Source organism: Carassius gibelio, chromosome B11, assembly GCF_023724105.1.
Source record: "Carassius gibelio isolate Cgi1373 ecotype wild population from Czech Republic chromosome B11, carGib1.2-hapl.c, whole genome shotgun sequence".
Classification (NCBI taxonomy): domain Eukaryota; kingdom Metazoa; phylum Chordata; class Actinopteri; order Cypriniformes; family Cyprinidae; genus Carassius; species Carassius gibelio.
This window is the reverse complement of record NC_068406.1, coordinates 14,263,837-14,324,784: the sequence shown is the minus strand read 5'-3', so window position 1 is coordinate 14,324,784 and position 60,948 is coordinate 14,263,837. Positions and strand designations below refer to the sequence as shown.

Genomic DNA, 60,948 nt, shown 5'->3' with positions numbered 1-60,948 from the left:
TTTGCATTAATATCATCTTATGTCTCGGAAATTACTTTATGAACCTATAAAAGACACTTGTTTTTGTTTTTTTTTTGCCAGATGCGGTCTGTTGGGTCACGTTGAAGGCTCAGACATTTCCGCTCTGAATTATTTTCTCAATACCCTTTTTTCCTTCATGCTGCTGGTCTTTGTGGTCTCACTGGATTGCCGATGAAGTCCAAAGGAAATTGTAAGTATCCCTTAGGGATCAAGGCTGGACTTTTGTGTTTGAGTATCTGGATCCTCAAAGAACATTTACTGCCTCCAATGAACATACAACCTTCAAAGCCATCAGCTAGTATTAAACAAGCTGACATGTCTTGTTGTTGTTGCCATGTTTTGTTGCATGTTCATTTAGAGCGATATGTTCAAAAGTGCTTGCTTCAGTTGTAATCAAAATTAAATATTCATAATATAACATTTCATTAGGAGGCACTACAATTATTACTTATTCTTTGGGTTTTGACTTGGGCCAGTAAACAGCCACTCAGAACACTCAAGCAACCGCATAGCAAAATGTAAAAAATCACTCAGAAAACTTTAGCAACCACATAGACAACCCTGGCAACCACTCACAACTTTAGCATCAAAAGCTGCATTTATGCAATGCCGTAATGGATTACATGCACTGTTACTTTCTGGTTTTTAAATAAGCCAAGTCATTCATTTCCAGTCAACTGTGTCAAAATACAAAGGGAACGCGCTTTGCTAAGTTTATAAACATAATCCATTCACAATTTCAAGAAAGTTTCTGCTTGTATAAGAGGACCCAAAGTACACTGTTTCAGGAATCACGAACACAAGTGTAAATAATATGATGTAAATGTGAGTGAATCTGCTAAATTGTACGCCGAGTCATTGACAGTGAACAAACCATCTGACCAGCCAGTGTCAAGAGCTGTGCATTAAGTGATCCAGACTAAATTCAGAGTAACAAAACTACATCAGCAACAAGTCTGTGTTGGCTGAATGTATATTTAGCAAGCTTCTACAGTTAAAAATAAAACTTTCAATATGTAGTTTTTAAACGAAATCTGAAAATATTTCAACATATTTAATGCATTATTTAATTAATAAATAAATAAATGTATTTATTTATTTATTTACTTTAATGACACCAGACTTTGTGACTTCCTGCACTTGCTTTACATCATACTTCATTACATAACATTACCAAAAAATTTTATAATGGTCATTTTATAATAAAAACAAAAGCAAGACGTGAAAAAAAAACGAAACAAACTGAAAAAATAAATAAAAAATGGAGAGTTGAAATGGCAACTGAGCTAATGAGTCATCCTCTGCTGCCATCTACTGGTTATAATGCTCATTTCAACTCATTTTCGTTTTTAAAATTCTTTGTTTTCGGACACATTTTTAGGAATCAAAAGTGAATCTTTAAAGTGAATTTTTCTGCACAGCTGAAGCATTGAGGAATAACAAAGCGATTAAAAAACGTGTTCATGACTATAAAGGTAAGTTATCGATTATCAGGAATAGGGCCTACCATGATGTCCTTTACTAGATAGCCTAAACAGTTACTATAGTGTTTAGTTGTCAGCATTTAAAATTTGTCTAGGTACTCTCCTGGGTTCGGCATATAAAATGATATGTTGTTAAATAGCATGTATGTTAATGGAGCCATCATTATTTACGGTGATGGCAACTATTTTGATTCTCAGTTTCTGTGAGGGTCTCTACCTATATAACAACAGGAAATGAAATTGTACCTGAGGTTTACGAGCTGGCTTATCCTTATGCGAGTTCCTGGAGTTTATTATTCCAAACTTTTCTTCATTATAAATACATCCCTCCCCCTTTATATGCAGAGACAGGTCAGCGAGGCAGAGGAGGGATGTAAATGTCCTCCATATGAATGCTGTTTCTTTGTGATTACTTATTTTTCTGCCATCATGTGATTTAATGAGGGCTACATGAGAAGTTAAAAGTGACAAACAGGTTTTGGATGTAGACTAATTAGATCATGGCAGAGCGTGTGTGTGTGTTCAGATCAGAGCTCTTTCAAGGCCTCAATGCAAATGATCAGAGAGGGACTTTGTATCCCGAGTCCTTGGGCTGAACAAACAAACCCCTTATGGATTGAATCTGGCATCCTCAATCCCTTTTTAATGACCTGCCATATTTTTCTCCCATCCTTGATGTGCAAATTCTAATCAATAACATATTTTCATTTATATGTATTAAACATGCTGTTTTACTTTGTTCATGCAGTTTTTTTTTCTTTTTACCTTTGAAAATGGGTCTGTCAAACAAAGAGAAAGCAAGACACAATTTGAGTATTTTATTAAAAACAAACCATAACATAAACTACATTCAATGCAAATACACATATCTGACACACTAGTGCATTTCAAATTCAGCTGTAAACATGATATACAAATCACATTCTCCATAAAGTATAAAATTGTACCATTAAAAAAAAATAAAGAAAAAAAGTATTAAACCTTGAAATGAAATTTCAGATCATTAGTTTAATCGTGCATTTTAATTGATTTTTAAGTGGGAGGGGAAATGAAGTCTTTAGCTGAGCTTTAGCTTTGATCGAAGTTCACTTATTATTGAATTTTTTGTTTTAATTATGTTTTTTCATAATAATTATAATCAGCCACATGATCTGACGAGCTCTACCCTACAGTAAAATGCTACAAAGAGCTACTTGGACAAACAAAACCTTGTCAACACTTGTACGTTTTATTTCAGTGGCAGTGACTTATCGCTGCCCTCTAGTGGAAACTTAAAGAAAACCCCTTTTAAAGGTTTCTTACATATACAATAATGTGCATAAAAAAACAAGCATGTAATTTTTCCTTAATAAATATAATTCACGTAATGCTATATTAACATAAGTTAATATATCCAACGTGCAAGTCCTTTTTTACACAGCAGAGGGTCACACGTCCAATCATACTCGTGTGGATGTCTTGAACTGGAGGAAGGTCCAGAACTTTGTAGAGTGGAAGATTCGGCTCCTGGCTGTCATTCGTGGTTTACTGGTGACACTGTGATCCTGTTTGGACGGCATCTGGTATTCAGATGTCCACCCTTCTCCATTTATGTCCTCCGTGGACACAGATCTGCCTGATGAGATATCCACCAGGCATATGGGATCACTTTTTGTATGAAGATGCTCGTCACACCCGATGCTCCACAGAGTAGATTCGCAAAACATCTAATGAAAAATAAAAAGTTATTTGCACTGCTGTTTGTGCAAAATATGTACTCTTTTAACCACTAGGTGGCAGTGTGTTGCAAGCTAATAGTTCTAGGCGGTTGAGAAACCGAATCAAACATAGATCTGTATTAAAATGTTAAAACGAAGTACAATCGTTCAGATCTATTAATTCAAGCAGCTTGCAACCGAAAAAACAAACGGAACAGCCGCACATGCTTCTTTATAAAATTAGTAAAATTAGTTTTAAAAATCCGTATTCAGTTATCGCTGAATACAATGATTGAACCAACGCACACAGCGCGGAGAATAGTAACACGTCACACGTGACACCACTGCCAACTTTCTCATTAAAATGTTTAAATGAGACTGGCACATTTTGAAAGCACACCGTGAAGCGAAGATCATTCAATTATACAAAAAGCAGCTTCGCTAGTGAAAACAGTTTCTCTTCAGACACCTGTCTCAGGTCCAAATATAATTTATGGGTTTTTGAAATAAAAATAGATTGTGCGGTTGATTTCGACTAAAACAAAGCAAACTGGCCTATAATGACAAAATGCCACGTAGACAGCTCTCTAGGTTATAAAATGAATAATTTTTCCTAATTCCACTGACCTACTTTAAGAACTTTGCATTTGGTATTTGACACCTTCGCTATTTGCATAAGAAGTAAAAGAACAAATAGAGTTTACCTTGATTTCGTCTTCTTGATTTCGCCTAGTTTGTCTGTCAGTCGTTATTTATCTGCCGTTAGCACACGCAACTTTTAAACGAGATTTTACTGCACACAACACAATTAACCGTAAAAAGGTGGAATAAAAAGTCCAAAGGTCTTCTATAAACTCTTAAACGTGCACCGTAAGGTGCTTTCTCAAGTATATGCCCTAACTTGCTCCAGAGCAGTGACTGAAACACTCGAGCACTAGCTGCGGCTTTTATTGCAGGATGTTACTCGAGGGGTTTCCACGGAAGTTTCCCTGAACTTCCAAATATTTCAGATTTTTTTTCTATTATCCTCTTCATTTCCAAGATGAAAAAATTACTTAAACACCTTCTGCAATATTAAACATAAAATGTTTAGTTGTAGCATACTGTGTATATAAAAAGAAACATAGGCTACAGCAACATTTTATCATGACAGATATGGGCTACAAAGAGATAGGTAAACATGGTACAACTAAAACAAAATCTGATATTATTTCTAGCTACAGAAAAAAAGCACAGTGACCAATCAATAGTTTACAAGTATAGCCTTAAAACAAAACTGTTGCAAATAATAAATAAATAAATCAATGATGTATGAATAAGGAGGACAATTAAATAATTATGTGTGTGTGTACTCGGAATCTGTTTCTCCAGAATCTGTTACACCAGCTACATGATAAAAATCACAAAGACATTGGTAAATCGATATTGAATAAAACAGATGTGCCTTCACATAGTCTGAAGTGTTTTGCTGCAAACTTGTTTATAAGACTGGTTATGCACTTTATTTTCCATCACAAACAACATACTCTGATCGTGGTGGATAAGGTGAAAGAGAAAGTATTTAAACACTGTAAGACAAGACAGGCCCTATATTTTTCAATTAAAAACAAACAAACAAACAAACAAAATCATCGAAAAAACGTCGGAAGCATTTAATTCATGCTCTGCCTATTTAGCAGGTTTAACAGTTTAAGAGTATCAAAGAGAGAACATACAGTATATTGCTCATCAAGTTTGCATATATTTGCAAACTTTAAACACTAAAATGCATCCCTGTTCCCCAATGAGTGGGCAATGAGGTCTTTATGTTTGGATGTGTGTATGTGTCTACTGAATTAATTGATGAACTGCCTTTAACTGTCATTTTGCATTATTGACACACTGTTTCCTAATTAATGTTGTTCAGTTGCTTCGACACAGTCTTTTTTATTTAAAGCGTTATATAAATAAAGGTGACTTGACTTGTGTGCATGCATTAATGTAAAAGAGTATGGTTGAGTGGGAGTGTCTGCATATGTAGATATTTCTGGATGAGACTACATAATCTACACACCACAATTTAAAGAGCATCTTCTGCTCAGTGTGGATAATATACAGAGTACAACTTTGGCATAACAGCTGGTTTGGAGAAATGGTATGTGCAAAACATTGTGTGTATGATAGATAGATAGATAGATAGATAGATAGATAGATAGATAGATAGATAGATAGATAGATAGATAGATAGATATTTTATCTTAAATGATTGAAAATCTTTCATTAAACACTTAAATGTAAAATGTAAATGCTTTCTCTACAACATTGTATTTCAGCACTTTCTAACTAACACTGTTTTTTTTTTTCACAGTACGGCTTTATTAATACGTGTCTGAAGTCACTGGTCATTGAAAGGTTCGGAGAAGAGACATGGGAAAATCTGAGGTGTGTTACACATGTAATGTTTACAGAAACCATGGATGGGTTTTGTGGTTTGTTTCAACTAATAAAATCCTTCCCAGATTAATGGCTGGTGTCCAGGATACATTTATGACCTATGAAATCTACGACGATGTCATCACTCTTCGTTTAGTGCAAGAGGCTTGTAAAATGCTGGGTGAGTATCATTTTGTATTTTGTAGTACAAATCAGGATGCTAATGTACTCTGTTTCTCCAAGGCATTTTAAATCTGAATGTATTTATTTGCCCTTGGGCTTATGTCTGTCTGCATGTGTACTTCCTTTAATGGTTGGTTAGGGACTTTGTTTAATTCTTCAGAATGTTTCACTTCTTTAAAAGGCCTGTTTTTGTTTAGATCCACTTTTGAATGTCTGTCATTGTGTGAAGCATTGAGGAAAAAAGACAGGAAGAGTAAACTGTGAAAGCCTCGAAGTTATGTCGTATTCACAATGTCTTTGGGGACTTGCAGACATTGATTAAAGTATCTGGGAGAGTGTTAACAATGTCCCAGCTGAGAATAGTCTGCTGGGCATCGCAACGGTTGATGTCCTAACCTGTCCTCCAATCTGTCCCTGAGAATGTGTGGACAAGGGCAGGTGTGAATCTCTGGAGTGGGTCACACACCTGAACTCCAAAACAACCTGGGCGCAATTAAAATTGTAAAGAGAAACTGAATTGCAGTCTTACTGGAATGGTTCAGCCAAAAATGATGAATTTTGCCAATTTGCTGAAAAAGTAGCCGCCGTCAGGTTGTCCAAAATGTAGATGAGTTTGTTTCTTCATTCGAACAGATTTGGACAAATGTAGCATAATATCACTCACTCACCGATGGATCCTTTTTAGTGAATGGGTGCCGTCAGAGTCCAAACAGCTGATAAAAACATCAAAATAATCCACAAGGAATCCACACAATTCCAGTCCATCAGTTAACACCTTGTGAAGGAAAAAGTGTGATTTATACTATAATTCCATCAGACATTTTTAACTTCAAACTGTTCTTATGAAAATACGAGTCCTTACTCCATAATATTACTTTCTCCAGTTCAAAAGTTGTCTTGTCTGAATTAAGAGAGAAACATCCACAGATCAAGTGGCATGTACCACTGAAAACAGTTCAATACAAATGTGTTGGTGGTTTTGGATGTGAAAGGACAATGGGACTTTTTAACTGGAGGTAGCTTTATTATACATAATGGATATTTAGGTCAGAAGCAATGGTTCTTAGTTTAAATGCCTTGATGATGGATTTATTTCTTACAAACACTCAACATTTCACTAAATGTTAATTGATCTGCTTTATTTATTGTGATGTCTTTATCAACTGTTTGGACTCTCATTCTGACGGCACCCATTCACTGCAGAGGATCCACTGGTGAGAAAGTGATGTATTTGGGGGTTCTGAGCAACTCCTTTAAAGTAATTGCTGTGCTTTGAAACTTAAATGTTGTTTTATTTCGTCTTCTAGATATCTCTTCCGAGGTGGTTTTGAAGCTTTTTGGAGAGCACTTTTTCAGCTTTTGTAAGATGTCCGGATATGACACTATGCTGCGAACCCTCGGTGGAAACCTGGTGGAATTTATTGAAAATCTTGATGCTCTACACAGTTATTTAGCATTGTCTTATGAGGTCAGGATAATTTTAATACTCCCTAAAATTTCACATTGTCTCTTTGTAATCCTAAATACATCCATCAAGCAAATATTTACATAGAAAAAATGACATTTGTGTTAGTTTTTGCAGAGTATGGAACTATGAACTCTACTGTGGTTTGTAACACGGCATGCCTTTTTTTAGGCCATGAATGCTCCGTCCTTTCGTGTGGAGCGGATGGATGATGGACGAATTCTCCTTCACTATTACTCAGATAGGAAAGGGTTGTATCACATCGTGCCAGGTGAGAGTTCCAGCATAAAATGTAAATATATTTAAATATATATTTGCACTATTTGCTGTATGGGACTATGTATTAGCACATTTAGCAATTACTGTTTTTTTTTTTTTTCATAACCATTGGGCAGGTATTATCGAGGCTGTGGCAAAGGATTTCTTTGACAGTGAGGTTACAATGACCATTCTAAACCAGTCAGAAGAGGATGAGCGCACTGGAAAGAAGGAACATGTGGTTTTCCACATGGTACAGAAGGAAAAGGTGTCCAAAAAAAAGGCTCAACCAAGACAGAAAGGCGGCAATGAGGAAATACAGGCTGAGAAACAGGTGTGTAAGTCCCCACTGAGAGGAAGACAGAGCATAATTGACTGTCATTCGTTTCTGTAAACTGTATTATGAAGTCTATGATGTTTGAGTTTTTTAAGTGGTTTGTTTCAGTGTCTCTTGCATTTTACTTGCTTTGGCGCCATCATTTTCATTTTGTATAGACATCTTGAATGTTTAAGAAGGTCTAGACACTCAACTGTCTGCCGTCTTTGTATTTCTGAAATTATGACTAACGTGAGAAAGTTTGTAACTATGACAACTGCTATATATCAACAGGACAAGGAAGAGATAATGAAGAGAATGAAGGCCAGGTATGCCAGCCTGCAGCTGTGTCCAAGGAAACGATCTCCATGGGAGACTGTGAGGAGCATTGTCATGTTGGGCCAAGGTTTGACAGCTTTTTCATAGCCTCTGTTTCTGCCTTTGACTGTGCCACTACATAGCACATGCTAATTTACCAGAAATTACGTAGATGTGTTTCATATTAAAAATAGATTTTGATAGAATTCCGGATTTTCCGTGTGCTTTTTACAACCCCACTGTAACATAAAATGTACCTATTTTGACATTATTCAAATAACACCTGAGTTAATGGGTTTTATATTGGTGTTTTTCTAAATTAAGGCAATCTGCGACAATCGTTCACTCCCAGCTACCCAAAAAGACTTTGGATTGAAGAACAAGCCTTCTGTCATGCTTTTCCCTTTCACATTGTTTTTGATCAAGATGTAAGTAAAACTCTGCATTTCCCTTCATTAACAGATATCAAATATTAAAGTACATCAAGACACAGTCGTTTTGAACAATTTCTTGTCGTTTTAGCTGGTGGTGAAGCAAACAGGTGTCAACATTCAGAAGTTTGTTCCCGGACTGCAGACCGCAGGTATCCGTCTGGATGAGTACTTCACCATTGTTCACCCAGAGGTCACCTTCAACATCCAGAGCATCAAGAAGTTCATCAACAGCCAATTTGTGCTGAAAACCAGGAGGGAAATGTTACCAGAGATCCACCAAAACCAGTCCACACTCAAACTGAGAGGTATTTTATACATACAGATTTATTACACTTGATATTTGTGCCATTTTGTGATTATCTACACGGGCACATTCTGGATTAATCAAGTTCTTTTGTGCTGATTCCAAAATGTTTTTTTTTAATTTCTTGTGTAAAATAAGTTTTCATTCAACTGTTTCGCATAATTTGTATACCTCATATCATTTGATACTTCATTTTCATTCGTGTATGTGTGTTTTAGGGCAGATGATGTGGATGGAGTCACTCAGCTGCATGATCTATCTGTGCTCTCCTAAACTACGAAGCCTCCAGGAACTGGAGGAGAGGGGTCTCCACCTGGCCGACATCGCCCAGCACGACACCACGCGAGATCTGATCCTGCTCAACCAGCAGAGGCTGGCAGAGATCGAGCTCTCCAATCAGCTAGAAAGGAAGAAGGAGGAGTTGAGAATCCTTTCACGCAACTTAGAGATTGAAAAGCAGAAATCAGAAAAGCTTCTTTATGCCATGCTGCCGACACACGTCGCCAACCAGCTTAAAGAGGGCAAGAGAGTAGAGGCAGGTGATGAAACCAGAGGAACTCCCAACAGAACACTGTTATACATGTCATTAGTCATGCTTTACATGAATCACATCCTTTCTGTTACTCTTTCAGGTGAGTTCAAAGTGTGCACCATCCTTTTTAGTGATGTGGTCACATTCACTAACATCTGCGCAGCCTGTGAACCTATTCAAATAGTCAACATGCTCAACGCCATGTACTCCAGATTTGATCGACTTACAAACATCCACAATGTCTATAAGGTGTGTATGATAGCGCTATCTATCTATCTATCTATCTATCTATCTATCTATCTATCTATCTATCTATCTATCTATCTATCTATCTATCTATCTATCTATCTATCTATCTATCTATCTATCTATCTAGCTATCTATCTAGCTAGCTAACTATTAAATAATAAAAAAATATTTTTAAAAAACTATATATTTACTTTAAATATATATATAATTTATTATATGAATGTAATATATAAGTATATACAGAGCTTGGTAGTAACTGATTACATGTAATCTGGATTACATGATCAGATTCCAAAAATGATAATTAGAGTATATTACATTATATAATGCCCTTAATCAGATTACAGTTACTTTTGATGGATTACATGATTAAATATTACTCCCACAAATTACAGTAAATCGTTCATAATTTATTGACTGACCCCTGATTCTTTTTCTTTTTTAAATTCTACTCTGTCATACCATTTAGCTTTCACCATATTCACAATATAAAATGTAGCCTAAATAAATTTGCAAACCATGCTTCTAAATTTTGGGTGAAAAAAAAATGTCTTTAGACAAGATATTTACTTGAAATATCCATGGGGAAGTTAATATTTCAATAATTTAACAAAACATTTGCTTATATACAGTTCAGTGTCTCTAAATGGTCACACTGAATGCAGGTAAACAAATGAAATATTTATATTTTTAGTGTTCAAATGTTTCAATAATATCTTTTACATTTTGATGATTTAATAATCATTAACTTTTTTATCAACTCACAAGCCCACTGCAGTTCTTGAATTAAGCCCAGTTTGGGAAATCCTAGTCTAATTAAATCATGTTGATATCAAAAATTTGAATATATTTTCTTTGTCTTAGATTTTTTTGTATAAGTATGATATGTTTTATCATAAGTTTAATACAAGTTAGATAGAAAATAGTCTAAAAGTAATATTAAAAAGTAATCAGAATACATTACCTAAAATGATGCAGTTTTCAATATGTAATGTTTAACTCATCTAAGCAGCTCTGTATATATATGTATGTATATATATATGTGTGTGTGTGTGTGTGTGTGTTGTGTGTGTGGGTGGGTGGGGGAGGGGGTGTTTGTTTGTGTGTAGGTATGTATAAAATGAAATGGGAAATTATGAGGAAAGCCTTCACAATTATTCACTTGCGAGTAATTAAAGTGGAAAATGATATTGTCTCACAACAGGTGGAAACTATAGGTGATGCTTACATGGTGGTTGGCGGTGTGCCCATTCCTACAGAGACTCATGCAGAGCAGGTGGCAAACTTTGCCCTCGGTATGAGAATTGCTGCGAGAGAAGTAGCCAGCCCTATCACAGGTCAGCCCATTCAGGTATGTGTGTTTATACAGTTTGCTCTATGTAAACATAAGCTCTGTGTGCTCTTTTATCATATGATTTGCCAAGTGGTTTATTGTCAATCTAGATCAGAGTAGGCCTGCACACCGGTTCAGTTTTGGCAGGTGTTGTAGGTGACAAAATGCCACGCTATTGCTTGTTTGGAGACACAGTCAATACAGCCTCTCGGATGGAGAGCCATGGACTTCCTGATCACATACACCTGAGTCCCTTCACGTACAGGTTAGTGTTCTTTTGAACTTTTTATTCATTAAAGAATCCTGCAACGTTTATGGTTTGTATATATATAAAGTTTCAAAATTGATAATTATAAAAAATGCTTCTTAAGCATCAAATCAGCATATTATTTTATAATCTAATGATATTTCACAGTATGACTGTATTTTAGATCAATTAAATGCAGTCTTGGTAAGCATAAAAGACACTTGTCTTGATAAATTCTGTGGGTTAAGCCACTGACATACTTGAGCTAAATCCAGATCTAAGAAAAGCACTGAACTGAACGCATCACTTCCTGTCCACAGTGTGTTAAAGGACAAAGGAATCTTTGAGATTGCCGAGAGGGGCGAGATTGAAGTGAAAGGCAAAGGCCTGATGAGAACATTTTTCTTGCTAAAGAACCTCCAAAAGAGCGATGAACAGATCATGGGCTTGGTCGATGGAGAGACGTGTGTGTGCCAGAAGGACCCAGAGACTGTGACGGATGCCCAAAACGGTCAGAAAACTCTTTCCATGTTAAAACGTATACATAAATAGAGATTTTTTCTTCTCGGTAACCACTTTTGGTTTGCCTTTCTGTGCTCACCAAGGCTGCATTTATTTGATTAAAAATACTACTATTGTGCAATATTGTGTCTTCTATTTTAATATATTTTGATATTCCTGTGATGGAAAAGCTGCATTATGAGCAACCATTACTCCAGTTTTCGGTTTCACATGATCTTTCACAAATCATACGGTGTTGATTTATTGCTCAAGTAATCAGTTGTGCTGCCTAATATTCAGTCACTGTATTTACAAATATGATTTTGTTGAAATTATCTTTTGCACAGAAGTAAGTCCTGAAGACACAGGCCGTGGGCAGAAAGAGGAAGAGAAAAAGGAGGAAGAAGTTGAAAACTGGAAGAATGGCACATCATCACCATCTGTCTGTCCAGGCGAAATCTCCCCCGATCATTTAATTCAGTTCGACGTAACGCCAGCATACGAAAGCCCCACTGACTTCAAACTTCCAAACAATGGTCTTCATTCAGACAGCAATAGCACTAAGCTCTGCTCGATACTTTAGTCTAACATCACTAAATTATACCCAGTTTTAAGAAGACTGAATTTCAGAGGGCCAGTGACACATCAACAATCAACAGCCACAATGTAAAACTCGCAGAACCATGTGCTCTGTGCAGGGTATAATAACTGTTTTTCCCAGCTCTGTAAGAAGCATTGGGGGATTTCTACTTTGTGGACACAAATTTGTCATCTGGGAAAGGCAAGTCTCTGCGCTGATTCCCAGTGCTCCTCATGTAGCCCGGCTTCATTTGCACCTGCTGGTTGCCCGCAGGTGATGGCCAGCAGTAGAACCACCCCTAGAGAAAGCTAATCTCCCTCTGGAGAAATTAATCACTTATTATAGACTGTTTTCATGTGGAAATCAGATGGCAAACACAGATGACCAGAGGTAGATAAACATATGGTTGCTGGATAGCAATCAAATTTAGTTTGAGGTCTTCTGCAGCGTGTTAGGCAACATGGGAACTAATTATTCACGGTGTTAGCCAAAAACACACAATCGGTGTTCCTCTCAAATAAAAATATGACTGCGTGAAAAGGTTTCATTTGTATTATTAACTCTCCCGACAACACGATTACAGAGAATATCTAATTGAAAAAAAGTGGTAATAATCTCACCACAGTTTTTTAATCTTCTCCACCCCCCATACATTACAGTGATTTAAAAACTCACTGGGGTAAAAGCTAGTTATATATGAAAATAAATATGTAAATGTGTTTTGCATGAGAAATTAGTAAACAACACTGAATGCCCAATGAGTAAAGAAAAAAAGTCAAGTCATCATGGACTGCATGAAAGTATTTCATTTGTATTATTAATTCTCTCTTTGCCTCTGTGTTCCATAAAACATGATTACAGAGATTAATATATAAAAGAACACACTCATACTTATGAAACCCCATTTGATTTTTGGAGATTAAAGAAATAATTATCTTGCTAGAGCATTTTAATCATTTTTTTTCCAAACATTACAATAATTAAAGGTTCAAATTCCTCCATGCGAAGAATTAATTAAGGCAAAAACAATTTGGGGGGGAAATTCTAGTGACATACAAAAATAAAAATAAAAATTGTACTCTGCAGGAAAAAAAAAACTAAAGAACAACATTGCATGCCAAGTGAATGAATAAAAAAAAAGCTGTCAAAGTTAACGTCAGCACATATGCACAACCCCTTGGCACAGCAACAAAAACCTTTTCATCAAGGTTCCCATTTAACAAAGGCAACTGCACAACACGTTAGAAATCCAGTACAAACATCTTCAACTCTTCACTGAAGGGATACGGCAATAATTATTTATGACAAAAAAAACAAAACATTTTAGCATCAAGGCAAACTAATATCTTAAAATACCTGGAAGGGTAGAAACATTCGAATCAGACTACTGTTGTCTTCATAATCTGTTTTTATAAAGTGCCACCGAATTCTTCTTCATCAGGAAATACAACAATACTTTGTAAAATCCATCTACTGTATGTAACGCTGCAATCTTTGACTGCATAGCAGTACGAGTTACGAGTCTCATAAGCCGTCTCGCGTGGTTCAGAGGGAAAGGTCAGATTCCGGAGTGTCAGTTTCCGACAGGAACTTTGTGCTCGTTCCAACCTCTTCTGGGATACTTGGAGTGGAGTCACCGTTAATGTTGGATCTGTGGAACATCAAGCCTGTGGAAAACACAAGAGGATTACACAGGGAGTACTTTTTTATGCTGGTCTCATTATTAGGGCCACAGTATTCATTCCTTCAAGATTCAGTGATTGCTCAAGCAACAAAGTTAGGTGCAAACTAAGCATTTAGGTTACTCAGGAATTGAATTTGATCTGTGTGTGGGCACAGCTTCAAATAAAAGTGTGTGCGTGTCTGCATGACTCACGCTCCGTCTCCTCTGCCCCTCTGTCGCTGTGAGCTTCTGTATCAGAACATGTCCGTGTCCGCCTCTGGGAGGACTTCTGCAACACCATGCTCTCTTTTGGCAAGCTTGACCTTGAAGGAAAACAGGTCCTGTATTTATAGGCACTCAGAAAATAACAGCATAAGCTGTATGGACCAAAAACAAGAAGTCTGTGTGTTGTGTAAACATTTTGTACCTTTCATAATTGTAGGTGCCAGGATGGCTGATTGAGCGCTTCATCTATACAATAAGCAGAGAAAGAGAGAGAGAGAGACATAGAAATTGGCTACATTGAATAATCTCCAAGTGGTGTTATTGTTAAAGAAAATTAAAAAATATAAAAAAAGTAATTATTTTTTTGTTGAACTACAGCCAAAATTAAATTGATAGAAACATTGCCTTGGAAATTCATTGAAATAAAGTACATTTTAGGTAAAATACCCAAATTAATAAATAAATAAAAAAAAATAAAGCTATTTCAAGATAATGATAAATAATAGTATTTTATATAATTTATACTAAAATAACATATTATACATTTTACTAGTAAATGAGTGAGCAAAGAATATGTCCAAGTCATATTTCTCAACAAAATCATAAAATAAACAATACATAAAAAAAAAGAGGCTATCATTTTTCGGGGGGGGGGGATATTTTCCTCCAGTTCTCATTACTGTGATGTAAAAAATATATTCATTACAATAATGTGAACAAAAACAAAATAATAATAATTATTTGAGATAATGAGAATTTGGGGTAAAAATGTACTTAATTATTTGATTCATTAATTTAATTGTCGTGAAAATACTGCACAATGTAAAGCTACATATCCTTTATATTATAAATATAAGTTCTTTTTATTCTTTCCATTGATTTTGGGGTCACACGTGACTTGGACATGTCTTTGTAAAATTCCCCCAAATAACTTGCCATAAAAAAATGCCATACAAACTAACAGAAATAGGAACTACTAATAAAAATAGACAATTGTATGTGATTGATGCTTGTGTCTTTACCCGAGACATTTGGACGGGAGAGGGAGACACAGGGGACATTATGGAATCAGTCGGACTGGATTGCAACATATCAGTCTTAAACTTGGAATTAGCGATTTTCATACATTCTTCCAGTGTTTTGATGAAGGTTTCACAGGTGGCACTCAGTAATGAGGACGCCTCGTTCCTCGTCTGGGGAAGAAAACAGCAGAAAATATGACGATTAGGTTTAAAAGAGTTGATTTCTATGATGAAATCCTATTTATACCACACCCACCCAACTGCAATAAATTGCAATGATTACTGTGGTTTAAAAGAAAAACAGCTAACCTCAGTGCTGGCCACTGTCGACTCTTCTTCCTGTTCCACTGACTCCTGAATAGTGTGCACTTGCTGCATTAGTAAGTCACAGTACAGGCGCAGCTCGGACATCTTGGTTTTCAGGGATTCTGTGGTTTCTGTTAACTCTGCAAAAAACCATTAGGAGAGGAAATGCAACTGTTAATGGGCCTTGATAATGCTTTGCAGTCAAGATTACTGACGCGCAACTAAGAAACATGAATTCAGTTTATGAAAGCCTTTTGTCTCTGACATGAATCTCCCACTGGACTTACAGTGATACAGTGTTTGAGTGTGTGTGTACACATATATGTGTGTGTGTGTGTGTGTGTGTGTGTGTGTGTGTATATATATATATATATATATATATATATATATATATATATATATATATATACATACATACATACATACATACATTATATATATATATATATATATATATATATATATATATATATATATATATATTTATTTATTTTTTGTTAAATCTAGGTACATATTATTGTTTTTATCAGCATATCATTCTATTCTAAAAACATAATGATAAAACAATATCAAATATGATTTATTTAAAGGGATAGTTAACCCTAAAATGAAAATTATATCATTAATTACTCACCCTCATGTCATTCCAAACCTGTAAGACCTTTGTTCATCATCAGAACACAAATTAAGTTTTTTGATGAAATCCGAGAGCTTTCTGACCCTGCATAGACAGCAAACACAGCTACCACGGTCAAAGCCCAGAAGGGTAGTAAGGACATTGTTCAAATAGTCAATAGTTTTATGAAGCTACGAGAGTATTTTTTGTGCTCAAAGAATACAATTTATTTTCAATAGAATCAATGTCAGAATTCTATATGCGTTCATGGTAGTACCACGACACATGCATGTGCATTCCTTTGTTTGCAAACACGGCTCTCGAATTTCATCAAAAATATCTTAATCTGTGTTCTGAAGATGAACAAAGATCTTACAGGTTTGGAATGACATGATGTGGAGTAATTAATGATATAATTTTCATGTTTAGTTGAACTAGCCCTTTAAATTTCAATTTGTACATTTGATTAAATGATTGTTTTGTACTTCTGTGTGTTCATACATGTTAAGAAAATATCAAGATAAATAATGCTTAAGATATTAATGTGTATATAGATATTATTTTTCTGATTATTTTGTTAACAATATTAATAATATTACTACTAATAATAGTAATTAAACATTTTAGTTTTTATTATTATTATTATTATTAGATTATGAACATCTGTGGAGAATCAAAAACATTTAAGACAATTGGTATTTTAAAGTTTGTGAATATTTTACTGTGTGTTGAGTCTTGTTTTATGACAAGAAGACAAAAGACAAAAAAAAAAAAAAAAGGAATATGATCAGAGAAGAAACTGTTAAGAGAAGCCTACCCCTTTCTTTTATGGTTCTAGTGTCAATGAGTCCAGCTTTGGAGCTTCCCAGAGCCACCAGCCACTTCTGCCTCTCCGCTGCATTCACTGCCTTCACGTAAAAATGCTGCTCTCCTGGTATGATCAACTCCAGACGCGTGTTGTCAGTTGGGTGAACTGGAGCAAATACAAGGAAGTCAAAAATGAGATCATAAGCAGTTTCATTTGTCACATACTGGTAAAAGAATGTATAGCCTGAATGCACTGTAAGTTGCTTTGGATAAAAGCGCCTGCTAAATGCATAAAAATTTAAAAAAACAAAAAACAAAAAAAAAAAACAATTGTCGTAAGGATAGAAGATTTTGCAGATAAGATATACCATCTCAAATCTTACCTTTAATTTCACATACTGACATCTTAATACTGCCTTTGCTACCTTTACACACGTCATCTTGTGAATCATAGTATGAAATAATGCCATTGTCCAGCACAAACCATCTTGGCTGCCATCCTGTCATACAATTAAAAAACAAAAAAATATTATCAGATGGCAAAATGCATCCAAAATGCAACTCTCTGAACTTGAAGTATCATAATATCACATGACACGACGGGAAGTTTGACATATGAGCTATATTACTCTCACTCAACATGGAAATTTCGAAAGCATAGGGTATTTTACAAAAGAAGCTATGCAAAAAGCAATACAACACAGGAGAACAAAGTTGCATGCATCAGCAGCTCTAACTCTCAGTTATTTAACTCTAAGTTAACGTTACAGACCTCATGAGACAGATCTTTCAGGGCTGACTGACTGCAGCTCAAGTGTCGTACGCTCTTACCTGTCATATAGTTTGTCCATTTGTAAAGCACGCCTTCCATTATTCTTCAAGCAGGAAACCCAGTGAAAACACTTAAAAGCAGCTTTAACAGAGCTTGCACCAGGCAGCTGCTTGTTTGCCCCCTTTTTACAAGGCTAATAATGAGCATGCTAACATGCTCCAGGCTAACTCAAAGATCCCCAGCTACTCATCATTATGTCAAAGAACGGGCGGATCGGAAGGACACGGAAAAATAAACATTTGGGTTCACGGTCATTTCTGTGGAGACGGTGTGCCGCTCATGCTAAGAGATAATGCTAAAGGAAGACGGCGCAAGATTAGGGATGAGATCACTGTTTACAGACTGAACCGGAAGAGGCGTTTATTTAGAGATTCTTCGCAGTCTAGCCACTCCACTCTAATCTGGAACCACTGCAAAGATCATACTAAAAGTGAAATGTCTTGTAAATGTTTGTGTTGCTTAAAAAAATGCTTACTTGATCTTCTTGAATGACTGTGTATTATTATTATTATTATTATGATTACTGTATTATTGTTGTGTTTATTAAATACACAGATACAAACAATGTATAATTTTATTACATTACATTGCAGTTTTATTAAATTCATTTTTTATAGATATTTGTATTGTATTATTTATATTATACATAATATACGTTTTATATTTTATATTTGTATTTATTTAATTAGATAGATAGATAGATAGATAGATAGATAGATAGATAGATAGATAGATAGATAGATAGATAGAAAGACAGACAGACAGACAGACAGACAGACAGACAGACAGATAGATAGATAGATGTAAATCATTCGTTTAAAGACACATTTTGTTCCACCTGTAACATCTATGACTGTTACCAAAATTTACTGAGTTAATGTATTTTTTTACACATTTTTTAAAGCGACTGAAGAAGTATATTTTAACACACACACACACACACACACACACACACACACACACACACACACACACACACACACACACACACACACACGCAAACACACACACACACACATTTAAAAGGTAATTTTAAGAAAATACAACCTATAACATAACTAAGGTTTAGCATAGGAATAGCAGACGAATAAATATACTAATAAACTTGAACTGGAAGCAATTAAATATCGTTATGTGTCTAGGGATACAGCTGTGGCCGGAAACAAACAATATTTAATTTATTTATTATACATTTCTTTACCTTCCCTTACAATAATGCAAAAACAGTAATTATTATTGTACAATGTGACAAAAAAGAAAAAAAGAAAAAAAAAAGCGCTGTATTGATGTGCGCATGCCCAGTAGCCGCAACTAAAAGCTGACGAGTTACACGTGATACCTCAACGCGGAAGAACATGTAAAGTGGACGGTTTCTATCAAATTAGAAACTTCTTGCTCATATTTCCAAATCCCAGTGTAAATAAGCTGATTAGTCGGGGGAGATGACTGGAGAAACAGAAGATGAGATCCCTGGTAAATATTCTATGTGCTGCCTTAGTGAAAAAGTGTAAACTGTTTTGTTATTTTCAGTTGACACGTGTGTTTCTTTAACTCTGCTGGCTGTTAATGATTAGTCTAACGGTGCTACATAGTCAGTGGAAGCGAATGATGTAACGTTAACGTTACTGATGTAAACATATTTTAACTGATTTTATGCCCTGCTTATACTATATTTATAAGGGTTATAAGTGTTAATGGCAGTTTGTATTTTGTATTTAATTCACTGAACACTCTGTCCCACTCTTTCATTGACGCCTGTAGCTACCTGTCGCCAAGGCAACCACGCCCTGGGGTCACGCCTCTCTCTCTCTCTCTCTCCATTCAAGAAGTAAACAATTAATTTTAACTATATATATATATATATATATATATATATATATATAATATATATATATATATATATATATATATATATATATATATATATATATGTATACAAAGAACCACAAACTAAAACTAAAAATTACACAAATAACTACAGTACATGTTTACACCTCAATATGGTATAAAACCAGATGCTTTGTGATAAAAAATAAATAAAAATAAAAACAGCTTGTTTTTGATAACAACAGTCCTAAAACACCAAGATGGCTACAATAAATCTTTCTGTCTGCATTGTTCTTCTTTTGTTTTAGAATCCGGAGCCGTCTTCACTTTTGGAAAGAGTGAATTCGCAGATAATGCCCCCAGTAAATTCTGGTTAAAAAATTATGTACCTTGGAGAATTTCCTGTGGAGATGAGCACACAGCCCTGGTGACAGGTGTGATTTATGATTTTAGTGGTGGATATTGGTAAACACATTCTTATTCCATCGTTTTGTGCATTCATCCTGTCGCTATTCCTATTGTGTTTAGAAAATGGGAAGCTGTTTATGTTTGGCAGCAAAACCTGGGGACAGCTGGGCCTCGGACCAAAAGCCACTGTGAATAAACCCAGTTGTGTGTATTGTTTGACACAAAATGACATGTTGCTAAGTAGCTGCAAGAAAATGAGATCGTTTCAAGACAAAGCCATAAATTGTCTTAATCCCAATCTGGAGTGGTCCATAATCTGAATTAATCTGGAAAGCAGAGAGAAGTTTTTTTTTTTTTTTAGGTTGTATAAATGTGTTTAGCAAAAATGAATTGCATTCAACAGTTTTCTGACATGCTCTGACAATATTTGTTTTTTTAAAGCACTAAAGTCAGAGCGGGTGAAGCTTGCAGCCTGGTGGAAGAACTCACACACTTGTTTATACATGTACATTTCATTGCAAACTTGACAGAATAGTCTCATTACGCTTTTTGAGTCTAGTACATCAGTGCCTTTTTTAAAAAAAAAAAAGGTGTAATGTGTTTTCTCTTTTGTCTTAATTATTTACATATTTTCTTATTCATTTATGTATTCCAATAGTCGAGCCAGTAGCTGACACTGCAAACCAAGGCAAACCACTGAATTAAACCGAGCAGTGTTTTGAAAGAACACAGGGGAACTCATTGGGAAATAACAAGAGGGTTTTAAAAAATGTGTTTAAATATGGAAAAACATTACACTCATTACCTTTAAAAAGAAAAAAAATTGTATGTTAAAATTATAAAATAAAAATAAAAATCTATACTACCCTTTAAATATCTGGATTTTGTTATTCATTTGAAAATGAATGTAATGATATAATTACTATAATATAAAATAACTGTTTACTATTTTAATATATTTTAAAATGTTATTTATTCTTGTGATGGCATGTTTCATTTATAGCAGCAATTACTCCATTGCTGCATTGGCACATGATCCTTCAGAAATCATTCTAATATATTAATTGAGTGCTAAAGAAATAATGAATATTATTATAAGTGTTTAAAATATTTATCTCCCCTTTTTTGTTTGTGGAAACAGATATATTTTTTTTATTTGCAACAGAATTCTATTGTAATATTATAAATATTTGTCCATTTTGATCAATTAATTGCATCCTTGCTTTATAAATTATTTTTTTTTTTTAACATTTATTCATGATGACCTTCCTGCTTCCTCTTTATGATCCATGCAGCTCAGTATGGCAGCATTGAATTCATAAAATGTTCATTATTTGACCTTCTATGAAAGCTGCCTTGTTGCTAGGTGACGCTAGTTTCCTTTGTTGCAGAGGATGGGTCTTGTTCACATTTGGAGAAAAGGACAGTGGGAAGCTGGGCTTGTCAGAAGAGAAGCTGGCCAATCACAAAGTGCCTCAACAGGTGACAGGCATCTGTGATAAAGTGATGCGGGTATCCTGTGGAGGAGGGCACACAGTGGCTCTTACGGGTAAGAGAACATATTTAGCTTCTCTGTCTTGTCTTTCTTCTTTGTGAAGACTGAATGTTATGCACGTCTGGTAATGCAGAGCATGAGTTGTATTCGTTTGGCCTGGGGCAGTTTGGACAGCTCGGTCACGGCACTTTCATATTTGAGTCACGTTTACCCAGGGTGGTTGAACATTTCAGAAGGAGCAGAGTAAAACGTGTGGAGTGTGGAGGGAACCATGCAGCACTGATTACTGGTGAAACATGCACAGAAAACCATCTGCTAACATTCTTTGCGTACAGTAATACATTTGATATGATATGATTTCCTCTAAAACATATGCTAGTTCTGTTTGTTTATAAAAAATCTGATGTGCTGGTTGCAAACAGCGGACTTTTGTACACCTTTGGTGATGGTCGACATGGAAAGCTGGGGCTTGAAGAAGAGAACTTCACCAACCAGTTCAAACCAACCCTGTGTCCAAGATTCCTAGACTATCATGTACATTCTGTAAGTGTCACTGCCTATCAGCCTTTTATAACACAATATACATATTTCTATCAGATATATACATTTTCTGCTTTAAATCCGCATAAAATGGTTTGACAAATGCCGTTTTCATAACCCTGTTGACTTCATTTACTTTTGAAACAAAATGTATGGTCAGAAAATATCAAAGGGGCTTTTGCTTTAATTCTTTTATTGAATTTATCATTCATTTCTCAATTTTTTTTTTTTGCATTTTTAACATCCAGCTGAGAAAGGCTGTAAAAAATTATACAACAGTTTCAGGTGATTAAGTTTTTATTATTATTATTAATGTTATTATTATAAATAAATTAATACTTTTATACAGCAAGGACACATACATTTAATAAAAAATGTTACAAAGTAATTATTTTTGTTTTAAATGAATGGTGCTCTTTTGAACTTTCTGTTTTAAAAAAAAATACCGTAAAAGTATAACCATTTCCAGTACAAGTATTTTTAACACTGACAATAATAATAAATGTTATGAGAGCTTCAAATCAGAATATTTGAATAATTTCTGAAGGATCATGTGGCTCTGAAGACTGGAGTAATAATGCTGAAAATTCAGCTTTGCATCACAGGAATACATGACATTTGAATATATTTTAAAATAGAAAATTATTTTAATGTGTAATAATATCAGTTTGTACAGTATTTTTGACCAAATGCAGCCTTGGTGAGCATAAGAGATCTCTTTCAAAACATTTCAAAAACCTTACTGTACCCTTTTTCTGGTTGCACTTTATTTTACAGTACATGTACTAATATGTACTTATAGTGTACATGCAGTGTATTTATCTGAGAAAGTTCTGGTAATACAAGGTAAATACATGGGGTAGGGTTAGGTTTAGAGGTAGGTTCAGGGTTAGTACCTAGTTATTACATAGTTATTGTAATTACTATAACAAGTACATAGTATGTACATGAGGAACAGGACTGTAAAATAAAGTGCTACCCGTTCTCTTTTAAATGGTAATGTAAATGTGTTTTGTTGTGACATAAAGTTCATTATCAGCCACAATACTCCTATTTTGATTGCATGGCATCTGTAAACAGTGTGTGTGTTTTTCAGGTTACTTGTGGTGGGTGTCACATGCTTGTGTTGGCAAAGCCCAGGCCCGAAGAGTCGGAGGAACTGATCCTGGAGGAGGAGGATGTCACAGAAGACTACTTTGAGAAGTCCTATACTGAATTACTGGGGGACACGCAAAGTCAGACCACCCTTCATAGGAGTTACTCGGCTTGGGTCAGACGCAGAGAACGGGTGAGTAGATCCTGATGGATAAAATTAGTGCAACTGATTATAAATTGGATTAGTGGTGGTGTATTTTAAGATGAATAATTAACTTAATGATAAAGTTGTTTAATATCGGATATTACCTAAACAATCATATAAATGAGATAAATATGGAATCCAAAGTGAGTTGCTTTTTTTTTTTTTTAAAAGAAGTAAAAACAAAACCCATAATAGTTGTTGAACAATATCTTGAACAGACCACGCATAAAGAGCCAACAGGTAAGAAGATCTCAAAAGAGATTTTACCAAAGCTCAGAAGATGAAAGGTGAAATGAACACTGCTAAGACAGAAACTAAAGGTTTTGTCCCACAGAGCAAAAAGTTAGATTCAAAAAAAGACTCCAAAAGTAAAAAGACTTCACAACAGTCCCCTTGCCAAGAAGAAATTTCTGCAAAAAGAAGACAAAAAAATCTAAAGTGGAACAAAGCCAATTTCTAGTAAAGGACACAAAAAAGGGGTCTAACATTATCTCAGAAGCTGCCTTCAAATCTGAATCAGAGTCAGAGCAAATGAAGGAAAATTCTCTCACCAAGGTGACATCTTTTCTCCAAGATGTGGGACAGGGAGGTCCTGCTTGTTTACTTGGAGATACAGCACTCAGTCAGTTCCTTTCCCAGTCTACACCCCCAAAAATGCCAAAACCTCTTTCAAAACAGAGAACTCTGTCTGACGTTTCGTCCCTGAGTGAGCCTCTTGAGGTTTCAGGACAAGAGGAGACAAGAGAGGCCAAGAAGACTGCTGCAACCATCAGTGTTAAGGCAGAGCCAGAAACTTCAGATGGGGACCTGGAAAGAACCAGCACTGAGTCCAAAACCAAGGCTCATTCTGAGGAGGAAAGCGAGGGATCTGTGAATAGAAGAGATGAGAGTAAGGAAGTGGATGACCAAGAAGAAGAAAGTGAGGGATTGGTGAACAGAAAGGAGGGGAGTGAGGAAGTGGATGACCAAGAAGAAGAAAGCGAGGGATTGGTGAACAGAAAGGAGGAGAGTGATGAAGTGGATGACCAAGAAGAAGAAAGTGAGGGATTGGTGAACAGAAAGGAGGGGAGTGAGGAAGTGGATGACCAAGAAGAAGAAAGCGAGGGATTGGTGAACAGAAAGGAGCAGAGTGAGGAAGTGGATGACCAAGAAGAAGAAAGCGAGGGATTGGTGAACAGAAAGGAGCGGAGTGAGGAAGTGGATGACCAAGAAGAAGAAAGCGAGGGATTGGTGAACAGAAAGGAGCGGAGTGAGGAAGTGGAAGACAGAGAGGAGGAAAGTGAGAGCAAGACCCTAGCAAAAGATGATGATTCTGAGGTTGATGATGATACGATGATCAAAGCTTCTAGTGAGGATGAGGAAAGTGAGGAAGAGGAGGAGAAAAGTAAAAGTGAGGCTACTGAGGATCTAGAGAGTGAAGCTGAAGAAGAGGAGAGTCATAGAATGGAAGATGAGGAAGAGGAAACAAGTGAGATAAGTAGAAACAGTGAAGAAGAGACCGGAGAAGATGAGGGTGAAAGCAAAACAAGTGAAGGGAAAGAGGAGGAGGAGAGTGGAGAGGAATCAGAGGGAAAGACAGAGAGCAGAAGTGACAAATCAGAGGAAGAGTCAGATGAAGAAGAAGAGGATGAGGAGTCCGAGGAAAGAGATAGTGAGAATGAGGAAGAAAGTGAAGTGGAAGGTGACAGTGAGGCAGAGGAGGATGAAGACGTTGAAAAGACTAGCGAGGAAGAGGAGGAAGATTTAGAAAAGCAGGAGAGTGAGACTGAAGATGAGGAAGATGAAGAGGAGAGTGGAAATGAAGCAGAGGAGGAGGAGGAAAGTGAGGAAGATAAAGAGAAAAATGAGAAGAATGAGGAAGATAAAGAGGAGAGCGGGGGAGGTCAAGAGGATGAGGAGGATGAAAGTGACGAAGATGAAGCAATGAGTGAGAATGACGAAGAAGAGGAAGAAGAAGATAATGAAAATGAAGAGGACGGAAAACAGGAGAGTAACAAGGAAGAAGAAGAAAGTAATGATGAGGAGGAAGAGGAGGAAGAATGTGAAGAGGAAGCAGAGGAGGAAGAGTCTGAAGAAAGAGAGGAGACAGAAGAAGCAGAGGACGAGGAGGGAGAAGAGGAGAACAATCAAGAAGAAGATAAAGAGAAAAGTGATGAAGAGGAACAAGAAGAAGAAGAAGAGGAAAAGGAAAAGGCCAAAAGAAAACACGACAAAGCAGCTGAATCCACCAAACCAAAGTCAAGTGTGGAAACACCAAAACAGCCATCAAAAGCCAAACGGAGCCAAGCGCAAGACCATCAATCAGATGACGAGTCCCATGAGTCTAAGCAGTTTTGGGATGATGTTCTACCTCAATACCTTAATCTAAAATAATTCAGCACCCTCAACCCCATCTTTATTTAGTTAGTGAGTTAATGAGCTTGCCGTTTCATGCTTGCCGTTTGTGTCCTTTTTTGCTTTCGTCTTTTCTTTTTTTTTCACCATTATTCTTGCAATTTGACCAATGGTAATCTTACTAAATGTATTGCTTCACCTTTTTTTGTATTTGTTTTACAAACTATTTTGTAAGTAATTATATGCCCAGGCAGTAGTGAAGCGCTCCTGATGTGCCTTAGGATTTATCTAGTGGACAGCCATGTTCTTTTACTAACAAATGTGCTTGATTTGTCAGTAACCTTGAAACACCCCTTAAATGACTTTTCAATTCTTAAAAATATTAAATTATTTATCTTCTGCCTTTATGTCAAATCCTTAACCATATTAAAATGGCAGCTTGAAATCTTTATGATTTAGTTCAAATTTTGCACTTGTGCTTATTCTGTGAACTTTTTTTGTTATGTATAATGACCAATAAAACTTTTCTTTTACTTCAACTATTTGCATCCATTTTTAAATTAATATCTGTGTTATTTTTTAATTATTATTATTTTATATTTTATTATCTTTTATTTTAACAAAAGCACATATTATCCAGGGACTTTATAAAGACAAGTTTTGCATGGATTAAATAAAGAAAATATATTATACAAAGCTATCATGCAGTAACTGAAAATGTCAGAATATAACTTATTTACAAAGCAAATTTTCATTTGAATTGTAAATATGCAAATATAGAAAGCCATTTTAGATATTGACAGCTTGCAGAGCCATTGCAATCAGGCAGAGTACTGAAAATCCTTCATTGGACAGGTGAGGCTGCACACTTTATATACTATATCTGTAGAGCTGCTCCTCCTAAACAGATCCCTAGTTCATGTCCCTACTGTATTTACGGAGTGTGTGTGTGTGTGTGTGTGTTTATAGTTTGTTAGCTAGTTTTAATTTTACAAAGACCACTCAACTCCCATTAGCCCTCTCCTGCCATCATAGTACCTTTAACCCTCTTTTTGAATCATCTGTTTAATGACTTTAATGATTGTGTCATTTCTCATTTTTTGCATGGCCACCATCCATTTCTCCAGCTCTGGGCAGATGAGATGAATGGAAAGGTAGAGGGAGATGAGGAAAGGAAGAATATTTATATGATGAGGAAGAAGAGGATGATGAAGAAGAAAATGAGGAATAGCATCCAGAGGAAGAAGAAAAGGGGGAAAAGTTTGATGAGAAGAATGATACGCTAGATGAGAAGAGAAAAGAAGCAGAGGAACAGGAGCAAGGCATTACAGAGCCAGACATACAGGTCCCCTGAAACCCTCCATTCGTACCATTTAGACATGAACATGATGATTTAGCATCACATTGGTAAACAACTGCACTCTTGCTTTGATTCATTTGCATGATGTTATTTTCTTACTCCTACAGTCAAAGCAGATGATAAAAGACGCATCTGTCTCCAATAGACTAAATGAAGGTTCCTGTTTTTTTTTTTTACTTTTCATCATCCTTTTTTCAATTCCACTTTGCCTATACAGTCCCCAAGAATCCAAAATGAGTTTTGTGGTTTTTAGCCTGTTAGTTTTGAGGTCATCTGTATATAGGGAAGCTTTATTTCACCACAGAAAAAAAAAAAAAAAGATATACTTTTGTTGTTGAAATTCTGAAGATTCTGATCCTGCTACTCTTATAAAAGAGGAAACACAGTCAGACAGGAATTTTTTAACCACTCAAACCTTTTAATCTTTATAATATATCTATAATCGTGCGTAACAACCTAGCAACCAGCTAATATTAAAATTGTCCATTGTTTGACTTCTTTCCTACCTGGCTTTTTCAGCTTTCTCTTTTCAAGAGAGCTTCCACCAAAGGCAGTCAGGCAGAGATCACCACAGCAGGCAAACCAGGAGCTGACGGTCCGCCTCAAATCCAAGAGACTCGTGAGACAGAGAGTTCAAGCAGAGGAGCACAGACCACAGCATTCAGTCGATCACATTCAGCCACTTCCAATCTGCTTTCACACCTGGTTTATAACATCTTCTGACTTGGAAGAAGTGCTCAGAATTAGTCGAATCAGCAGTTCAACAAAGCATCATCCCGTTGGTGTTGGCAGTGTTAATGGTACTGTGCCTTGTGCTGCAAAGCAGACCTCACAGAATAACTAGCTTTAACAGAAAACTGAGTTTGGGAAATTAATTTAAGCATAGCTGTGTGAGCCATAATGGTTTCGTTTTGGCACTAAATTGTGTAATGTTTTCCCCTTTATATGTTTGCAGTGTCTGATGTGTACTTTTTAGCAAATACATTCTCAAAGTTATCACTTGGAAGTAAATTTACCAGTATGTGCAGTATATCTAGAAATAAAATTATGTATGTGTGCATAATATGTTTTTATACCTATTTATTTACATTTGTTGAAAGACTGTAAGCACCAGTGCACTTTATATATAATATAAAAATCTTGTATTATTTAGGATAATGGCATACTTCTTTTTGTTTATGACATTTTTGTAAGAATCATCTCACAACCTTTGTATTGGACTTGATACAAGTAAACGTCAACTCAAAATCATCTTTTTCTTTCCTTTTTTATTTCAGATAGATAAATAGATAGATAGATATTGGGAGTGGGAGGAGCGCCGCTAGGTGGCAGCACTCAATCGTCATTGTGTTGCTAACGTCAGTCTTTAGTTGTCAGTGGGAGAACAGCTACGCTCATCTTATCTGAGCTTGTTGTCCAGATTTTTGCTTTTCAAGCTAAAAGATGGAGGAGTATCATTCTGGAGATGAAGTAGGTGTTATATAAGGCTCGATATGGTATAAATGGTTATTGTCTGACTAACGTTAACTCTTTTCAAAACCTGTAAACCGTAGATTTGCATTTAATGCTAGCTTGCTAACCGCTTCATCCGGACGGAAAGAAAATAATACGTTAACGTTACTTCGTCATCCACAAATGTACATAACTTCACGAGTCACGACTTTACAATATTTACGTATATATATAGATGACTGGAAGTTCAATTTGATTTATGTGTTATATTATAGTGTTGTAACTTACGTTTTCACGTCAAAGGATTCAGGGTGTGGCCAAATCATAACGTTAACTTGAGTCATCAAGCAAACTATGAATTCAATATCATTATTTTTGTATTCACAAACCTTTATTTAAAATTATTTTGAGTTGTTTTGTTTGTTTGTGTTTGCTTGACTTAGGTGTACACATTTTGATCAAATGGATGCAGGTGTTTGTGCATTATTAAACCCATTTGACAGCTTCTGTTTTGTTTTGTTTTTTCCTCAGGTGTCTTTCAGTCCAGATGATGCAAGTAATGTTGTAAAGGAGGTAAAATTCACTATAAAACCAAACTCACACACGTATAACAACATAAAAAAAAAACAACCCTATATGATCTGTTGTGTCTCACTGAATGAATTCCTTTGCTGTTAGTCTCATGTCTAACTCATGCCTGCAGGATTAATGCTAACCTATTTATTTGAGTGCAGGTCTGATCCATTAGTTTTCTCTCTCTCTGTGTGTGTGTGTGTGTGTGTGTGTGTGTGTGTGTGTGTGTTTATCGGTCAGTGCATTGAGGGGATCGTTGGAGGCGTGGACTACAGCCAGAACAAAGTCAACCAGTGGACAGCCAGCATAGTCGAACACACTCTCACTCAGTTAGTCAAACAGGGGAAACCGTTTAAGTACATTGGTATGAGTTTCTCCATTTCAGTTCATCTTGTATGGAAATATCTAATAGGTTATAAATGTGATGATATAGTTATAAGGCTCTGTGTCATGTTTTCACAAGGCCAAAAGTGCTGTTGTTGATTGTGTATATTATGTATGTATTTCAGTCAACTGTGCTGTGATGCAGAAAAGCGGCGCAGGTCTTCACACAGCCAACTCTTGTTACTGGGACACTACCACTGATGGTAAAGCTTTTAGTTTCATATAATCGCTTTGTGCTTTCATAATCACACTGACACATTGGTCTTCTAATCTAATTGATATTTTTCTGAATAAAGTTTAAATAGATGCATTGCATATTAGTTGTATGTGGAACATGCATTGTTTGGCTTATATGAACATGCAGTTAATATTATATGTCAATTTTTTAAAATATGTTCTATTTCATTTTTAAATATGTCATTATTTATATTTTGTATTATATGTCATCATATATTCATTTTTGAAAATATTTCTTAATTTTATCAATTTTTATTCTTTTATTTTTCAATAGTTTTGTTGTGTGACTGTTGATTCGTAAAAGTTGGAATAAGTTTCATGTAGTCTCATAAAAAGATTATGGAAATAAAAATGGCAATTGCGACAGAAGTGAAGATGAGAAATTCTAAATTGTGAGATTTGTAACTGAGTTTATAAGACAGAAGAAACTTATCATAATTCTGAGTTTATATTTCAGAATATAGTTTCTTTTTGTTTGTTAGCTTTTTCCTCCACAGAATAAAAAGCAGAAATGTCTTTTTTTTTTTTTTTTACTTTTTATATGACAATTCAGACGTTTTCTTATGATTGCAAGTTTATGTCTTACAATTCAAAGAACAATAGGTCAGAATTGTGAGATGTAAATACAAGATAAAACATCCAAATTGTAAAATAAAAAAGTTATATATTTTTTTTTATAATTATTATTTTTTTTATCCAATGGCAGAATTAAACTTTCTAAAACATACCTGTAAAATATTTATAAAATAAAGGGGGAAAAATATTTTTCAAACATTTTGTATAGTATAGAAAAAAGTATAGAATACGCAGGACAGCACTAAAACTGCTTAAAATTTCATGTCATCTGTCCAGATGTGTTCTATTTTATTTATAATAAACTATATAGTTTTTTTCTTTAAAAAAAAACAATCTGTATTTTTAAGTTTCACTAAATTTTACAAACTAAATGAGATGACGCACTTTGTGCATTTCATTTCATTGTAATATGTGTCTGTTTTTGCAGGAAGTTGCACAGTCCGGTGGGAGAACCGAACCATGTACTGTGTTGTCAGTGTGTTTGCAGTGGCTATTGCGCTATAAAACAGGAATCAGGGCTGAGACATTCACAGATAAAAACTCTGCTTCAACACTGGCTTTAAAACCATGTTGTCATGTTTTGCCTAATCTACAAAGTTTAAACTGTATTGCAAATGCTTAGCTACCATATTGTATGTTAATTTGCCTTTGTTCTGTTTTTTTTTACTTGCGAAGGCTACGTGCACCTTTGTTCTGTACAGGATGAAATGCAAATATGTTGATGCCTAATTATTAAAGTTGTCCGATTTGGGTTTATCAGTCCAAAATAAATTTATATGCATGTCTTCATACTTTTGAGGCATTTTCCACATCTGAAAATATATTAAAATTCTGAACCAAATACAAACTATGATGGGGAATTTACAAACAATGCAAGAATGTCATATTACGACATAATATACGGTTAACTTTATTTTTGAGAACCAAAACTAAATCGTTCTCCTTATTTAAAATTGAAATCAGCCAGCATGCAATAAATTTGCAAAAAAAAAAAAATAGTAACCGACACTGAAATCCATCACAGAATTGCCCACTATGACACCATATTCAGTTCAGTTTCTGACTGTTTTAAACTGGCGTGCCTTCTATTGTAACATTATGATTTAATTAATCAGCCCACCATGTTGCTAAACGTAAAGTTTTTGTAAGTTTTATTTAACTTCCACTTAAGAGAGGAAGCAGGCTTAGAAAGCAGGATAGTTTCACAGCACAGTAACATAACACTTAGATCTTTATAGTACATAAAAATCAATTCTGCATCATGCACAGCCATGATAAATCTAAACCAGTAATACAACATAATAATGACATTAAAAAAATCTATATATGTATGTGTGTTTGTGTCTATATATATATATATATATATATATATATATATATATATATATATCCTTAACAAGAATTTCACTTGAAACCGTAAATAAAAAAACTTCATTTTTGAACAAAATCTGCCCGTGCATTGAGACAAAATCATCTTACACTCAAGTCAAGATATAATCTTTACAAGCAAGTCTGAGAGTCTTATGCTGTGGTTTAAGGACTTTTCATTAAAAAGTGACTCATTAAATCATTTTTGCAGCATTTTTGATTTAAACGTGTTTATCAGCATCCATGGGTTCCTGATGCACATGAGTTGGCACACTTCATGAAGCACATCAGAAGTTTTCTTTGTTGAATATAAACTCAGTTCCAGATTCAGTGTGTGAATTACACTGTTTCCCAAGAGCTGTGGCCAAAGCCGTAGGACCACAGAGAAAAACGCCTACTTTTGAACTGAAAGAAGAGGAAAAAATACTAATTATTAATGCACATTACGTGTAGAAAGCCTTTAACACTGCTGTTATTTACCACACTCTACGTACCCTGGGTGTTGGGTAGCGATGGCACTGAACTCATTGTCCCAGTTGGGTTTACCATACCGAGTCTTCTGCTTAAGCCCGGTGATGGGATCGTTCTCCGCCTCATATTGAACTCTAAGATGGGCCGCCTTTAAACAGTAATCAAAATAATGAGTGTCGCCGTATTTTTGTATTTCAGGGAAGTTCAAAATAGTTCATATTGTCTTGTCATTACACAAGCAGGTTTTTTTGCCCACCTCAGCATCTTTCCAGCGCGTTAGATAGATGTTGTAACTGAGGAAATCCCTCATGTCTTTATCATTCATCTGCCTTTCCAAACTCTGCAGCAGGTCTGCAAACCATTCGAAAGCCTGCGTCTCCGGGCAGAGCCAGTAGAAATAGATCTGTAGAGGTCAAGGGTCAGAACATTACATTAGTAACAGACAAAACCCTTGTTTTTTGGGGCACTAGTCAATTTTGAGTTTCTTTTTACAATAACTTGACTTCTTTCAAACTAGTACAAACATTTAGTAAATACATTTAGTAAACTAGTAATACACATTTAAGAGTTTATTTTATTATACTCTATAAATATGCATCTGTAGAATTTAATTACAATGCATAATTTTAATGGTTGTTTCCTCTAATTATTTTTTTTTTATATGCACTGAGGTATAAATCTCCACTTCAACTTCACTTTTATAGAGAGCAATGAAAAGAGATGTTAAAAATCCCCTGTGTAAAAACCTGTAACTCTAATGTCAACAAAATAAAATAAAAAAAATTCCAGTGTTCACACTTCTTTTCTGGAAATGTAAACATAAAAAGTGCATATTTAATTAGATTATGCCACAACTTAAAACTTGTAATATAACATAACAAATCATGTACAACGAATAATCAACTGTAGAACTATGATGATATCTACTTTTATTTAGGCCTATTAATTTTTTTTTTTTTTTTACCATATTCATACACATACACATTTATGAGACTACAAAATTAACAAAGATGTTGTTCTGTCATTCAAAGCCTGAATCGCTAGACTTGGTGCTGTTTATTACCTTTTTGGTGAAGACGTTTTTGTTCTCCTGGACGTGTTTGTACCACACAGACTTCAGAACAGAAGCGAAAGGGGTCACACCAATACCGGCACCCACAAGCATCACGACTTCATAACGAAAGACATCCTCACTGGCCGTCCCAAACGGCCCATCCACAGCCAACCTACACAGAGAATAACAGACATTATGCAAGGCAAACTATCAAATTAATGTGTGCTAATAACTGAGCATTGTGTTGTTAGTGTTTGTATTCTTTTAGTTCTCTACTGTAGGAAGAAGAAATTAGGAAATGCAAAAAGAGAAATAGCAAGAAAAATTCACTCATGTTGAAATCAACATTGCCAACAGAAACTTGGTCTCCCAACACTTCTCTTTTTCTCAACTGTGATTGTATGCCCATATCCCCTTTTTACACATGTATATTTCCATTTTGCAAATGAGACTTGCTAGAACTATTAAGAGCACTGCATCTGTTATTCAAGACATAAACCTGACATTAAAACGACAAACATTTTTGTCAATTATTTACCTTCATGTCATTCCAAACATGTATGGCTTTTTCTTCTGCAGAACAAGGTGTTTTAAATGTGACATATCAGGAAAATCTAAAATCTGTGTTTCAGTGCTACGTATAACTGGCACCTAACAACCCAGAAAACATGAAAAAGATTAATTGAGTAATTTTTTTTGGCATGCCTTTCTCTGCAAGCTTGTGAAAAAAAAGAGCTTGTCAGATTTCACTCTCCCTGTGAGGTAGAAGGTGGTTCTTATTATAATATTACCGCCACTGAAGGTCCTTGCACAGTCTGAAATTTTCATATCGTTTTTTTTTTCATGTTCGTCATCCTTTCATATCAAAATGCTTGCTAGGAAGCAAAAATGCAAAAAATCTAACCAGGTACAATTTTTTTTATATATATATATGATGGACGAAGGTTTCAGAGGCAGTGTGTAAACATGACTGACAACGTGAGGCTGTCTTTATTTTTTACTGTGCGCAAATTTTGAATGAGAATTTCAGACCTTTAATCTACAAGCTTCATTTTGTTTTTGCAAGCGACAATGGTGTAAGTTACCAGTTTTAATGCCATGGAGAAAGTTCGAGCAAAGCATGCTCATTGGCTGCACTGACAAGCACAGAACAATATTTAGAGTCCCAGCCTCAGAGGAGGCAAGAGAACAGTGGATTTATTGATTCATTTACTGTACATTATACTGCTGACACAGATCTAATATAAACGTGATTTCTATCCCAGCTGTTTACCTTCACGAACATAACCGACTGTTTTTGTAACTCGTGTGTGTTTTAACATAAGCTTGTGGCTATTTGAATGTTAAAGCGCAATAAGGTATGAAAGAGAACTTAGTACTCATGCCATGTGACAGCCACTTTCTATGCAGCAGCTCATTTGCATTTGAAGAGACATGCACAAAAACAGCGTGTTTCTGCTTTCACTCAAAATAGGCATTTTCAAAATGATATAATAAATGATCTGTGTTGTATTTTGAGCAGAAACCTCACAGACACATTCTGGGGACAACTGAGAGTCACATTACTTTGTAAAAAGATGCATTATAAGGCTCCTTTAAAGAATGTTTTTGTCCATACAATGAAAGTCAATGGGGTTTGGAAAAACATAAAGGTGACAGAATGTTCATTTTTAGATGAACGTTTGGATGTTTTACTTTAATCTTACTTTGGTAGTGTCCAAGCATCCAGCACCACTGTTTTGTCACCTCCACAGGCTGTATAAAGGGCTTGTGTCCAATCCCCTACAATTCGGATATGCACACTAAGGTGGTCTTCCTCTGGGGCAGAGGTCAAGGTGAAGGGATGCCACTCTAGCTGAGAGATGGATGGGCATTGCATGAAAACATACTGACCGACCTCCATCTTAAAGCCCTTCTTCTTCATCTGCAGCTCAAGGGTCTTGGATGGGTGCATCACTACCTGCAAAGTGATGCAATATGGTAAGAGAGGAAGAATTCATTTGGTTCTTATTCAAACTGCTTGAATGACTAACCTTGGTGATAACCACTTTTTGCTGCGAGCGATAGAAACGCACCAGTCTCTCACATAAATATAGAAACATTGGGCCAACCACCCACTTCCATGTCTGTAAGAGGAAAGTACATGTTGAGTTGCCATCAAAATGATGAAAGAAATGCTAGATATATTTGAGACTGAGATTATGTTGGGATATACCTTCGGGGGATTCCCAGCAAAGTCAGGTTCTGGGCAGTTGGTGCCACTTTGACCCCAGGTCTCAAACTCGGTGTGACATTTAATTGGGTTATGAACCGTCATACTTTCCGTAGTCTGGCCTCGCACGATACGCCTAAACGAACACACACAGTTATTGCATAAATAATGCATGGTAATTCTCTAGCTAGCATTATGTGCTTGTCAACATGTATCATGACTGAGATGTGTTATAATGCTTCATTTAAGGCTGCTAGAAATCCTGCCTTTTGTTTGATTAAAACTGTATGTCTAGCCATGTGTTCACTGGCATGAATGAGCAGAAATTAGTGGGTGTTGTGTTTTCAAATCATCTCTTATTAGTGCTGAGCAGAATGTGTGCAAGATTAATTGTGGTATTGACAGTGGAGTTTAGAATGGTGTGCAAAACAAAGTTGAGAATTGCTCAACTTTACACAGTACAAATTAAAGAAAAAAGCGAAGCAGGCAATCACTGTGAGTGACGCCTGTCAAATACCTTCCAAAATCCAGTAGATTCAGTGATTAAATCGCATTTTGCATAATACTTTATTTAATTCATATGCAGTTTGCATGCTTTCATGTTGGCCATGTAGCTATAGGTTAAAAAAGTGTGGCCTATATAACAAAAGATGATAAAACGTATATTCACTACCAACTACAATTATGCTGCTTGATATTTGTGTGGAAACATTTGCGATACCTTTTTTTTTCAAGATTCTTTGATGAATAGAAAGATCAGAGGAGCTGCTTTTATTTAAAATATAAAATCTCAAATCCACTTCAAGTTGGATCCAAAACATCTCTACTGTCATGTTTGATCATTTTGTATTGTATTGTATTGTAATTTATTTAAAAATTAAAAAATTTTGTTTGGTTTCGATTAACAAAAAATACAGAAATGAATATTAACTAAACTCTCACCCAATTCCGTGAGCCACCAAACCAATGAAAAAGACGATGAACAGGTGATGGGTGAACCAGAACACCTCGAAATATGACCTTCTGATGACCTCCATGGAGGAAGTGATGATGAGGATGAGGGCGAGGGTGATGACCACCCCCGTCAGTCCTGCTATAGTGGTAAACATCACTATGGTTGGGTTCTGGGAAATCAAAAACACAGAAATGACAACATTACAATAAAAAGAAAACAAAGATAAAGTAGACTGCAAAAATTTCAGTCTCATATAGACTACCTTTGAAAGGTTTGGGGTCAGTACTTTTTTTTTATTATTCAACAAAGACATATTCAATTAATCAAAAGTGACCAGTTAAAATGTTACAAAATATTTTATATTTCAAAATAAATGCTGTTATTGTAAACTGAATCTGAAAAATAAGAATAAAAAAAATATCAGGGAGCACTACTGTTTTCCACAATTGCTCCAAATCTGCATTTTAAAATGATTTCTGAAGGATCATGTGACACTGACTGATGTAATGGCTATTATCACATGAATACATTATAGTCAAGTATTTTAAATGGTTATAATATTTCATAATATTACTGTATTCTTGATCAAAGACTTGAGCATAAGACACTTCTTTCAGAAAACCTTTGCTAATGTAAATAGAGAGGATAAAACAATCATTTTATTTTTTCCCCTTAACCCACAAAACCATTCAAATCTCTTATAGTTACTCTCAATAGCAGCTATAAATATAGTTCATCTTTTCAGGATGTCATAGGATGCGTGTGTTGATTGTTCTCTCAGTGTTCTATTTCTGGCTATTGTCCACCCAGGTCATCATAGCAAAACCATGGAAACAGAATTTTAAAAATCATGTGATCACATCAGCGGCAGCAGCATGATGGTTATGTGATGTAACCGTGGGTGGAAGTGGGAGCTTATCCTACAGGGCTGAAGTGAGATCAGAAGGAAGTTCCTAGCATAATGAACATGATGCTGCCTCAGAAACACAACAAAAATGAGTCAAAACCTTACCGTCTCATTGGATCTGATGGGGTTGAGGTAGGATTTGTTGCCATTGTTGCCAATCTGAGAGAGCACATAAGGCAGGTAACTGTTGTTGATCATAAGCTGGGAATCCATGAATCTCTCAAAGTTGAACAAGTGAGCTATGATGTGGATGGCTGGGAGAATAAACAATACATCTTTAGCATGGCTAATCAAATTTCATCCATAAAATATGAGTAAACAGTACAAAGCTCTCTCTGGGGTCATACAAAAAGGTGCAAAAGGTGTGCGCCTTATTTATTCCTAAAAGTTATATATTAGTATCTTAAAGTTACATGTTAGTACCCTTTTTCTGAGAGTATGTGCAGAACATTGAGTTCAAAGATTTGAAAAAGATTTAAAAGTGAATAATATGAATATGCTTTTTTATTTTACCTGTGTGGAGGGCAATCATGTAGGCCACTAGTTTGTGGAAAGTGAGGTTTCTGTCTAGCTGACGGGCTGCAGTGCGGCTACAGTACTGCAAACACACACACACACACACACACACACACACACACCATTAATGAGGAGATTCAGGCTTTTCATTTTCGTTACCCGAAGTGGATAAGCCTTTTACTCTCGCTCTGTTTAGCTTTTCCTGACCTGTATGGATCCACGTAGGAATGAGAGCAGGTTTCTGCAGACGGGCAGCAAGATCAACAGGCAGTTAAAATTCAGACATGCAGCTGGAGCTCTGGCCCACGAGAGAGCATGCTGAGAGAAAGAGAGAAAGAAAGAGAGAGTGTGTGAGAGAGAGAATGAGCCACGACAGGGGACAGGGAAAGTTTCATTTCCTATTTTTAAGCTCAGAAGAACATATTCACTGATGCATTAAAAGTTGTACGTGCAGATAAAATGTATAGGCCTACATATGAGAATTGTATTTTCTAAATTCTGAGAACAATACAGTAGCTTAATACAATATACAAATATGAAATTAGCTTAACATTATAATTGAACATAACACTGGAGTGTAACCACACAAACTATTACGAATTATACAGGATACATAAAAAACCACAATGACATCAATATAATAATTTACAACAATACATTAATCCTATTTATAGATTATTAAATTAATTAAAATGTATAAAATGTATAAATTACTTGACACTTACCCCAAGGATGACTCTAGTATAGTAGTATCTATCAACCAAAAATGCCATGTAAAAATGCACAAAGAGAAACACATTGATGCCGAGCCATACCAGCTGTAAAACACAACGGAGAGCGTCTGAGAAGATTTGCAGACTGATTAAGTAAATATAGTATAAAAAATAAAGCATGAGGAGTATCTCTGTCCTTCAGTATGTTTAACAAATAAAACATTATGTGGCAAACACACACACACACACACAGCAATTAAGAACTTTAAATACAAAGACTATAAAATAAAGATTTTAAAGTTAATTTAATTAACAAAGTATAACTCCAACGGCTTACAATAACAAAAATGGATAGTCCTTCATTTGCAGCAAAGTTTCCCATGATGTCGTGCTGTGTAGAAAGAGAAGATCAAGAGAAGTGTGGCTGAACAATTTTGAAGAAAGCCACAAGACAAAAAGGGATTTGGTTTATAAAGCAAACCAGGAAATACTGTCACAACTGGGAGCCCACGAGAAACCATCAAGCAAAGTTCCTCAACCTAAAGGGGATGGTCAGACAATCTTTCAGTTCTCTTTCTGATTTATAGTCAGGCCTGTCATTCATTTAGTCCCAGTTTTTGTAGTGTCAGAACTGTTACGGTTTTATGATTTAAATAATTTCCTTGCATTTGTTACTCCTGAGCATATTGTAAATGAGTTTTAATGAAGGCTTTCAAAAAAAAAAAAAACAATACACAAAAGTGGCAACTGACCTCACGTACAAAACACACAGCAAAAACAACAAGAATTTAAATAAATAAATAACACGACAAGTTCAATAACCGGTGTGTACCACCATGGACAAAATAACATTCTCCTTTATTTATTTTATTTTTAAAACGGGTTTAGCTGACAGTTGCACATATCAAAAGCAGTGATGTGTTCTATACAGTGCTGATGGACATAATATGAGGGAGTTTCCAAATGTAACCCAATCACAAAGTCTTGCAAAATGAATCAACTCAAGCCATTCAACTCCCCACAGGGGGGCAGTAAAGTTAAGACACAATCATCTACGTACTGCTTTAGATGAAAATATTGACTTTTTTGTAGGACAAAATCTGAATAATGTACAAAAGATGTCTCCAGATGAGACAAGTGCAAAATAGGAATGTAAACAAAGGAAAGAAAAAAACAATCAATAAAATCATTCTTTGCAGGATTATGAAGGTCCTGGCAACCCAACTCTAATTCTCACTATCCACATGTCCGTACATTTTGAAAGCTATTTGAGGCGATTGCTTGAATTTAGGCCATATGTTATCACATGATAGGACACTGTCATATGATCAATCAGGACTAATTTCACAGTCTTACACACATTATGAGTTGAGTAATAAGATAAACTAGAAGAAAGTATTAATAACGAACCTGAGAGGTTGTCAAACATTTTTCAGCAAGCAATGTCCCCAAGGTGATGGAAAAATCAAAAGCTTAAATACAACATTTTAAATAACTCTGCTTTAAATAATCCATACACACAGACAGCTATAACATTAATCAAACTAACACCGAAGGAGGGACAGAGCGCTCCCACGTCACAAGACAAAAGCAGCGGTTACATCTTGGTAGGGAATTTCACATGCACTTCAGCGGAACATGCTGGCTCTTTTGCCTTGTAAACCAAACAAGAAAAAGTATATTCATCTCAAAGTACAACAAGCGTAAACTTTTACATTCCACCATTAAGGCAGAAATCCAACACTTTCATTTTATTTCTCCCTTTTGATCCTTAAAGGGCACTCAATACAGTGTTTTTATAGGGGATACTTCACCTAAAAAAGAAAGCTTTATACCTTCCGTGGAATGCAAGAGAAAATGTTTTATATAAGACAACTGCCTTTGTTTATGCAATAAAAGTCAATGGAGTTAAAAAAAAAAAAAAACTTCTGAAGAAGAATAAAAGTCATACAGGCATTACATGAAGGTGAGTCAATGATGACATAATTGTTATTTTTAGTTGAACTATTTCTTAGAGCTGTGCTTTGCTCACACAGTGCCGCACAAACTCTGTCCAATGTCCCCTTTGGTAATGCAGGGTGGATCATCTCCAGTGTCTTTCCCTGGTGGCTTGGTAATCGTGGAGCCTGGCTGGGAGAGCGTCCCACGAAGCAGGCAGAGGGATCCACAGCATTCCCAAAAGCCTTGGGCTGGACTGGATGAGAAGAGTTGCCTGCAAGGGTGGCAAAACTGGTAAAAGAGCAACATAAAGAAAACAGCTGTGGCATAACCCAACAACAGCGACAGTTCTAACACGGGAGCGTCCACCCATTGGTAGAACTCAGTCCGGTGGATGTACCACATCAAAGTCAGCCCCGTGTTCTCGACAAAACGGAGGGAATAATAGACAGCGAGGCGTCTCCATGCCTGACCCTTATCGATCAGATCAGGGTCGCCCAATCTAAGCTGAACGGCGGACCAGCAGAACACGTTGATGCCGGCGTACAGGAAGGTCAACATGCAAAGGACAATAGTCGTCCCGACACGGGTCAACGTCTTCTCAATGTTCTCCGGGAAAGGAGAGCGGCTGCTCCAGAAGAGAACCCATGGGTGTAGAAAGAACAGGACGAAGTTGGCCGACACCACCGGAAGCACCCATACCTTCAACACAGAGCTGAAAAGGACCAGTACTGCCACTCGTGTGGCGATCTCGAACCCTCGCCACAGGAACACACACAGGTATGCCAACGGGCGCACAGAGATTTCGTAATCATCATAGCGTATCTTTATGGCCAGAATATTGCAGCGTAGGGCTCCGTATACAATCGAGAGAAGGGAAATGACCATCAGTGTACCTGGCAGAGAGCGGAAAGAATGAAACATGATCACGTTAAATCCATACATTCTTTGTGGTTAAACGCAATCGCAAAAACATTTGCATTAGATGAGTGGATATTGAATAAACAACTCCAATGTGTGCAGAGGCCCAAACATCCAGAAATGATAAATAAACAATGAAACACAGAAAGACAAAAAAAAGGAAAAATTTCTAAAATATAAATACATTGCTATATACGACCTTCCCCACTTTCATGTTATACATAAAAAAGTTAAATAAGGAAATAAATAAATGCATAAAAATATAAAAAATAAAAGCAAAAGTATGTATAAATGAATGAATGAAAGAATGAATGAAAAACCTAAAAATGTAAAAATAATACATAGATAAATAGATTTTAAATAAATACACAAAATAAGTTAAACAAAAAGAATGAAAGATAGCAACAAAAAGAAAGGAATACAAAAATAAATTAAGGACAACATTCAATGAAAACTGTCTTTGTTTTAGCAAATCATTTCTTTCTTTCTTTATTATTATTTGTTTTTAGGCCGCCATAACTGTTGTGCATGATATGTTGCCATTTGGTTAAATAATTAAGTATTTACTACTACTGTTCACTATTGTTGTTAAGCAGTAAAAGACAACAAAAGCAGATACCCTGAAGGCCCAAATCCACCAGCAGTGCAAACATATGGCCTCCATCAGTCTTATATTTGAACTAAAGTCAGTCACCGTTTCATTACTCTATGCCTCATGGGTAATGGGGTCAGACTGATTCACTATAAGTTATGATCTCCAATACTGCTTTCAAGGATAGACCGCAAGGCTGTCACCACATTCCTCATGCAGCACAGATAATGATAAACTGTATCTATGAGGCAGAGTCGGGTCTGTAATTCCTAATACTCAATGTGAAGTGATAGTTGATGGGTGGAGAGCAAAACTATAAAAAATCTGGGGTTATTTTTTATTACCCAAATGCTGGGTTGAGCCTTTTGGGTTATTTTTTGTGTGTTTGGGTAGTTGGGTGTTACCCAGCTCCTGGGTCAAATGTAACAACCCAGTGTTTGGGTATTTTTGTATTACTCAGATCCATACAAGCGCGTGGTATGAATCACCTATAGTGACTGTCTTTTCGAGTGTTGCAAAAGCCTGTTGCTTTGCATAAAATAAACGATTATTCATAAAGATACAGAATACAAATATTCCCTCAGAGCTGTTTACTGTTTGTTTTTGGGCAGGTTATAAAGGCAATCGCAGTATATTTCGGCGATGAGTGAAACTCAGGGGGGCGGCCTCAGGCGTGAGCAGTTTCCCGCCGAACATGACTCCGGCTCGGGCACGAGAACCAGTGCAGCGCAGCGCAGTTATGATGGAAACAGATAAACAGAGACTGGTTAATGACACGTAAATTACTTCTGTTTAATGTTTAATTTTTAGTTTTATTGTTTGTTAAACGAGTTTTAATATGGGCAATATGTATAGCCTATTAAAAACGATATAAACAATGCTGTAAATGATAATCAAAGGAAAATAAAGGAAGCTAACATGCAAACCAGTGGTTGTGTGGATTATTTCAGAAATATTTAGAGGATTTAAGTTAATCTGTAAACATAATTTAATCTATGAAGTAAAAAAAGGTAGTAAAATAGTAAAAATTAATAAACTTTATGTGGGTTAAATCAACCCCTTATGCTGGGTTAAATAAACAACCTAATTTGCTGCGTAAAATTAACCCAAAATGGGTTCTGTCCTATATTTACCCAGCCCTTGGGTTAATAACAACCCGATATGGGTTGTTTTTAACCCAGTGGTTTTTAGAGTGTACTAAATAACAGCTTGCAAATGTATAAGCTGTCCAACAGTCTAAAGGATACCATTTCCAAAATAATTTTGTAATGCATTTCTATTGCATAAATTAAAATAATAATAAAAAAATAATCCAGGTTTGAATAAATACAAGTTTTTAACTGGCAATTTATGTTCTTTATTGGTTATTTACAATGACTTCATTGTTTTGTAGCGCTTCTGGGTATTTTAAAATGAATTTATTTTTGGTCTAGTTTATTTATAATTTATGTCTGTTGAGGGCTGCGCATGCTGTCTGAAAACATGTTATCAATTCTAGCTGACATTCTTAAAAACAAAGTGTGCGTCCTTTAGATAACAAGAGGAAACTGATAGTACACAGCTAGAAGTCATTTCAGAGGCATTCATTTCAATGTAACTCAAGCATGTGTGCAGAATGTGCCGGGGGGGGGCTTGTTAAATTTAGTTGGGTGACGTTAGGAGCAGTTCCATGTTTACAGGACTTACAGAGAGATTATTCCACAGAGGAAACTTAGAGAATGTGCAAAAGAGACTGTACACAGATCGTACTGGTTGGGCAGAAACATGACATGCCTCAATGATAACTGCTCTCCCTGACATTTTTGACACTTTACAGAATTGGCAAAACTCATTAAACATGAAAGTCATAAGCTCATAAGCTTGCAATGCTCCACTTTGGGAGTTATACTTCACAAGGCCAGATAACAAAATGAAAACAAAGCAGGAATAAGAAAAGTCTTAGTCATGCTCTAGAAATCCGTAAGAAATTTTAAGAAGTCGTTCTCATTCTGAAAATGTTTATAAAAAGAGTCACTGTGACTGCTATGTATTGTAAGTGATAAATAGTCAGCCGCTCATTACGGCAAAAGAATTAGTTATTTTAATGATCTTGTATCACCTTGAAGTGACTTATTTTTGTGTGTGTGTGTGGGTGTGTGTGTTCTCACCTCTACCGATAGACACCCCTTTCTGCAGCACACAGATGTAGAGTTGCAGTGTGAGCTGGGGTGCAGAGCCCAGGAAGGCCTGTATGACCGATGTCCTGGCGAAAGCGGCCCTGTGGGTCACTAACTTCCCCTCTGCCTGGCCCACTTCCTGCTCTACCTCCTCGGTCTGCCCTTCCCGGGGCATCTGCTTCTTACGGGTGATGGTGACATACGGCTCCTCCACCTTTCCGGCACTGCCATAGATACAGAATGCATCCAAGCACCTAAAGGAATAAAACATTTTAGTTTTATTGTTTCAATAAATGAGTGGCCAAGGTAAAAAAAAAAAAAAAAAAAAAATCCCAAAAAAAAGCCAATATATATATATATTCTAAAACAAGTTTATATTTAAATGTGGATTATTTGCTTGACACTTTTTTATAGTTAAAATAACATATATTGCTATTGGTTATATTTTATAAATAAAATTAATTTAAAAAAATAGTTCTGTACCTTTAAAAATGATAATCAACAGATTTATGTTATTAAAATAAAATACAATACAATCATGAAAACATAAATTACAGTTGAAAAACAACACATGTGACCCAGGACCACAAACCAGTCACAAGGGTCAATTTTGTCAAACTGAGATTTGGTGAAAGCTGAATAATTAAGTTTTCAATTGATGAATGGTTTGTGAGGACAGGACAATATTTGGCCGAGATACAACTATTTGAAAATCTGAAATCTGAGGGTGCAACAAAAATCTAAATACTGAGAAAATCACCTTTAAAGTTGTCCAAATTAAGTCAATTAGCAATGCATAATACTAATCAAAAATTAAGTTTTTATATATTTAAATCTAGGAAATGTACAAAATATATTAATGGAACATGATCTTAATTAAATACTTAATATCCTAATGATGTTTGACATTAAATTTTTTTTTTATAATTTTGACCGAAACAATGTTTTTTTTTTTTTTTTGTTGCATATTGCAACAAATATACCCAAATATACCCAGGGTCACATACATTGCCTTGACATATATTGCCTTGAGTAAAAAAATAAATACAAATAAATAAATAATAATAATAATAGTAGAAAATAAATACAGTAAAATAAAATAAAACAAAATAAATTCTATACTTTTATAAAATTATAGTTGAAAAAAAAATAACATATATTGCATTTGGTCAGTTTTATTATCAAAATATAATGATATTATTGGGTTACGGCTTGGCTGCAAAGTATTCTTATCATATTCACACTCACAACAGACCATGTCACAATTCAGAGAATTGCACTCAATCCAGTGAGAGCTCAAAAGCATAGTTCTAGCTTACCCGAGGACAGCTTTTGTAAGGTCTCAGCGGACGATCTGTCCATCTCATTCATTTAAAATGCAAAGGCTAGGTCTCATAGGACAGGTAGTAGGCACCAAACATTGAGTTAGTATTTCCTATCCCAAACCTTGACAACAGCCTTGCTATTTTACAATAATAGTGTGCAGGCAACCTTGATGATAATTTGACGGATGACAGTGTGTTAAGAGAAGGCCAAGAGAGCCTTTACAGGCCATCCACACTAATTCAGTGAAATAAACAACTGAATTATACATGAATCACAAAGATCTGAAACATTGCTGGGCTTTATCTGAATGAGCTGGCCCAGGTCATGTTGCTAAACTGTACTATTAGAAAAGGCCATATCAATCATACACATGGTCAATGCAAAAACACACAGAGACTGATAGAGATGGAACAGTTCACTGTGAGGACCGGTCTGGAATGGAAAGGAAAGGAACTGTCAATAACACTAATAGATGATTTGAGGACACAAATTGTCCATAAACGGCTTGGTAATTGTTATGTTAGCTGGCAATATATATATATATATATATATATATATATATATATATATATATATATATATATATATATATATATTACCATTATGTGATATATCCCAGCTAACATAACAATTTGTAAGGCATGACAAGAACACAAGAACAGAAAACATAAATATAATGTTAATAATTGGTTCACAAAAAACATTATTTAACATAAAAAAAAATTGTTAAACAAAATGAAAGAAAGGAAAATCTTGTGCTAATGGTAGGTGAATGTACTTCTATAATTTAAAGAACATATATCATAACATCATCTATACTTCATGTAAAGTGGCTCTTTTTATAAGCATTAATGTACTGTATACAATAAATAATTCATAGATGAAAAATGGACAAGAATATTATAAGCATTAAATTCGTTTTCTAATAAACATACCGTGCAATACCTTGATTATTAAAAAGGTAACTGCAACTATTATCATATATATATATATATATATATATATATATATATATATATATATATATATATATATATATATATATATATAATTTTTATTATTTTATTTTGCGTAATGGTATGTTAAGAGCTTACAGAAAATTATTTAAAAGCTCCTTATCAGAAATGAAATGTGTGCATAATGCAAAGCCCCGGGGATATGAAGCCTTTGCCATGCTGCGCACTGTGGACTATGAATTAAACGACAAATATTAATAATCTTTGTATAAATGATATTAATAACATTTGTAACAGGTAAAGCACAGGTTCATGTGCGTGCAAGAAAAAAAAAACAACCTTCGTTATGTGTATTCGCTCACAATCATGAATATTTGTATGCCTTCATCCACTATGTAGATGGATGATTCGCTTCCACAGGCTTGTGGTAAGGAGAAATTCACCCAAATAGCGTTACACTGAAGAAGAATCACAAATTGGCCACTCACCTTATTATTGGCCCTAGTTGTAATATATGAAGCAGCAGCACTAAAGGTCTGTCTCTGCTCAGGTCTCTGTGAATAAAGATCAGTGTGAGCTGCACCAGCACGGATGGAACAAGCGTGAAGAGCAGCGTGAAGCACTGCCAAATCTGATCGCCAGCGGAGCGATAAGTGCTGCTCAGATACAGAGCAGCCGTCGTCTCGGCCGTAAACAAAGACACCGACACAAGGACAGAGCTGGGTAGTCTCATCCTCACTCAACCATGTTGGTTTTCTGTTCTCGGATCTCGTGAGCACGCATTTTGAAGTTACAGTGGACGTATCAACCACCAGCAGCCGCCGCAGATTCACACAGTAGCTGTCATCTAAGCGGTCGTCTAGACTGTAGAGGGCGCAGTGAGCTCCATGTTTACAGTATGTTTACTCTCAGCAGCGTGTTTGTACACTACCTGATCACCAGCGGTGCATTATGACATCCTGGGTTGTGCCCATTTAATCCCACATTATAATGTTAAAATTCCTACAAGTGTATATAATTTTTGTTTGTTTGTTTGTTTTAGGTAATTATGACCAATTTAAAATTAGGAATCAAATTAAGTTTGTAACATTCCATAAAACAAAGCAGAAAATTAAATGAAATCATAGAAAAATATTTGACATCAGAGATGCTCCTTTAACAGAGCCTCCATCTTGGAAAGGTCTTTTTTTTTTTTTTACATTTTGCAAGCAACATCTGAAATTGCAGATTGTTAAAATACAGAGACATTTGGAATTGACAAGTAAGACCAATCAAGTTGTTGTGAGGGATTTAGATTATTAACAAAGACAAATATGTAGCCTACAGGATATTGATTTTTATGGATTTTTTTTTTTTTTTTTTGACTCAAGTGGGGGATAGGGAAAACACCTAATAGGATAGCAACAAACATCAAAATCACACAAGGTCCCCAGATAATACTAATCCCATGCGAATAGTGTTTAAATATCTCTCAAAGATGACTCAATGATCTTACTTTAAATTTTGTAATTTTTAACAGCCTATTATTATTTACAAAGGGAATAAGCCAAACGTTTTAATTCAGACAAAAATACAATAAAATTTGAATTAGAAGCTGTAACTTTAGACTTTTGGATATTACCTTTTCCAAGCAAGCACACGATTTTAACAGCATTATCTAGAAGAGCAGAACCAGGAGTAGGCTATATGTCTTCTGTTATATCAATAAGGTTATTAAAGGATGTAAAAATCCAAATTGAAGGTGACAAATCTTGAAAATAAAAAATAAAATCATGTTTCTGTGCAACAGGCCCAATCAGGTCCCAGATGCATCAACCAACCCAGAAAATGTGAAAAAGACCAATAATCTAATAAAAAAAGAGCCGTTCAGATTTCGGTGTAGAAAGGGGATCTTATTATATTTACACCCCTTAATCTACACATTTTCACCCACAGCGCTGTCATTGTGCTTTTGCATGGGACAACGAAGTAGCAGTTCTAACACCAGGGCGAAAGTTCGAGAAAAGCATGCTAACAGTTCTCTTTGGCTGCACAGACGAGTACAGAACACTATAGCCCCAGCGTCAGAGGAGTCAAGAGAACAGTGGATTTATTGATTAATTTACTGTATATTACACCACTGCCACATGGATTTAAAATAAACAATTTGTTTTACAGCTGTTTACCTTCACAGATATAACCAGCTGCTTTTGTAACGCGTGTGTTTTTAACATAAATGTGTGTGTATTTGACAGTTTAAGCACATTAAGACATGAAAGAGAACTCAGTTTAGTCCTGCTGTCTGTGTGCCAGCCGCTTTCTGTGCACGTGCATATCAGAAGTTTAAACTAATGTAGTTTAAAACACATGATTTAAGCATGATAGACATGATAATAAAAACCATACAGATGTTTTTCTTTTTTTTTTTTTTTTTTTTTTGCAGAGTATATGAGGAACGACCTGTAAAACACAGACCTATTCTGAAAATACTGCTAATAGGCTAAGTTCTGTATTTTTCGGACTATAAGTCGTACCTAAGTATAAGTCGCATCAGTCCAAAAATATGTCATGACGAGGAAAAAAACATATAAGTCGCACTGGACTATAAGTCGCATTTATTTAGAACCAAGAACCAAGTGAAAACGTTACCGTTTACAGCTGCGAGAGGGCGCTCTAAGTTTTCAGTGTAGACTACAGGAGCACTGAGCAGCATAGAGCGCCCTCTCGTGGCTGGAGAAGGTAATGTTTTCTCTTGGTTCATTTCTCTTGGTTCATGTCAAATTAATTTTGATAATGTGTCGCACCTGACTATAAGTCGCAGGACCAGCCAAAATATGAAAAAAGTGTGACTTATAGTCCGGAAAATACGGTAATGTTCTTCTGATATGAATATTATTGATTTTTTTTTTTTAATCGAACAAATCAGTTCCACATATCATTGAATGGGTAGTTAACATCCGGATTCACAGTTTAAGATAAAATACAATCTAACTTTTCTCAAGTTTTCTCAAGGGATTTTCACAGACCATCTTGGAAAGGTCAACAATCACCTGTTTGAAAGAAGAAGATGTATCCATGCTGCCATCTATCAATTTGATATATTTGATCATTTGAAAAGACAAATGAGGACAATGAAAGCAATCCAAAGCAATGAAAGAGCAATGATATGCAAGTGCTATGACAGGTTTCAGTTAGCCTAACGCAGTACACGTATAGCAATGTTTTATTATTATTATTATTATTATTATATAATAGATAATAGAGCAAGCTAGTGTTAGAGGCCTTTTTTTAGCTCTTTGTTAATTCTATAATCAATAAAAAGAAAACAAATAGATAGAATACAAAAATAATAGAGAATGTGTTTTAGCCAATTGGATTCAGGTGCTTGGATTGAGTTGGACAGGTCATTCCACCAGTAGGGAACATTTAATTTAAAAGTCTGTGAAAGTGATTTTGTACCCCTTTGGGATGGCAAAATAATATGGTGTCCACTTGCAGAACACAAGCTTCTAGAGGGCACATAAGTCTGAAGTGATGGATTCAGGTAAAGGGGTGCAGAGCCAGTGGTTGTTCTGTAAGCAAACATTAATGCCTTGAATTTAATGCAAACAGTTATTGGTAGCCAGTGCAAACTGATACACAGGTGTGACATGCATTCTGTTTGGCTCATTAAAAAATAAATCTTGCTGCCATGTTCTGGATTAATTGTAAAGGTTCTATAGAATTGGAAGATCTGCCAAGAGAGCATTGCAATAGTCCAGCCTGGACAGAACAAGAGCTTGAACAAGAAGTTGAGGAGCATGTCCTGAAAGAAAGGGCCTGATCTTTTTGATGTTGAATAAGTGAAATATGCAGGACCGGGCAGTTTTAGCAATGTGGTCTGAGAAAGTCACCTGATCATCAAATCACAACTCACAATTGGATACTGAAACTGTGATTATTCTGATGGAACCATGAGGTTTAGGTGAACAGATTTTTTCTAAGGGTGAACACATAGCAGCACTGGGAAGAGGCAATACTTGCTAAGGAAATGCTCATAAATGGGTGGTCGGATAGAACGAAAAAAGATACGTTTTACCATTCAGCCCAGGTCTTGTGGTGCAAATCACTTATGGAATTCGTTCACTTTTGTAGATTACAATGTAGAATCAAGCTGTAATTTATAACAAACACCAATAGAGGGCGCTTTAGGCACTGGTAAAAATTCTGCAGTTTCATCTGGCATTACACTATCTCTCCCGTCAGGATCAAGTTTAAAACAATTGTCGTAGCATACAAAGTAGTAAATGGACACCTGCCTATGTATAGTCCATGCCCAGGACTATGACTTGCCCAGTTACTCCTCCAGCAAGACTGAGTGTTGAATGAATTAATGAATGAATGAATGGTATATAGCGCTGTATTTTGCATTGCTGTACACCCAAAGCGCTTTACAATCATATGAGGGGATCTCTCCTCATCCACCACCAGTCTGCATCATCCACCAGGATAACGCAACGGCACCAGTGTGCTCACCACACACCAGCTACAGGTGGAGAAGAGAGAGACTCAAATCAGTGGATGGGGTTTATTAGGAGTCTGCTTAGCTTTAGTGTACATCCAGTCTTGGGCAGCAGGGTGATATGACTGTGGCTGCAGTGGAGAAAGATAGAGTGTTCACACATCCTATGGTGTAAATAACCTTCTCTCTTCATGACTCACTTTTTTCAGAAATACTAGGAATATATGTGTTTGCTTATTTATACTATTTTTAATGTATGTGTGTGTGTGTGTGTGTGTGTGTATATATATATATATATATATATATACACACACACATATGTGTGTGCTATTTTTACTTATATATTGTATTTAAAAAATTTTCATAATCGCAACTTTACTCTGAAGACTTCCATACCTTCTTATGTGAAGTGCCTTTTTTATAGTGCATTTAAAACAGGTGTCCTTTCACTCAGGTCAAAGAGTTTACAGCAAGTCCTCATTTAAAATGTTGAGGAAAATGTTTCATTATATATAAGTGAATTTTCTGCCTCGCCATTCTCTGTAGAATGGGGAAATTAAATCCCTGAAACCATTCAATGGCAAGAATAAGAGTAATTGCAGTCCACAGCGTGTCCACTTTCCTATAGCCTTATTGATTTACCATGCTCTGTTTGTGTGTGTTTTTGTGAGCCAATCTATAAAATGCAATGTAACAGGATCCCATTTCTGTGAAATTTGACAGTTTTTCAGGAACTGATTTCTTCAATGATTATGGACCCCCATTCCACTCTGCTCCGTTACATTCCTCCGGGCTCTTCGAACGGGATAAGTATTAGTGCTGGCTTAAGAGAATGTAAAATAAATTGGATATGATCTCATAGTAGACCATTAAACATAAATACATAGCTTCACAAGCGAGAGGAAGCAAGCAAAGGTTTAGAGAGGTGTAAGAAGGACAGATGGGTGCTCTTTGGTTTGTGATCTGGAGATACTCTCTATCTACTGTATGTCTTCAAAGCACTGTTATTTTCATTCATGCACCAGACACAAACAGCATAAAACAATGAGCAATGTAATTTTTAATCTGAAACCCTGTCAAAGAGGCATCAGTTGTCAGGCAGAAATTCTGGATAGTACTACATGGTTTCAATGAAGAATGTTTTCAAGGATTAATTCACCCAAAAATGAAAATGTGCTATTTATTTACTCACACTTCCATCCAGGATGTAGATGAGTTTGCTTCTTCATCAGAACATAATTGATGAACATAATTTAACCATACATCACTTGCTCAACAAAGGATCATGTGCATTGAATGGGTGCCATCAGAATGAGAGTCCAAACAGTTTATCACAAAAATCCACAAGTAAATCACACAGCTTCAGTCTGTTGGGATGTTGTGAAGTGAAAAGATGAATGTTTGTAATAAACAAATCTATCACTAAGATGATCCAAAGTCCTCTCTCTATTATAACTTTCTGTTCTGTTGAAGAAACAAACCACTATACATCTTGGATGGTCTAACAGTAAGTGCATTTTCAGAAAAATATTTATTTTGGAGTGAACTCTTTCTTTAAAAGTCTTGATTTGAAGCAAGGAAATAACAAATGTCCAGCTTGAATAACCCTAATAAAAATCTCAACTTGAAATTCCTTGGTGGGCTCTTGTATATTATATGCATGATCTTGACCATGTAATAAAACCCAGCTGTAATCCAGTTGGAGTTTAAGAGAATGAAATGCTGTCAGACCTAATCAGCATGAGATTTTCCGCTGAGATTGGGCCCTGGACGGAACAGGGTGGAAAGGAGGTCCTCTTCCATAGCTGTTAGATTTGACAGTGAAGAGCGGTCTGCGTCATTACATTTGTGTGAGTGGAAACCCCATAGAGTTCAGCTGTATCACTCGGTGTGGGTCTTATGGGTTCATGTAATTGTCAGTTGTGTTCCAAACACTTTTTAATTTGTTATTCACTTCTTTGGATTCAGTCAGAGGCCTGCATGTTGTGTATGTTGTCTGCAAATTGATGAAAATGACGTCATAATTGTTACCACTATTAATTTTCTCAGAGATACATTTTTGTATCAGGTTAACAGTTTTCAGTAAAGCAAAGAGACACTCTTTGGGTGTGTGTCAATGATGTTTATAAAGCCTAGAGAAACCTTTCAAGCTTTCCAGAATAAAATCAGGCCGGTAAAAATATCTAGTGTACAGTAATGAAAAGTTTGCAATGTATTTGTTGTTTATAGGGAATAATATTGTCAAATTACAAATTATTTCTTCTTTTATGTATTTAAAGTGGTTCATTTAGACAGTATTAATGAGCTAGCATATCACAATTAATCTACGAATAGAATATTTTAGAAATGTTATAATTTTTAAATTGAACAATAAAGATACAGCTATTTAAATGTATTACAGCCCAGTGGTTTACTTTGAAATTTGTTTTAGTTCTCCCCTCTCATAAGCTTAATTCAAGTTGTTCACTGCCCTGGCATCGTCCGTCACCTCACCATGAGCCATCAGTCAAAGGTAAGAATATAATTTTTCCTAGAATTTAACTGCCATTCTTAATCTTGCCCCCCAGTTGCATAATTCACAATCTCGAAGCAGCAGGTTGTCCTTAATCTCTGAACGTGAGTCAGGCCAAAATGATGTACTCATAGTAAAAAAAAATAATAATAATGTTTTCATGCAAAAAGCTCAAGGAGCTGGCATGAGCAAATCATTGTGATGTTGCTATGGTTTCCTTTCCTTGTAAGTTTTCACGTGTGTGTATGTGCGTAATGGTTTGGATAAGAAACATAAATAACATTTTGAGGACATATCTCATTTGTGCAAATTAAGTTGAATGGAATGACCCAGGGAAAAAAGTTTTGAACTACTGAAATTTATTTAATACGTTGTACAAAAGTCTTTGTTGTTAAAGACCGCTTCAAGATGCCTCCTGTATGGAGAAAGTAGTCACATGCATTGCTCAGGTGTGAAATCTTGAAGGTTCTGTGGGCCTCATGAACTCTGATCTTTAGTTCTTATTTCCTAATCATGAGTTCACATCTACCTACGTATATTAATACAGTATGGTTATGCGTATTTGGCGTGCTGTCCGGGTGGAGGGCTCCGAGCTCAGAGGCAGAGTACTCCCCCCGGTTGTGTAGATGGATCTATAAGTGAGGAGAAATGGGGTGGAGGAGGGTTGCTGAAAACTGTCAATGAACAGAGGTAGGTTCTGTTGTTATTTATACCTTGTCATGGGTTGATTACTGATTGGTCTCCACTTGTGCTAATCAGGTTAATGAACTGTGACTGCTCCTCCCTGAACTTTGGCTGGGCAGTTCTAGCAGCTTAATCTTCTTTCTCTGAAACCAATTAAAAGTTTCCTTGGCTGTGACATTGTCTCGCTGAAATGTCCACCCTTGTTTCATCTTCATCATCCTGGTACTGTAGGTGTTGGGACTGAACCATCTAATAATCAATTTCCACTGACAAGGGGCATTGTTCAATACTTTTCCCCTGGGTCATTCTGTTTTATAACACAGAACTTAATTTCAGAACTTCTTTATTTTATTGTCTTCGTATGTATGGATTACAGAATGATAAAACCTCTTGTACCCCTGAATGATTGCAAGCAGAAAGACCATGAAATATGAAATATATTATAAAGGGTGAGGCTACTAATCTGCACACTGCCATAATTTGCTAGAAATGTATTGAAGCAGCAACTTTTCGATCATGCCACCATCGTCAGGCATATGCTCTGTGATAACTCTGCACTGTGATTCTGTAGTTATTACTATAGTTGATTAGAAGCAAAGGCCATCGGTGAAAAGGTAACAGCAGTTCGCTGTCTGATATCTGATGACCTTTAACATGTGTTTTCTTTGCTCATTGTTCATGATTGGTGTTTTATTCCCTCCAGAATTTAAGTTGATTAATTCTTTATACTGGGAAATATCTGTCCTCTTATTTATCCAACAACATTCATTCATTGTAAAGACAAGATATATATATATTAGGGCTGTTAAGTGATCATTTTTTTAATCTAATTAATTACATGATGTGGTGATTATAATATAATTAATTTAATTTAATTCATTAATTAATGCTGCAGCATAAATGGCTGCCCACTGCTCCGGGAGTGTGTTCATGGTTTATGTGTGTTCACTGCTGTGTGTGTGCACTTTGGATGGGTTAAATGCAGAGCACAAACTCTGAGTACGGGTCACCATACTTGGCTGAATGCAACGTCACTTGTTGTGCAAAGCATCAAATTACAAAAAGTAGGTTCAGCAAGAAATATTTTGTTTGATACAATTTACTACATATACTCTTTTGGACCATGTGAGTAAATGATGACAGAATTGTCATTTTTGGAGTATGGCCAATGGTTCAACGCAGCAAATGGTTCACCAAATTCGTTCAAAACGTGGATTAAGAAAAGAAATCCCGCGCTGGTTGCTCGGGGATGAACAGTTCTTTTGGTTGGCAAAATTGAGCAAAACAGACAACGTTGTGTCTAAAATAACACAATATTAACTTCTTAATGAACTGTTGTATAAGATTAGTATCACATTTGCACTCCTGGGATATTGCACCTACAGCTCATGTGATATTTCTTAAAGGGGGGGTGAAATGCTATTTCATGCATACTGAGTTTTTTACACTGTTAAAGAGTTGGATTCCCATGCTAAACATGGACTAAGTTTAAAAAATTAAGTTGTACGTTTGAAGGAGTATTTCTGTTCCAAAAATACTCCTTCCGGTTTGTCACAAGTTTCGGAAAGTTTTTTTTCGAGTATGGCTCTGTGTGACGTTAGATGGAGCGGAATTTCCTTATATGGGTCCTGAGGGCACTTCTGCCGGAAGAGCGCGCGCTCCTGTATAGCAGAGCAATGAGAGGCTGAGCACAGACATTCACTGATCAGAGCGAGAGCGTCGCGAAATGTCACAAAAGGAGTGTGTTTTTGGTTGCCAGGGCAAGACAACCCTGCACAGATTACCAAAGAAAAAACAGCATTAAGGGACCAGTGGATGGAGTTTATTTTTACAGAGCATCAACGGAGCTGTGCAAGTGTTTGTGTTTGTTCCCCTGCATTTCGAAGATGCTTGTTTTACAAACAAGGCCCAGTTTGACGACGGATTTGCGTATCGTTTATTTCTTAAGGATGATGCAATCCCAACGAAAAAGGGTCACGATCGTGTGTTGGAACCGCAGGCGGTGAGTAAAACTGCTTAAAATATCTCTGCCTCCTTGTTTGTGCGTCCGCCTCCCATCGGAGACCCGGGTTCGAGCCCCGCTCGGAGCAAGTCGTTGCTGCTGCTGCTCTCGTTCAGTTTCAGCCTTGGGATCTGATTCTGGATCATAAATAAACGGATATCTGACTGTTATCCATGGTTTATTTTGGATGATGGTTTTTTCCTCAAGGTAATGTCAGAGCAGTTAAACATGTTTTTCAACGGCTCTGGGTAATGTCACAGATTCCAAACGCTCTCAACGCAAAAGCCTACTGGCGCTCGTGATTCTTTAGCTCCGCCCACACGTCACGCCTCCAGTCGGTCGTGTTTTTCTGGGAAAAATCGGTACAGACTATCTTTCTCTTATGAATATAATAAAACTAAAGACTTTTTGGAGTTATGAAGGATGCAGTACTACTCTATATGTACTCAAGATTAACAGGATATTGAGTGAAAACGAGCATTTCACCCCCCCTTTAACTATGTGATGTAAATATGAGACAAAATTTCAACATATATTGAATTTGAGGTATATTTTCTAGGCTCCATCACGCAGTAAGTTGTTGCCCTGCCTCATATTAGTCATCAATCGACTGTATGAAATGGCAGATGATCCACAGGTCTGGGGCTGGGCAAGTGCGTTACATTTTTCTCCATAATTAATTAATCTAATTAACGCGTTAAATTACCAGCCCTAATATATATATATATAGATATTTTCAAGGAATATCAGAAATGATATTATGGATTCATAGGTAGATTAACAGAAAGTCAGGCTCTTTGCATGTACTGTATGCTTATGGAACATAATAAAGAATGACATTTAATCAGCATATCCGGGTTTTGACTCCAACTCAGTAATTGCAGAAAAATTGCAGTCGAAGTGAAGAAAAACAAAGACATTCTGTTGAATAGCCAGTAATTGAGAAGCCATTAAGAACAGACTGTATAGAAAGAATCAATATAAAAAATCCTATCATACCTTTTCTTTTCACCATGGTAAAAAGAGTTTTACACACAATACCAGCTCTTTATGACGTTATAAGTATTACTTTGCCATAAACTTTCATTTTGTATCCACTGGAAGATATTTAAGACCTTTTGTACTTTTATGATTTAAAATCCATTCTTCATGTTTCAAAAGTCCCACGAAGAATCTGTATAAATAACTCTCGTTCAAGCTCTTTTTAGCTTGAAATACGTGTCCCTGCACTCAATGGGTCAAATATAATATTTAATATTTGTAATTCATTTTTATGTCCTATTCCAGCAATCCATATGTCTTTATTGTCCTCCATTGTTAAATAATAGAATTTTAATTCAAACCCCATATCTCACATGGCTTAGAGATAATAGTATATTTTATTAAAAATAAAATACTGGTTTGAGATCCTCATCCTCTCATTCATTAGCAGATCATTTAGAGAACAGATTAATTTTGCAGTGGACATTTAATCAATAAAGCTGCATGCGTTCCAATCCACATGGTCTCTATGAAGTATTCACTGCTCTCTAAACACGGTAGGGGACAGATTTCCATTGGTGCATGATATAGTATACATGTTTTTTTATTATTATTTTATAATTTCAATTATGCTTTGTCCATGTTGTCTGAAAAAAAAAAGCTTTTGTGCACTGCTTTAAAAAAGATAAATGCCTGTTTATTTTTCCTAGCTACACATAGATATGGTCAGTTGCACTGTATTATTTGCATGTAGGATTGTCTTCTTTTTCCTGCTGTCTGCTATGAGAACAGATCTATCTTTATCTTATTTTTTAATTTTTTTGTCATGTCTTTTTGGTAACATTTTTGTCATTACTTTTTGAAAACATCTTGCAAGTGCCAAAAAACATTAACTTATTTTATTTCATAAATTATTTTGGTGGTGTCAACATGAAACATATACTGGTAATGCTTGTAAAAACAGACTAATATCAATTCATCTGTTGCTGTCATTATTCAGACTTGATTTTAATTATGCTTACAGCTTCACATTGATATCACGCTTGTCATAATAGTTTTAACCAAACTAATTCTCTTATTTTTAAAGCTCTTTAAACATAGGGAATGTTTCGAAGCAGCTTGTCGGTATTATTAAACAGTAAAGTACCACAATCAATGATGCAAACTTCAAATCCAAAGCTGTAGCAAGATGATAGTGTCATCATTTATATATAACTCAAGTCAGGTCAATGTTGATTCTGTTAGTGTTGATGTTGCAAAATTCAGCTGCAGATTCAGCTACAAAGAAGACAGTAGTGTGTTATTCAGCTCAATTCAGTTCAAGTTTTGTTCTCATACAATAGTGTCAGTGCAGTCAATATATAATGTTGATAATGTTAATAGACACTGGGATGTTGAGAGCAATCTGCCAGACTGTGATAAGGGTACTTCATATTTCATTGGCAGACATAAACTGTTGCTGTAAATATCACCATCAATACCAATGATTACTTAGAAAATTAGCAGTAAACCTCATCATGCAGAGGGCAATCTCCATTTATCCTCATTGCATCAGCCAACTTCTTCAGAAACTGCAAGTAAAAAAATAAAAAAATAAAAAAAGCAGGAAGTGTCTTACAACACAGACATGAATGTTTTTTTGTTTTGTTTTTAAATTGAAGTGCTTGTGGAATGGGTTGTGTGAGGTTATTGTATTATCAGAGGAGGAGAGCTGACACATTGGCCTGTCCATGGAAACAGCATGACTTTTCGATTTAAAGCACTTTTCAGAGTGAAACTGAGGAGGACCATTTCACCGGCAAATCAAAGGGAAGGTGTGGGCGGTCTGGGAAGTGCCAAGCCTGGTAAATGGATTTAAAAAAATGTCCCCTTTCTTCTTGTAATACAGGATTATCTCGCCAACACAACGGGAGCTCAGTCTTTGTCCTGTTCACTCACGCCTGGTGAAGATAAGCTAGGGCATTTCTGTTATCACTACGCACACTTCATCCATTCTCCTAGCTGCAGGACCCACACATTGACTATAATCTGGTACCTCATAATGTTGATGAAAGTTGTGCTTATGAACTTGACTATGGCATTAGTTTCTGGGAAGGCGCATTGAAAGGTTTTCTCCACTACAGCAAGATCTTTCATCATGCGCTAGCTGTACAGCACTTGAAGCCTGTTTCCGTGAACAGCTATGCCTTGTGTTGATAGCTGGGGTCTCTTGTGTATTATGGAGTGGTCGTTTAATAGATGCACACCGGCATTCAAGGTATTGAGTCACTGTGTAACTGTAATGGCACAAGATAACAATCAGTTTCGGTTCAGCTCATTAAAGCACTGCAAATTTGAAAGTTAAATTTGATCATCTTTGCAGAATCCTCTTTGTGGTTTTGATTTTCATCTAATGAAACGAAACCTTGGCTCTGTGTCAGTGTCAACTTTTCTTTTTTGTCATAAACCTGCTTTGGGGAGCACACTCACATTAATTTTCACTGGAATCAAAATCTGTTTCTGGAGAGGCTTCTGTCATTCTGCCGTAGTATGTAGTATGTAAGAAGATGGCTACCAACATGCTTCAAAGCCAAGTGCTATTTATATTTTACGCAAGAGTGCAGGTTTATCATTGATAATTACATATAATAAAAAGATTCTGACAGTGTTTTCAAGACGATGCATTACTGTGTTCTGCTCATATTTAATCTGTTATCTATTGCAGTGTGTTTCCTTGTTCCTGGAGGTACACCAGTAGCACACATTTTGGATGTCACCCTTATCTGAGTCTCCACTAACAGCCTAATGAGTTAAATCAGGAATTCCAGAAAACAGGCTTGAGAAAGATGCATTTTTTTTAGAAAGAAAAAATATGCATATAATAATGATTCACAGTTGGGGACCTAGCTGACATTCTATTCTTAGTTGTGTAGCTGGAAAATAAAAAAGTTATGAAAATAATATAATTTGTTATTATCAGAATCGACAGGAGATAGACTTATGAGAAAAATTACTACTTGCGAAAAAATACCAAAATTAATAAAAAAATATATAGGGTGATGAAAATGATAATTCATTATCGCAACCTGTGACAGACCTAACAGTTGGTAATCGTAAAATGCATCTTTTACTAAATATTTTTTTTATATGTGACCCTCTGCACTTGAGAGCGCGGGCGCATCAATTTGGCTTATAGGAGCCAAACCTCACATGGACTCTCCATTTGCGCCCAGGATGCGCTGGAGATGACTTTAACCGGAATACACCACATGCATGGCAATATTCGTGTATACTGGACACTTGAGATTCAAAATGAACACGAGCTGATCTGATAACATGTCTGATTTAATAATAACACCGACGGAAGATGTAAAGCTTCTGGGGGACTCTCCGGAGCGCAGCAACACCAGCGCTGCTCCGGGGCATCCGCACTTGCATTCAGGCATCATTATCGCCACTGTTTACGCGCTCCTCATCACTGCTGGACTAATTGGTAATGTGACGCTCATTAGGACGTTTTGCATCGTGAAATCCATGCGCAATGTCCCAAATCTCTTCATGTCGAGTCTCGCTCTCGGAGACGTGCTGCTGCTGGTCACCTGCGCGCCCGTGGATGCCAGCAAGTTTCTAGCGGACGAGTGGCTTTTCGGGCGGATGGGCTGTAAACTCATCCCGTTCATCCAGCTGACATCGGTTGGAGTCTCTGTGTTCACGCTCACAGCGCTGGCAGCGGACAGGTAGCAAGTCTAAAATAGCCCATTCTTTGTTTGCCTCAATGTGGTTTAAAGAGCAAACACGTCAGTTGTTCGGTAACACTTTACAATAACTTTCTATTTAAATGCTTTTGTTATTTATTACTATTTAATGACCGTTACTCTCAGTAACATATACGTTTTTTCTCCCCAAATTTTGCATATCATGATTTAGGTCGAGT

General features: G+C 36.0%; 8 protein-coding genes across 13 annotated transcripts in view; 5 read left to right on the top strand and 3 right to left on the bottom strand.

Annotated features, from left to right (window-relative positions):
• The first annotated feature begins 1,484 nt into the window (after nt 1–1,484).
• Nucleotides 1,485–13,065, top strand: gucy1b2 (guanylate cyclase 1, soluble, beta 2). The gene is made up of 15 exons (XM_052568722.1): nt 1,485–1,496; nt 5,550–5,623; nt 5,701–5,795; nt 7,105–7,265; nt 7,434–7,533; nt 7,658–7,854; nt 8,131–8,242; nt 8,479–8,582; nt 8,677–8,893; nt 9,111–9,431; nt 9,525–9,673; nt 10,878–11,024; nt 11,117–11,271; nt 11,574–11,764; nt 12,102–13,065. The coding sequence occupies exons 1-15, from the start codon at nt 1,485–1,487 to the stop codon at nt 12,335–12,337; spliced, it is 2,271 nt and encodes a 756-aa protein (XP_052424682.1). The 3' UTR covers nt 12,338–13,065.
• Nucleotides 2,713–18,148, bottom strand: LOC127968548 (pleckstrin homology domain-containing family A member 3). 3 transcript variants are annotated; one of them, XR_008156001.1, is made up of 11 exons: nt 17,805–18,148; nt 17,357–17,473; nt 16,984–17,139; nt 15,554–15,690; nt 15,245–15,415; nt 14,425–14,468; nt 14,211–14,320; nt 13,691–14,001; nt 9,064–9,292; nt 3,907–8,829; nt 2,713–3,211 (listed from the first exon to the last, which is right to left on the bottom strand). XR_008156001.1 is itself a non-coding variant. In XM_052569832.1 (8 exons), exons 1-8 carry the CDS (start codon nt 17,842–17,844, stop codon nt 13,880–13,882), a joined length of 897 nt encoding a protein of 298 aa, XP_052425792.1. In that variant the 5' UTR covers nt 17,845–18,148; the 3' UTR covers nt 13,123–13,879. The 3 variants fall into 3 exon arrangements, 1 of the variants encoding a protein (XP_052425792.1); XR_008156000.1 differs by having other exon boundaries at nt 3,907–9,292; XM_052569832.1 differs by lacking the exons at nt 2,713–3,211; nt 3,907–8,829; nt 9,064–9,292 and having other exon boundaries at nt 13,123–14,001.
• A 1,005-nt stretch (nt 18,149–19,153) lies between these two features.
• On the top strand, nt 19,154–27,792 carry LOC127968076 (X-linked retinitis pigmentosa GTPase regulator-like). 3 transcript variants are annotated; one of them, XR_008155888.1, is made up of 7 exons: nt 19,154–19,278; nt 19,567–19,633; nt 19,941–20,066; nt 21,432–22,078; nt 23,172–23,363; nt 26,837–27,054; nt 27,589–27,737. XR_008155888.1 is itself a non-coding variant. In XM_052568954.1 (6 exons), exons 4-6 carry the CDS (start codon nt 21,908–21,910, stop codon nt 27,790–27,792), a joined length of 567 nt encoding a protein of 188 aa, XP_052424914.1. In that variant the 5' UTR covers nt 19,154–19,278; nt 19,567–19,633; nt 19,941–20,066; nt 21,432–21,907. The 3 variants fall into 3 exon arrangements, 1 of the variants encoding a protein (XP_052424914.1); XR_008155887.1 differs by having other exon boundaries at nt 26,837–27,116; XM_052568954.1 differs by lacking the exon at nt 26,837–27,054 and having other exon boundaries at nt 27,589–27,792.
• LOC127968073 (glutamic acid-rich protein-like) lies at nt 23,383–26,248 on the top strand. Its single transcript, XM_052568951.1, has one exon. It carries the CDS (start codon nt 23,907–23,909, stop codon nt 25,746–25,748), a length of 1,842 nt encoding a protein of 613 aa, XP_052424911.1. The 5' UTR covers nt 23,383–23,906; the 3' UTR covers nt 25,749–26,248.
• LOC127968078 (dynein light chain Tctex-type 3) lies at nt 27,687–31,082 on the top strand. Of its 2 annotated transcripts, none has more exons than XM_052568956.1 (5): nt 27,687–27,869; nt 29,053–29,094; nt 29,335–29,458; nt 29,604–29,681; nt 30,719–31,082. In XM_052568956.1, the coding sequence occupies exons 1-5, from the start codon at nt 27,867–27,869 to the stop codon at nt 30,793–30,795; spliced, it is 324 nt and encodes a 107-aa protein (XP_052424916.1). In that variant the 5' UTR covers nt 27,687–27,866; the 3' UTR covers nt 30,796–31,082. The 2 variants fall into 2 exon arrangements, with proteins under 2 accessions (XP_052424916.1, XP_052424915.1); XM_052568955.1 differs by lacking the exon at nt 27,687–27,869 and adding an exon at nt 28,379–28,539.
• A 337-nt stretch (nt 31,083–31,419) lies between these two features.
• Nucleotides 31,420–39,000, bottom strand: LOC127968074 (cytochrome b-245 heavy chain-like). Its single transcript, XM_052568952.1, has 13 exons — nt 38,825–39,000; nt 38,500–38,592; nt 37,982–38,092; nt 37,772–37,856; nt 37,364–37,512; nt 36,339–36,520; nt 35,400–35,532; nt 35,218–35,310; nt 34,891–35,144; nt 33,194–33,356; nt 32,387–32,533; nt 32,154–32,278; nt 31,420–32,064 (listed from the first exon to the last, which is right to left on the bottom strand). The coding sequence occupies exons 1-13, from the start codon at nt 38,867–38,869 to the stop codon at nt 31,947–31,949; spliced, it is 1,698 nt and encodes a 565-aa protein (XP_052424912.1). The 5' UTR covers nt 38,870–39,000; the 3' UTR covers nt 31,420–31,946.
• Nucleotides 39,001–39,305: 305 nt separating this feature from the next.
• LOC127968075 (endoplasmic reticulum membrane adapter protein XK) lies at nt 39,306–47,266 on the bottom strand. The gene is made up of 3 exons (XM_052568953.1): nt 46,865–47,266; nt 44,086–44,348; nt 39,306–41,321 (listed from the first exon to the last, which is right to left on the bottom strand). Exons 1-3 carry the CDS (start codon nt 47,107–47,109, stop codon nt 40,516–40,518), a joined length of 1,314 nt encoding a protein of 437 aa, XP_052424913.1. The 5' UTR covers nt 47,110–47,266; the 3' UTR covers nt 39,306–40,515.
• A 12,993-nt stretch (nt 47,267–60,259) lies between these two features.
• LOC127968533 (gastrin-releasing peptide receptor-like) overlaps nt 60,260–60,948 on the top strand; it is a 7,685-nt gene continuing 6,996 nt past the window's right edge. The window contains exon 1 of the mRNA XM_052569812.1: nt 60,260–60,751. Within this exon, the coding sequence (XP_052425772.1) occupies nt 60,351–60,751 (401 nt within the window). The 5' untranslated portion in view covers nt 60,260–60,350. The remainder of the gene's footprint in view (nt 60,752–60,948) is intronic.

Excerpts from the sequence above, each read along its gene's own strand:
- LOC127968076 (XM_052568954.1), top strand. The coding sequence starts at position 21,908 with ATGCTAGTTCTGTTTGTTTATAAAAAATCTGATGTGCTGGTTGCAAAC. Across the intron at positions 22,079-23,171 it reads TAGACTATCATGTACATTCT|GTTACTTGTGGTGGGTGTCA; the intron begins GTAAGTGTCACT and ends TGTGTTTTTCAG. Across the intron at positions 23,364-27,588 it reads GGGTCAGACGCAGAGAACGG|CTTTCTCTTTTCAAGAGAGC; the intron begins GTGAGTAGATCC and ends TGGCTTTTTCAG.
- LOC127968073 (XM_052568951.1), top strand. The coding sequence starts at position 23,907 with ATGAAGGAAAATTCTCTCACCAAGGTGACATCTTTTCTCCAAGATGTG.
- LOC127968548 (XM_052569832.1), bottom strand. The coding sequence starts at position 17,844 with ATGGAAGGCGTGCTTTACAAATGGACAAACTATATGACAG. Across the intron at positions 17,474-17,804 it reads ATGGACAAACTATATGACAG|GATGGCAGCCAAGATGGTTT; the intron begins GTAAGAGCGTAC and ends ATTGTATGACAG. Across the intron at positions 14,321-14,424 it reads GGCACCTACAATTATGAAAG|GTCAAGCTTGCCAAAAGAGA; the intron begins GTACAAAATGTT and ends TTTTCCTTCAAG.
- LOC127968075 (XM_052568953.1), bottom strand. The coding sequence starts at position 47,109 with ATGAGACTACCCAGCTCTGTCCTTGTGTCGGTGTCTTTGTTTACGGCC. Across the intron at positions 44,349-46,864 it reads CAACTAGGGCCAATAATAAG|GTGCTTGGATGCATTCTGTA; the intron begins GTGAGTGGCCAA and ends TTATTCCTTTAG. Across the intron at positions 41,322-44,085 it reads AGGGGTGTCTATCGGTAGAG|GTACACTGATGGTCATTTCC; the intron begins GTGAGAACACAC and ends GCTCTCTGCCAG.
- LOC127968074 (XM_052568952.1), bottom strand. The coding sequence starts at position 38,869 with ATGGGAAACTTTGCTGCAAATGAAGGACTATCCATTTTTGTTATT. Across the intron at positions 38,093-38,499 it reads ATACTAGAGTCATCCTTGGG|CATGCTCTCTCGTGGGCCAG; the intron begins GTAAGTGTCAAG and ends TCTTTCTCTCAG. Across the intron at positions 33,357-34,890 it reads GATGCTTGGACACTACCAAA|GTTGGCTGTGGATGGGCCGT; the intron begins GTAAGATTAAAG and ends TTCTCTGTGTAG.
- LOC127968078 (XM_052568955.1), top strand. The coding sequence starts at position 28,513 with ATGGAGGAGTATCATTCTGGAGATGAA. Across the intron at positions 28,540-29,052 it reads AGTATCATTCTGGAGATGAA|GTGTCTTTCAGTCCAGATGA; the intron begins GTAGGTGTTATA and ends TTTTTTCCTCAG. Across the intron at positions 29,095-29,334 it reads CAAGTAATGTTGTAAAGGAG|TGCATTGAGGGGATCGTTGG; the intron begins GTAAAATTCACT and ends TTTATCGGTCAG.
- gucy1b2 (XM_052568722.1), top strand. Across the intron at positions 5,796-7,104 it reads AGAGGCTTGTAAAATGCTGG|ATATCTCTTCCGAGGTGGTT; the intron begins GTGAGTATCATT and ends TTCGTCTTCTAG. Across the intron at positions 9,432-9,524 it reads GGGCAAGAGAGTAGAGGCAG|GTGAGTTCAAAGTGTGCACC; the intron begins GTGATGAAACCA and ends TTACTCTTTCAG.